This window comes from Phyllobates terribilis, unplaced genomic scaffold (genome assembly GCF_046119375.1).
Source record: "Phyllobates terribilis strain yellow unplaced genomic scaffold, ASM4611937v1 Scaffold_9__5_contigs__length_417890890, whole genome shotgun sequence".
Taxonomy (NCBI): domain Eukaryota; kingdom Metazoa; phylum Chordata; class Amphibia; order Anura; family Dendrobatidae; genus Phyllobates; species Phyllobates terribilis.
The window spans coordinates 364,332,405-364,400,599 of record NW_027362769.1 but is presented as its reverse complement, the minus strand read 5'-3'; the positions used below and the strand labels follow the sequence as shown (position 1 = coordinate 364,400,599).

At 51.4% G+C, this 68,195-nt stretch overlaps 4 protein-coding genes across 4 annotated transcripts; 3 read left to right on the top strand and 1 right to left on the bottom strand.

The window, feature by feature from the left end:
* Nucleotides 1–19,284: 19,284 nt before the first annotated feature.
* LOC141161389 (histone H4-like) lies at nt 19,285–19,596 on the top strand. Its single transcript, XM_073646198.1, has one exon. The coding sequence runs from the start codon at nt 19,285–19,287 to the stop codon at nt 19,594–19,596; it is 312 nt and encodes a 103-aa protein (XP_073502299.1).
* Nucleotides 19,597–28,738: 9,142 nt separating this feature from the next.
* Nucleotides 28,739–29,432, top strand: LOC141161149 (histone H1.11R-like). The gene has a single exon (XM_073645918.1). The coding sequence runs from the start codon at nt 28,785–28,787 to the stop codon at nt 29,430–29,432; it is 648 nt and encodes a 215-aa protein (XP_073502019.1). The 5' UTR covers nt 28,739–28,784.
* Nucleotides 29,433–30,716: 1,284 nt separating this feature from the next.
* LOC141161387 (histone H3) lies at nt 30,717–31,127 on the top strand. Its single transcript, XM_073646197.1, has one exon. It carries the CDS (start codon nt 30,717–30,719, stop codon nt 31,125–31,127), a length of 411 nt encoding a protein of 136 aa, XP_073502298.1.
* Nucleotides 31,128–34,205: 3,078 nt separating this feature from the next.
* LOC141161148 (histone H2A type 1-like) lies at nt 34,206–34,730 on the bottom strand. The gene has a single exon (XM_073645917.1). It carries the CDS (start codon nt 34,705–34,707, stop codon nt 34,315–34,317), a length of 393 nt encoding a protein of 130 aa, XP_073502018.1. The 5' UTR covers nt 34,708–34,730; the 3' UTR covers nt 34,206–34,314.
* Between the last annotated feature and the right edge of the window lie 33,465 nt (nt 34,731–68,195).

Sequence of the window (68,195 nt, the reverse complement as noted above, 5' to 3'; positions counted from 1 at the left end):
GCGCCGCTCATCTCCCCGCTGCATCGCCGCTGACCTCCGTCCGCCAGATGAGCCGCTAACGGCCGCCATCTTTTTTCAGAAATCCCGCGGCGCTGATTGGCCGCTGCCGGACCAATGAGCGACGCGGGATTTCCAGGACAGACAAACAGAAAGACAGACATAAAGATAGACAGACAGATGGGATAAGACAATTATATAGTAGATGTGACTCACATGTTTCTATCTGTCTAATCTATGTGTGATGCTCTATTCTTTCTGTTCTACCAAGGCTGTGACATTACAGTGAGTGGTAGACAATCCCTGTATGATTGGTGCTCTAAATAGCACCAAACATGCAGTATTCGGCGAGCTCCCAGCATCTCGAGTACTGAGATGCTCGGCGAGTACCGAGCAGTGGCAAGCATGGTCGCTCATCACTAGTGTTCCCACATTCCACTGAGGCTGAGATCACCGAGGCTGATCAGCTGATCTTCAGCTTATGAACCCAAGTGACCTCACACTTGCAGCTGCAATGTATACTGGCAGTAGTGATTACACCCCTGTCAGTGTACATTGCTGTCTTCTACAGCAGTGACATCAGTGATTGCTGAAGTCACTGCTGTAGATGTGACCCGGATCGCCGAGGGACAATCTGGATTGCGTCATGATAGCGGACATGTGAGGGATATGGTTTATGTTGCATGTTGGCGCCTTGCATATGTAAGGGGGTGTTGTTGCATTTCATTCCTCTTGCATGTAGAATTTGACTGATGCTGCATGTTGGGGGGCTTACACACTTAAGGGGTGCATCTGGAATCATAATATCTGTTAAAGGGGCCCACTGAGACTCTTTCGCCCGGGGCCCACAAAAACCTGGAGCCGGCCCTGGTGTGTATATACGATGAAGTGGGCGGATTAGCTTGATCCTGTGTTGGAGTTTGTTTAAATTTGGCGGCAATCTCGCTGATTGGTCGCGGTGGCCGGCCGCGACCAATGAGCAGAGTGGCGTTTAAATTTGCCGCCCATCTCGCTGATTAATTGCAGCCGGCCACCGCTACCAATCAGCAGAGCGGCGTTTAAATTTGCCGGACATCTTGCTGATTGGTCGCGGCCGGCCACCGCGACCAATCAGCACAGCGGCGTTTAAATTTGCCGCCCATCTCGCTGATTGGTCGCGGTGGCCGGCCGCGATTAATCATCAGAGCGGCGTTTAAATTTGCCGCCCATCTCGCTGATTGGTCGCGGTAGCCGGCCGCGACCAATCAGCAGAGCGGCGTTTAAATTTGCCACGCATCTCGCTCATTGGTCACGGCCGGCCACCGCGACCAATCAGCAGAACGGCGTTTAAATTTGCCGCCCATCTCGCTCATTGGTCACGTCCGGCCACCGCGACCAATCAGCAGAACGGCGTTTAAATTTGCCGCCCATCTCGCTCATTGGTCGCTGTGGCCGGCCGCGATTAATCAGCAGAGCGGCGTTTAAATTTCCCGGCCATCTCGCTGATTGGTCGCGGTGGCCGGCCGCGACCAATCAGCACAGCGGCGTTTAAATTTGCCGCCCATCTCGCTAATTGGTCACGGCCGGCCACCGCAACCAATCAGCACAGCGGTGTTTAAATTTGCCTCCCATCTCGCTGATTGGTCGCTGCAGCCACCGCGACCAATCAGCAGAGCGGCGTTTAAATTTGCCGCCCATCTCGCTGATTGGTCGCGGCCGGCCACCGCGACCAATCAGCAGTGGGGCGTTTAAATTTGCCGCCCATCTCGCTGATTGGTCGCGGTCGGCCGGCCACCGCGACCAATCAGCAGAGCGGCGTTTAAATTTGCCGCCCATCTCGCTGATTGGTCGCGGTAGCCGGCCACCGTGACCAATCAGCAGAGCGGTGTTTAAATTTGCCGCCCATCTCGCTCATTGGTCACTCCCGGCCACCGCGACCAATCAGCAGAGCGGCGTTTAAATTTGCCGCCCATCTCGCTCATTGGTCACTCCCGGCCACCGCGACCAATCAGCAGAGCGGCGTTTAAATTTGCCGCCCATCTCGCTTATTGGTCGCTGTGGCCGGCCGCGATTAATCAGCACAGCGGCGTTTAAATTTCCCCGCCATCACGCTGATTGGTCGCGGTGACCGGCCGCGACCAATCAGCACAGCGGCGTTTAAATTTGCCTCCCATCTCGCTGATTGGTCGCGGCCGGCCACTGCGACCAATCAGCACAGCGGCGTTTAAATTTGCCGCCCATCTAGCTGATTGGTCGCGGTCGGCCGGCCACCGCGACCAATCAGCAGAGCGGCGTTTAAATTTGCCGCCCATCTCGCTGATTGGTCGCGTATGGCCACTGCGACCAATCAGCGTCGTATTAGTGTGAGCCCGGGAGCGGCGCTGCTTGTGCGGCTCCGTATTAGCGAGGACCGGGGAGCGCCGCTGCCTGTGAGGCTCCATCTCCTGCGAGAAGCCGGGAGATGAGCGACTGCTCGCAGCAGAAGCGTCCCGACCGGCGGCACCGCTCCCCGGTCCTCCGTTCACACTTGCTGTCGGGAGATCAACGGGCCAAGCCGCTGATCTTCCGACGTTAGCCGCATGGAGGTCAGCGGCGCCGGTCGGGGTAGTTGTGCTGCTAGCGCCGCTCATCTCCCCGCTGCATCGCCGCTGACCTCCGTCCGCCAGATGAGCCGCTAACGGCCGCCATCTTTTTTCAGAAATCCCGCGGCGCTGATTGGCCGCTGCCGGACCAATGAGCGACGCGGGATTTCCAGGACAGACAAACAGAAAGACAGACATAAAGATAGACAGACAGATGGGATAAGACAATTATATAGTAGATGTGACTCACATGTTTCTATCTGTCTAATCTATGTGTGATGCTCTATTCTTTCTGTTCTACCAAGGCTGTGACATTACAGTGAGTGGTAGACAATCCCTGTATGATTGGTGCTCTAAATAACGCCAAACATGCAGTATTCGGCGAGCTCCCAGCATCTCGAGTACTGAGATGCTCGGCGAGTACCGAGCAGTGGCAAGCATGGTCGCTCATCACTAGTGTTCCCACATTCCACTGAGGCTGAGATCACCGAGGCTGATCAGCTGATCTTCAGCTTATGAACCCAAGTGACCTCACACTTGCAGCTGCAATGTATACTGGCAGTAGTGATTACACCCCTGTCAGTGTACATTGCTGTCTTCTACAGCAGTGACATCAGTGATTGCTGAAGTCACTGCTGTAGATGTGACCCGGATCGCCGAGGGACAATCTGGATTGCGTCATGATAGCGGACATGTGAGGGATATGGTTTATGTTGCATGTTGGCGCCTTGCATATGTAAGGGGGTGTTGTTGCATTTCATTCCTCTTGCATGTAGAATTTGACTGATGCTGCATGTTGGGGGGCTTACACACTTAAGGGGTGCATCTGGAATCATAATATCTGTTAAAGGGGCCCACTGAGACTCTTTCGCCCGGGGCCCACAAAAACCTGGAGCCGGCCCTAGTGTGTATATACGATGAAGTGGGCGGATTAGCTTGATCCTGTGTTGGAGTTTGGGTTTCCTTTTTTATGTAATATTTTTTGAGAGCCAATTTTCTCATGAATTGTTTGATTCCAATAAAGGCCTGAAATTTGTTAAGGCCTATCGAGGGGGCAAACTTCAGGCCCTTATTAAGTAGGTTGATTTCATTGGGTTTTAGGTTGTGTTTACTTAGGTTAAAAATAGAATCACCTTTACTGTTTATCTCTTCTAATTGTTTCTTCTTTTTGGAGAATTGCCCTCCTCTACAGCCCCTTTGGCGCCTTTTCTTTGGGCCAACTGAAAAAAATTTGAGTTGCTGGCCCTTTTACTAATTTGTGGGTGTTGAGAGTTCGATCTGGTTCTCAAGCCGTTGTCTTGGGAGGCGGTAGGATATTGATTATTATTGCTAGGGTATTCATTAATTTTTTTCCAGTGGGTCAAAGCGGTTTTGTGTGTTAATGGGCATAAGTATTGGGGAGGTAGCTTCAGTGGAAGGTTGAGGGCTGGTTGTTGTGCCTCTATGGCCATCCAGTTGTGTTTGATGATAATAGTCTGGTGTTGGATGGGTGGAAAATCTGTCCTCTGATATTTGGGTGTCCGATGGTGGTGGACTGGCTATGGCCTCGTTCACAACTTCAAAAACTAATCCTTCCTGTATGTGATATTGTGTGTTAATGTCTGGGATAGCGTCACGTCCAAATTTCAATCTTTTCAAATTTCTATACCGAGCAATGATTTTTAACTTCTTGTAACCTACATATTTAAATAAAATTGGACATTTTTAACATCTTCAATGTTATTTCTTGCCACATACCCTATACACTAGCGCAAGTTGTTTTATATATTTTTTATACTAACATTACGTTAAATAACATCCGCCTGGAATATAATCATATACACCTCTTGTAGAAAAACGATGCCCCCTGGAATGTTTGGTGGCCAGTGTGAACATGGGCCTACACAGTGCATGCACATGCATTTATTTTCCACTTTTTCTCTTTAGGCTTCGGTTTCAGGATTTTTGCACTCTTTGCAAATAAAGGAGTGGTTTCCTTTTTCCTTGAGCTGGACATTACATTTGTATATTTCTCCATGGCTGGGTGTCCATTAGCCAGGTCTCGGGCCTTCTCATCCCTTATTAACATTACGTCACTTTACATACGTAAGGTTTTAATACTAGAGGTTAGGATTCCTTACCTTTCCATGGTTCCCAGGATGGCTTTAGCTCTGCTACATTGACATGACAGGCTGGATCGCAGCAGAACGCTGCCATCCAGTTTGCCATGCCGCAGACACTGAGAAGCTCCTCAGTGAAGCTCCTCAGTGTCTGGCTGTGACGGCATCCAGATGAGTCGAGTTCATGTCCCCCATTTTAATAGCTAGTAAAGGCTAGGTATTCAGCTGGGGGCTGATATTAGTAGCCTGGGAAGCTCCGTGGGAATTACCCCCTTCCCAGGCTTCAAACATCTGCCCCAGCCATCTGCTTAACCTCCGCTAGAGACTAAAATAACGGGGAACCCCACGCCAATTTTTTTTTTAATAAATCCTTTATTTTAACACTAAATGACAAGTACAGTAACCAACACTGTCACTGTACTTATTATATACTAGATGGTGGCCCGATTCTAACGCATCGGGTATTCTAGAATAGGTATGCGGCCGACCGGGCGCAATCAGCAGAGCGGTATTTAAATTTGGCGCCAAAATCGCTGATTGGTCGAGGCCGGCAACCGCGACCAATTAGCAAAGTGGTGTTAAAATTTGGCGCCTATATCGCAGATTTGTCACTGCCGGCGGTCGCGACTAATCAGCAGAGCGGGGTTTAAATTTGGCGCCAATAATGCTGATTGGTCGCGGCCGGCGGTCGCGACCAATCAGCAGAGCGTTATTTAAATTTGTCGCCAATAATGGTGATTGGTCACGGCCGCGACTAATCAGCAGAGCAGTGTTTAAATTTGTCGCCAATAATGCTGGTTATTCGTGACCGGTAACCGCGACCAATGAGCAGAGCGGTGTTTAAATATGGCGCCAATATCGCTTAATGGTCACGGCCGGCCACCACGACCAATCAGCGAAGCGGTGTTTAAATTTGGCGCCAAAATCGCTGATTGGTCGCGCCCGGCGGTCGCGACCAATCAGCAGAGCGGGGTTTAAATTTTGCGCCAATACTGCTGATTGTTCGCGGCCGGTGACCGCGACCAATCAGCAGAGCGTTGTTTAAATTTGGCGCTAATCTCACAGATTGGACGCGTCTGCCGTCCGCGACCAATAATCAGAGCGTTGTATAAATTTGGCGCCAATCTCGCTGATTGGTCGCGTCTGGCGTCAGCGACCAATCAGCAGAGCGTTGTTTAAATTTGGCGCCAATCTCGCTGATTGGCCGCGGCTGGCAGCCGCGACCAATCAGCAGAGCGTTGTTTAAATTTAGCGCCAATCTCGCTGATTGGTCGCGTCTGCCATCCGCGACTAATCAGCAGAGCGTTGTTTAAATTTGGCGGCAATCTCGCTGATTGGTCGCGGTGGCCGGCCGCGACCAATGAGCAGAGTGGCGTTTAAATTTGCCGCCCATCTCGCTGATTAATTGCAGCCGGCCACCGCTACCAATCAGCAGAGCGGCGTTTAAATTTGCCGGACATCTTGCTGATTGGTCGCGGCCGGCCACCGCGACCAATCAGCACAGCGGCGTTTAAATTTGCCGCCCATCTCGCTGATTGGTCGCGGTGGCCGGCCGCGATTAATCATCAGAGCGGCGTTTAAATTTGCCGCCCATCTCGCTGATTGGTCGCGGTAGCCGGCCGCGACCAATCAGCAGAGCGGCGTTTAAAATTGCCGCCCATCTCGCTGATTGGTCGCGGTGGCCGGCCGCGATTAATCAGCACAGCGGCGTTTAAATTTGCTGCCCATCTCGCTGATTGGTCGCGGTAGCCGGCCACCGCGACCAATCAGCAGAGCCTCGTTTAAATTTGCCACCCATCTCGCTCATTGGTCACGGCCGGCCACCGCGACCAATCAGCAGAACGGCGTTTAAATTTGCCGCCCATCTCGCTCATTGGTCACGTCCGGCCACCGCGACCAATCAGCAGAACGGCGTTTAAATTTGCCGCCCATCTCGCTCATTGGTCGCTGTGGCCGGCCGCGATTAATCAGCAGAGCGGCGTTTAAATTTCCCGGCCATCTCGCTGATTGGTCGCGGTGGCCGGCCGCGACCAATCAGCACAGCGGCGTTTAAATTTGCCGCCCATCTCGCTAATTGGTCACGGCCGGCCACCGCAACCAATCAGCACAGCGGTGTTTAAATTTGCCTCCCATCTCGCTGATTGGTCGCTGCAGCCACCGCGACCAATCAGCAGAGCGGCGTTTAAATTTGCCGCCCATCTCGCTGATTGGTCGCGGTCGGCCACCGCGACCAATCAGCAGTGGGGCGTTTAAATTTGCCGCCCATCTCGCTGATTGGTCGCGGTCGGCCGGCCACCGCGACCAATCAGCAGAGCGGCGTTTAAATTTGCCGCCCATCTCGCTGATTGGTCGCGGTAGCCGGCCACCGTGACCAATCAGCAGAGCGGTGTTTAAATTTGCCGCCCATCTCGCTCATTGGTCACTCCCGGCCACCGCGACCAATCAGCAGAGCGGCGTTTAAATTTGCCGCCCATCTCGCTCATTGGTCACTCCCGGCCACCGCGACCAATCAGCAGAGCGGCGTTTAAATTTGCCGCCCATCTCGCTTATTGGTCGCTGTGGCCGGCCGCGATTAATCAGCACAGCGGCGTTTAAATTTCCCCGCCATCACGCTGATTGGTCGCGGTGACCGGCCGCGACCAATCAGCACAGCGGCGTTTAAATTTGCCTCCCATCTCGCTGATTGGTCGCGGCCGGCCACTGCGACCAATCAGCACAGCGGCGTTTAAATTTGCCGCCCATCTAGCTGATTGGTCGCGGTCGGCCGGCCACCGCGACCAATCAGCAGAGCGGCGTTTAAATTTGCCGCCCATCTCGCTGATTGGTCGCGTATGGCCACTGCGACCAATCAGCGTCGTATTAGTGTGAGCCCGGGAGCGGCGCTGCTTGTGCGGCTCCGTATTAGCGAGGACCGGGGAGCGCCGCTGCCTGTGAGGCTCCATCTGCTGCGAGAAGCCGGGAGATGAGCGACTGCTCGCAGCAGAAGCGTCCCGACCGGCGGCACTGCTCCCCGGTCCTCCGTTCACACTTGCTGTCGGGAGATCAACGGGCCAAGCCGCTGATCTTCCGACGTTAGCCGCATGGAGGTCAGCGGCGCCGGTCGGGGTAGTTGTGCTGCTAGCGCCGCTCATCTCCCCGCTGCATCGCCGCTGACCTCCGTCCGCCAGATGAGCCGCTAACGGCCGCCATCTTTTTTCAGAAATCCCGCGGCGCTGATTGGCCGCTGCCGGACCAATGAGCGACGCGGGATTTCCAGGACAGACAAACAGAAAGACAGACATAAAGATAGACAGACAGATGGGATAAGACAATTATATAGTAGATGTGACTCACATGTTTCTATCTGTCTAATCTATGTGTGATGCTCTATTCTTTCTGTTCTACCAAGGCTGTGACATTACAGTGAGTGGTAGACAATCCCTGTATGATTGGTGCTCTAAATAGCACCAAACATGCAGTATTCGGCGAGCTCCCAGCATCTCGAGTACTGAGATGCTCGGCGAGTACCGAGCAGTGGCAAGCATGGTCGCTCATCACTAGTGTTCCCACATTCCACTGAGGCTGAGATCACCGAGGCTGATCAGCTGATCTTCAGCTTATGAACCCAAGTGACCTCACACTTGCAGCTGCAATGTATACTGGCAGTAGTGATTACACCCCTGTCAGTGTACATTGCTGTCTTCTACAGCAGTGACATCAGTGATTGCTGAAGTCACTGCTGTAGATGTGACCCGGATCGCCGAGGGACAATCTGGATTGCGTCATGATAGCGGACATGTGAGGGATATGGTTTATGTTGCATGTTGGCGCCTTGCATATGTAAGGGGGTGTTGTTGCATTTCATTCCTCTTGCATGTAGAATTTGACTGATGCTGCATGTTGGGGGGCTTACACACTTAAGGGGTGCATCTGGAATCATAATATCTGTTAAAGGGGCCCACTGAGACTCTTTCGCCCGGGGCCCACAAAAACCTGGAGCCGGCCCTGGTGTGTATATACGATGAAGTGGGCGGATTAGCTTGATCCTGTGTTGGAGTTTGTTTAAATTTGGCGGCAATCTCGCTGATTGGTCGCGGTGGCCGGCCGCGACCAATGAGCAGAGTGGCGTTTAAATTTGCCGCCCATCTCGCTGATTAATTGCAGCCGGCCACCGCTACCAATCAGCAGAGCGGCGTTTAAATTTGCCGGACATCTTGCTGATTGGTCGCGGCCGGCCACCGCGACCAATCAGCACAGCGGCGTTTAAATTTGCCGCCCATCTCGCTGATTGGTCGCGGTGGCCGGCCGCGATTAATCATCAGAGCGGCGTTTAAATTTGCCGCCCATCTCGCTGATTGGTCGCGGTAGCCGGCCGCGACCAATCAGCAGAGCGGCGTTTAAATTTGCCACGCATCTCGCTCATTGGTCACGGCCGGCCACCGCGACCAATCAGCAGAACGGCGTTTAAATTTGCCGCCCATCTCGCTCATTGGTCACGTCCGGCCACCGCGACCAATCAGCAGAACGGCGTTTAAATTTGCCGCCCATCTCGCTCATTGGTCGCTGTGGCCGGCCGCGATTAATCAGCAGAGCGGCGTTTAAATTTCCCGGCCATCTCGCTGATTGGTCGCGGTGGCCGGCCGCGACCAATCAGCACAGCGGCGTTTAAATTTGCCGCCCATCTCGCTAATTGGTCACGGCCGGCCACCGCAACCAATCAGCACAGCGGTGTTTAAATTTGCCTCCCATCTCGCTGATTGGTCGCTGCAGCCACCGCGACCAATCAGCAGAGCGGCGTTTAAATTTGCCGCCCATCTCGCTGATTGGTCGCGGCCGGCCACCGCGACCAATCAGCAGTGGGGCGTTTAAATTTGCCGCCCATCTCGCTGATTGGTCGCGGTCGGCCGGCCACCGCGACCAATCAGCAGAGCGGCGTTTAAATTTGCCGCCCATCTCGCTGATTGGTCGCGGTAGCCGGCCACCGTGACCAATCAGCAGAGCGGTGTTTAAATTTGCCGCCCATCTCGCTCATTGGTCACTCCCGGCCACCGCGACCAATCAGCAGAGCGGCGTTTAAATTTGCCGCCCATCTCGCTCATTGGTCACTCCCGGCCACCGCGACCAATCAGCAGAGCGGCGTTTAAATTTGCCGCCCATCTCGCTTATTGGTCGCTGTGGCCGGCCGCGATTAATCAGCACAGCGGCGTTTAAATTTCCCCGCCATCACGCTGATTGGTCGCGGTGACCGGCCGCGACCAATCAGCACAGCGGCGTTTAAATTTGCCTCCCATCTCGCTGATTGGTCGCGGCCGGCCACTGCGACCAATCAGCACAGCGGCGTTTAAATTTGCCGCCCATCTAGCTGATTGGTCGCGGTCGGCCGGCCACCGCGACCAATCAGCAGAGCGGCGTTTAAATTTGCCGCCCATCTCGCTGATTGGTCGCGTATGGCCACTGCGACCAATCAGCGTCGTATTAGTGTGAGCCCGGGAGCGGCGCTGCTTGTGCGGCTCCGTATTAGCGAGGACCGGGGAGCGCCGCTGCCTGTGAGGCTCCATCTCCTGCGAGAAGCCGGGAGATGAGCGACTGCTCGCAGCAGAAGCGTCCCGACCGGCGGCACCGCTCCCCGGTCCTCCGTTCACACTTGCTGTCGGGAGATCAACGGGCCAAGCCGCTGATCTTCCGACGTTAGCCGCATGGAGGTCAGCGGCGCCGGTCGGGGTAGTTGTGCTGCTAGCGCCGCTCATCTCCCCGCTGCATCGCCGCTGACCTCCGTCCGCCAGATGAGCCGCTAACGGCCGCCATCTTTTTTCAGAAATCCCGCGGCGCTGATTGGCCGCTGCCGGACCAATGAGCGACGCGGGATTTCCAGGACAGACAAACAGAAAGACAGACATAAAGATAGACAGACAGATGGGATAAGACAATTATATAGTAGATGTGACTCACATGTTTCTATCTGTCTAATCTATGTGTGATGCTCTATTCTTTCTGTTCTACCAAGGCTGTGACATTACAGTGAGTGGTAGACAATCCCTGTATGATTGGTGCTCTAAATAACGCCAAACATGCAGTATTCGGCGAGCTCCCAGCATCTCGAGTACTGAGATGCTCGGCGAGTACCGAGCAGTGGCAAGCATGGTCGCTCATCACTAGTGTTCCCACATTCCACTGAGGCTGAGATCACCGAGGCTGATCAGCTGATCTTCAGCTTATGAACCCAAGTGACCTCACACTTGCAGCTGCAATGTATACTGGCAGTAGTGATTACACCCCTGTCAGTGTACATTGCTGTCTTCTACAGCAGTGACATCAGTGATTGCTGAAGTCACTGCTGTAGATGTGACCCGGATCGCCGAGGGACAATCTGGATTGCGTCATGATAGCGGACATGTGAGGGATATGGTTTATGTTGCATGTTGGCGCCTTGCATATGTAAGGGGGTGTTGTTGCATTTCATTCCTCTTGCATGTAGAATTTGACTGATGCTGCATGTTGGGGGGCTTACACACTTAAGGGGTGCATCTGGAATCATAATATCTGTTAAAGGGGCCCACTGAGACTCTTTCGCCCGGGGCCCACAAAAACCTGGAGCCGGCCCTAGTGTGTATATACGATGAAGTGGGCGGATTAGCTTGATCCTGTGTTGGAGTTTGGGTTTCCTTTTTTATGTAATATTTTTTGAGAGCCAATTTTCTCATGAATTGTTTGATTCCAATAAAGGCCTGAAATTTGTTAAGGCCTATCGAGGGGGCAAACTTCAGGCCCTTATTAAGTAGGTTGATTTCATTGGGTTTTAGGTTGTGTTTACTTAGGTTAAAAATAGAATCACCTTTACTGTTTATCTCTTCTAATTGTTTCTTCTTTTTGGAGAATTGCCCTCCTCTACAGCCCCTTTGGCGCCTTTTCTTTGGGCCAACTGAAAAAAATTTGAGTTGCTGGCCCTTTTACTAATTTGTGGGTGTTGAGAGTTCGATCTGGTTCTCAAGCCGTTGTCTTGGGAGGCGGTAGGATATTGATTATTATTGCTAGGGTATTCATTAATTTTTTTCCAGTGGGTCAAAGCGGTTTTGTGTGTTAATGGGCATAAGTATTGGGGAGGTAGCTTCAGTGGAAGGTTGAGGGCTGGTTGTTGTGCCTCTATGGCCATCCAGTTGTGTTTGATGATAATAGTCTGGTGTTGGATGGGTGGAAAATCTGTCCTCTGATATTTGGGTGTCCGATGGTGGTGGACTGGCTATGGCCTCGTTCACAACTTCAAAAACTAATCCTTCCTGTATGTGATATTGTGTGTTAATGTCTGGGATAGCGTCACGTCCAAATTTCAATCTTTTCAAATTTCTATACCGAGCAATGATTTTTAACTTCTTGTAACCTACATATTTAAATAAAATTGGACATTTTTAACATCTTCAATGTTATTTCTTGCCACATACCCTATACACTAGCGCAAGTTGTTTTATATATTTTTTATACTAACATTACGTTAAATAACATCCGCCTGGAATATAATCATATACACCTCTTGTAGAAAAACGATGCCCCCTGGAATGTTTGGTGGCCAGTGTGAACATGGGCCTACACAGTGCATGCACATGCATTTATTTTCCACTTTTTCTCTTTAGGCTTCGGTTTCAGGATTTTTGCACTCTTTGCAAATAAAGGAGTGGTTTCCTTTTTCCTTGAGCTGGACATTACATTTGTATATTTCTCCATGGCTGGGTGTCCATTAGCCAGGTCTCGGGCCTTCTCATCCCTTATTAACATTACGTCACTTTACATACGTAAGGTTTTAATACTAGAGGTTAGGATTCCTTACCTTTCCATGGTTCCCAGGATGGCTTTAGCTCTGCTACATTGACATGACAGGCTGGATCGCAGCAGAACGCTGCCATCCAGTTTGCCATGCCGCAGACACTGAGAAGCTCCTCAGTGAAGCTCCTCAGTGTCTGGCTGTGACGGCATCCAGATGAGTCGAGTTCATGTCCCCCATTTTAATAGCTAGTAAAGGCTAGGTATTCAGCTGGGGGCTGATATTAGTAGCCTGGGAAGCTCCGTGGGAATTACCCCCTTCCCAGGCTTCAAACATCTGCCCCAGCCATCTGCTTAACCTCCGCTAGAGACTAAAATAACGGGGAACCCCACGCCAATTTTTTTTTTAATAAATCCTTTATTTTAACACTAAATGACAAGTACAGTAACCAACACTGTCACTGTACTTATTATATACTAGATGGTGGCCCGATTCTAACGCATCGGGTATTCTAGAATAGGTATGCGGCCGACCGGGCGCAATCAGCAGAGCGGTATTTAAATTTGGCGCCAAAATCGCTGATTGGTCGAGGCCGGCAACCGCGACCAATTAGCAAAGTGGTGTTAAAATTTGGCGCCTATATCGCAGATTTGTCACTGCCGGCGGTCGCGACTAATCAGCAGAGCGGGGTTTAAATTTGGCGCCAATAATGCTGATTGGTCGCGGCCGGCGGTCGCGACCAATCAGCAGAGCGTTATTTAAATTTGTCGCCAATAATGGTGATTGGTCACGGCCGCGACTAATCAGCAGAGCAGTGTTTAAATTTGTCGCCAATAATGCTGGTTATTCGTGACCGGTAACCGCGACCAATGAGCAGAGCGGTGTTTAAATATGGCGCCAATATCGCTTAATGGTCACGGCCGGCCACCACGACCAATCAGCGAAGCGGTGTTTAAATTTGGCGCCAAAATCGCTGATTGGTCGCGCCCGGCGGTCGCGACCAATCAGCAGAGCGGGGTTTAAATTTTGCGCCAATACTGCTGATTGTTCGCGGCCGGTGACCGCGACCAATCAGCAGAGCGTTGTTTAAATTTGGCGCTAATCTCACAGATTGGACGCGTCTGCCGTCCGCGACCAATAATCAGAGCGTTGTATAAATTTGGCGCCAATCTCGCTGATTGGTCGCGTCTGGCGTCAGCGACCAATCAGCAGAGCGTTGTTTAAATTTGGCGCCAATCTCGCTGATTGGCCGCGGCTGGCAGCCGCGACCAATCAGCAGAGCGTTGTTTAAATTTAGCGCCAATCTCGCTGATTGGTCGCGTCTGCCATCCGCGACTAATCAGCAGAGCGTTGTTTAAATTTGGCGGCAATCTCGCTGATTGGTCGCGGTGGCCGGCCGCGACCAATGAGCAGAGTGGCGTTTAAATTTGCCGCCCATCTCGCTGATTAATTGCAGCCGGCCACCGCTACCAATCAGCAGAGCGGCGTTTAAATTTGCCGGACATCTTGCTGATTGGTCGCGGCGGGCCACCGCGACCAATCAGCACAGCGGCGTTTAAATTTGCCGCCCATCTCGCTGATTGGTCGCGGTGGCCGGCCGCGATTAATCATCAGAGCGGCGTTTAAATTTGCCGCCCATCTCGCTGATTGGTCGCGGTAGCCGGCCGCGACCAATCAGCAGAGCGGCGTTTAAAATTGCCGCCCATCTCGCTGATTGGTCGCGGTGGCCGGCCGCGATTAATCAGCACAGCGGCGTTTAAATTTGCTGCCCATCTCGCTGATTGGTCGCGGTAGCCGGCCACCGCGAGCAATCAGCAGAGCGGCGTTTAAATTTGCCGCCCATCTTGCTGATTGGTCACGGCCGGCCACCGCGACCAATCAGCAGAACGGCGTTTAAATTTGCCGCCCATCTCGCTCATTGGTCGCTGTGGCCGGCCGCGATTAATCAGCAGAGCGGCGTTTAAATTTCCCGGCCATCTCGCTGATTGGTCGCGGTAGCCGGCCGCGACCAATCAGCAGAGCGGCGTTTAAAATTGCCGCCCATCTCGCTGATTGGTCGCGGTGGCCGGCCGCGATTAATCAGCACAGCGGCGTTTAAATTTGCTGCCCATCTCGCTGATTGGTCGCGGTAGCCGGCCACCGCGACCAATCAGCAGAGCCTCGTTTAAAATTGCCACCCATCTCGCTCATTGGTCACGGCCGGCCACCGCGACCAATCAGCAGAACGGCGTTTAAATTTGCCGCCCATCTCGCTCATTGGTCACGTCCGGCCACCGCGACCAATCAGCAGAACGGCGTTTAAATTTGCCGCCCATCTCGCTCATTGGTCGCTGTGGCCGGCCGCGATTAATCAGCAGAGCGGCGTTTAAATTTCCCGGCCATCTCGCTGATTGGTCGCGGTGGCCGGCCGCGACAAATCAGCACAGCGGCGTTTAAATTTGCCGCCCATCTCGCTAATTGGTCACGGCCGGCCACCGCAACCAATCAGCACAGCGGTGTTTAAATTTGCCTCCCATCTCGCTGATTGGTCGCTGCAGCCACCGCGACCAATCAGCAGAGCGGCGTTTAAATTTGCCGCCCATCTCGCTGATTGGTCGCGGTCGGCCGGCCACCGCGACCAATCAGCAGAGCGGCGTTTAAATTCGCCGCCCATCTCGCTGATTGGTCGCGGTAGCCGGCCACCGTGACCAATCAGCAGAGCGGTGTTTAAATTTGCCGCCCATCTCGCTCATTGGTCACTCCCGGCCACCGCGACCAATCAGCAGAGCGGCGTTTAAATTTGCCGCCCATCTCGCTCATTGGTCACTCCCGGCCACCGCGACCAATCAGCAGAGCGGCGTTTAAATTTGCCGCCCATCTCGCTTATTGGTCGCTGTGGCCGGCCGCGATTAATCAGCACAGCGGCGTTTAAATTTCCCGGCCATCACGCTGATTGGTCGCGGTGACCGGCCGCGACCAATCAGCACAGCGGCGTTTAAACTTGCCTCCCATCTCGCTGATTGGTCGCGGCCGGCCACTGCGACCAATCAGCACAGCGGCGTTTAAATTTGCCGCCCATCTCGCTGATTGGTCACGGTCGGCCGGCCACCGCGACCAATCAGCAGAGCGGCGTTTAAATTTGCCGCCCATCTCGCTGATTGGTCGCGTATGGCCACTGCGACCAATCAGCGTCGTATTAGTGTGAGCCCGGGAGCGGCGCTGCTTGTGCGGCTCCGTATTAGCGAGGACCGGGGAGCGCCGCTGCCTGTGAGGCTCCATCTGCTGCGAGAAGCCGGGAGATGAGCGACTGCTCGCAGCAGAAGCGTCCCGACCGGCGGCACCGCTCCCCGGTCCTCCGTTCACACTTGCTGTCGGGAGATCAACGGGCCAAGCCGCTGATCTTCCGACGTTAGCCGCATGGAGGTCAGCGGCGCCGGTCGGGGTAGTTGTGCTGCTAGCGCCGCTCATCTCCCCGCTGCATCGCCGCTGACCTCCGTCCGCCAGATGAGCCGCTAACGGCCGCCATCTTTTTTCAGAAATCCCGCGGCGCTGATTGGCCGCTGCCGGACCAATGAGCGACGCGGGATTTCCAGGACAGACAAACAGAAAGACAGACATAAAGATAGACAGACAGATGGGATAAGACAATTATATAGTAGATGTGACTCACATGTTTCTATCTGTCTAATCTATGTGTGATGCTCTATTCTTTCTGTTCTACCAAGGCTGTGACATTACAGTGAGTGGTAGACAATCCCTGTATGATTGGTGCTCTAAATAACGCCAAACATGCAGTATTCGGCGAGCTCCCAGCATCTCGAGTACTGAGATGCTCGGCGAGTACCGAGCAGTGGCAAGCATGGTCGCTCATCACTAGTGTTCCCACATTCCACTGAGGCTGAGATCACCGAGGCTGATCAGCTGATCTTCAGCTTATGAACCCAAGTGACCTCACACTTGCAGCTGCAATGTATACTGGCAGTAGTGATTACACCCCTGTCAGTGTACATTGCTGTCTTCTACAGCAGTGACATCAGTGATTGCTGAAGTCACTGCTGTACATGTGACCCGGATCGCCGAGGGACAATCTGGATTGCGTCATGATAGCGGACATGTGAGGGATATGGTTGTTTTTTATTTTTAGTTATTTTACAAAAGATAGGGCTTCGGGGATTGAGCATATAATAAAAAAAAATATTAAAACAGCTTTCAGATGCCCCAGAAATTACATGAATGGGAATGCTGATGAAAATTGGGTGAATTGGATTAGCTTACACCTAGCTCTTTTGTTTGGTGATGACAAAATGTCAATCAGACCCTGTCATTACCAAGCCTAAATAAAGTAAAGTAAAGAGTTAAATAAACACACAGACACAGAGTAAACATTTTATTTGAAATACAACAGACACATTCTGTTAAGGGAATCTGCCACCCCCTGGGAGATATCAGACCTCTACTATGGGCATACAGGTTGTAGAAAAGAAAATCTATACATACCTGTATGGCTCATAGTAGAGGCTTGATTGCAGAGAAAAGTGTTTTCATCTACTCTATTTTCCACAGGCTTGGCATCCCCCGGATGCCAATAAATCCCCACCTAACTGTATATTGTTCCCCAAAATATCTGCCTATATGGTTAGTTACCTTATTACCCCACTGCCCTACACGTCACACGGCCCTGTGATGTGCTCTGTTCTACCTCACTTCTCGGGCATGAGCAAAGTGCCGCTCACATAAGGCGCGCTTTGCTTCATCCTGGCGCCGTCCCTCTCTGCACTGCGCCGCAGGGTTCCATTGCGCAGGCACCGGGAAGTGATAGTTACTGCATACGCAATAACAGTATAGGAGACCCACTCTTTAATAATGGGAACAACAAAGCATAGCCAGCTGATGGCTTATTCACTCTTTATATCCATGAAAGGAAACCGAAGCATCCCTGACCCCGGGTCTTGTATTACAGAAAGCGGAGACTGCTCAACTAAAATCTCCAGACTAATGTATGGGATGTAAACGACCAATGATCGCTGAACACAAGCTGCTTTCCCGATATAGGTCGGTCATAGAACCTTGTGTTATATGGAGACAAAGAACAGAAAAGCCATCAGCCGCTGAGCGGGAACTTCAAACTCATGGACAAAAAGTCACGTGACCTGTGTAGGCTGCGTCTTATTGGTGTTTCCACAAGTCTGCTTCACATTGGCGGCTTCAGATCCATCCAATGATAAGGTAGGAGGTCGGGGCAGCGGTGGATAAAAAGCGACTGAGGAGACAGAACCGGCATCACAAGAGAGTATATTTCTTTCTGTGCTTTCCACTTTTTGGAGAAGATTACAGCGATGTCTGGACGCGGCAAACAAGGAGGCAAAGTCCGTGCTAAGGCAAAGACCCGCTCATCTCGGGCAGGACTCCAGTTCCCAGTCGGCCGTGTGCACAGGCTTCTCCGCAAGGGCAATTATGCCGAGAGAGTCGGCGCCGGCGCTCCGGTCTATCTGGCCGCTGTGCTGGAGTATCTGACTGCTGAGATCCTGGAAAAGGGCTTTTATCCCGGGCAGGGAAGCACAAGGGGAGAGCGGAGCTCCACTCGGGATCAGCTAGAAGGAGGCGGGGCCTGTGCTCAGTGTCAGCGTCAGCCAATAGATGCTCAGGATGATGCAGCTCAGCAGCCAATCAGTGCGCAGTAAGCCTGTACATATAACAGGCGCCTCCAGCTCCGGCCTCAGTGTTTTGTTCTAGTTCCGCAGCACACGATGGCAGAGACCGCACCAGCCGCCGCTCCCCCTCCCGCGGAACCGGCCGCCAAATCCAAGAAGCAGCCGAAGAAATCCGCCGCCGGGGGCGTCAAAAAAAGCAAGAAGCCCTCCGGTCCCAGCGTCTCCGATCTGATCGTGAAAGCCGTGTCCGCCTCTAAGGAGCGCAGTGGGGTGTCTCTGGCCGCCCTGAAGGCTCTGTCTGCCGGAGGATACGATGTAGAGAAGAACATTCGTGTAATCACCTTCCAGATCACAGTGTATTCTCCATTGGATATGGGACCACTGGAATGAGAATCAATCAGCTGCTCAGTGATTATGTTATTTATACGGTTCCTTTTTTATTTGACCAATCTGAGCTGTTGTCATTATCTTCTACAGGAAGAATTCTGTTCCCAATTGATATCAGTACTGTCGTGCCATTATCGTTTGCAGGGAGAGACCCTCTGTAAGCCAGACTGAGGGGATTCCCGGCTTATGAGCTGGTGTCAGTATCGGAGCAGTGCTGCTGACCGCGGCTTCCTCCCTGCACTGTCCTTAGAAGAGGCAATAATCCTGGCTGCCACAATCCTCCTCAAATCACCGCACCCCAAGAGCAATTCTATCTGAAGTGACAAGCCCATCCTAGAAATGTCAGAGCTCAGTCAGGATCCTATAGATTAGCCGACGGGAGCAGCCAGAATGTCACATGTAGATTGTACAGAATGCAAGGGATGATGAGGGGAGTAGTAAGGTGCGGAAATGACCCTTCCTGGACATTAGTGAATAGCATGTTACGAATATGCTGGTATGATGGAAGTGGGGGTTAATCACTGTCAGTGCCGTCACAGGTATATTCAACAGTGATCTGAAGCTTCTATATGAAGTGTAGATCACTTGCAGCTGGTGTCGTGTCTGCCCTTTTATTTATAGACTGTTTCTGAAACATTTCTCATCACAGGTAAAACATATATTAGAAGCTGCGGAAACTGCACAATGAGCGGGAAATTCAAACTCCCCAACAGTTCTGTGTTCAGCCAATGAGCAGAGGAAGGAGGAGCTAATGTAGATTCTGTAAGACCCGCCCTGGAAACGCGTCATCTCTGCAGTCTTCTCTCCGGTCCACCAGACGCTATATAATAGAAGAGTCCGTGCGGTTTAGTCACAGTTTTCTGCTGACTATTTGGAAGATGTCTGGTCGCGGTAAAGGAGGGAAAGGTCTCGGGAAGGGCGGTGCCAAGCGGCACAGGAAGGTGCTCCGTGATAACATCCAGGGCATCACCAAGCCTGCCATCCGCCGTCTCGCTCGCAGAGGAGGCGTCAAGCGCATCTCCGGCCTCATCTATGAAGAGACTCGCGGTGTCCTGAAAGTCTTCCTGGAGAACGTGATCCGTGACGCCGTCACCTACACCGAGCACGCCAAGAGGAAGACCGTCAGCGCTATGGACGTGGTGTACGCGCTCAAGCGCCAGGGCCGCACTCTCTACGGCTTCGGAGGTTAATTGTGTTCTCTGCTCCATCCTGACAACCCAAAGGCTCTTTTCAGAGCCACCACATCTTCTAGATGAGAGGCTACAATCTCCTGTTGTGGAATAATTCTGTGCTTCTGTGAATGCCAGTGCAAGCTTTATACGCTGTTCATAAAGAATTAATGTTCAATCGTTTTTCAGAGCGAACTCAGAATACTGGCACTGACGGGTTAACAGTTTCTTGTGGTTGGAACGATTTCTAGTCAATGACCGATTACGTCCTATACAGAAATCTGTAGATCTCCCGAGTTATGGAAGCAGTATCCGCTTTCTGTAATACAAGGTACATTCCTGCTCCCATCAGTAGCGATGTTCCAAGTGTTGCTTGGAGAAAACCTTGAATGATGAAGATTGTTCACCCGAAAATAATTAATAATGGAGCCCACCCTCCTCTACGATCACTGTGATTGGGGTAAGCGGCTCTGCGCCGTACAGTGGGGTAGAACTTCCCCCAGACCAGATTGCGATCTCCCTTCAAGCAGAGGAGCCGGTAATATGACAAAAGACAAAGAACGATTGAGCGGGAAATTGAAAACCACCAACGGATCTGTGATCAGCCAATGACTGACAGACATCCTCAGGCACCGATCAATACCGGATACAAGTATTTCTTCCACCGTTTAACTCTTTAGTAGCCGTGTGTCTGCTGATCCCCACTCCACACTTACACATGCTTTACAGAAGCGGTGTCTTCCCCAGACCCGGCGGCGATCAGGCTCCTGGTAGAACCTGTGAGACTTCTCCTTAGTCTGTGATCAGATCGGCGCGAACACCACAGGGAATCAATGTAGATTAGTGGGTGAATGAGGAGCCTCCTGGATGTGTAGATGGAGCGGAGGATTGAATGGGGCTCGTAGAACCCACTCCCAAAATAAGTCAGATTTTTAAAAGTTAGCTTTTCTAGAATTAGGACCTCGTCATCCTCAGGTGATCGGGGCAGATCTAAGCTCTTTCCTCATACATCCGGAGGTCCAGCAAGTTGTCTTTGTGCAAGATTGTAAACAGTTTAGCGAGGAAGGCTGTCAATTGTATGACTTACCTTATTAGCAGCCGCATTGTATGTATGAAAAACTGGCTTCTCAAGGGCCAGGACCCATGTTCACCCTTCCCCGTTGTCCCTTGTACTCTTCAGTATAAACTAGATCACTGTCCAGCATGAGTAAATCAACCGCTGCGCTATAACAGGAGCAACATGTACGAGGACCAAGCTAGGAGTCCTCTGCAGCAAATCATACAGTGGAGCAAAGATCGTGTACACAGATAGATCTATATACCGTCTGGTACACAGGTGTCAGCAGACCCTAGTGTGGACCATCGCCTGCTATCAGCGGTGCCGGCTCTTATGAGGAGGATGTGGTGGCTCTTAGAAGAGCCTTTGGTTGTTCGGACAGATGTGGAGGAGCGGCGCTCACTTGCTCTTGCTCGCCTTGCTGCTCTCGGTCTTCTTGGGCAGCAGCACGGCCTGGATGTTGGGCAGGACGCCTCCCTGGGCAATGGTCACCCCACCCAGCAGCCTGTTGAGCTCCTCGTCATTGCGCACCGCCAGCTGCAGGTGACGGGGGATGATGCGGGTCTTCTTGTTGTCCCGGGCAGCATTGCCGGCCAATTCCAGGATCTCAGCAGTCAGATACTCCAGCACAGCGGCCAGATAGACCGGAGCGCCGGCGCCGACTCTCTCGGCATAATTGCCCTTGCGGAGAAGCCTGTGCACACGGCCGACTGGGAACTGGAGTCCTGCCCGGGATGAGCGGGTCTTTGCCTTAGCACGGACTTTGCCTCCTTGTTTGCCGCTGACAGGAGCCCATAGATTCTCCTGCCTCCAATAATATATACCTGACATGAGCCCATACATTCTGCTGCCTCCAATAATATATACCTGACAGGAGCCCATAGATTCTGCTGCCTCCAATAATATATACCTGACAGGAGCCCATAGATTCTGCTGCCTCCAATAATATATACCTGACAGGAGCCCATAGATTCTGCTGCCTCCAATAATATATACCTGACAGGAGCCCATAGATTCTGCTGCCTCCAATAATATATACCTGACAGGAGCCCATAGATTCTGCTGCCTCCAATAATATATACCTGACAGGAGCCCATAGATTCTGCTGCCTCCAATAATATATACCTGACAGGAGCCCATAGATTCTGCTGCCTGCAATAATATATACCTGATAGGAGCCCATACATTCTCCTGCCTCCAATAGTATATACCTGACAGGACCCATAGATTCTGCTGCCTCCAATAATATATACCCGACAGGAGCCCATAGATTCTGCTGCCTCCAATAATATATACCTGACAGGAGCCCTTAGATGGCAGGTGGCGCTATTAACATAGTAACATAGTTTGTAAAGCCGAATAAAGACTTGCGTCCATCAAGTTCGACCTGTTAGTTCTGTAATTGCTAAAGTTGATCCAGAGGAGGGCAAAAACCCCAAATGATTTGGCCAATCTTCACCTGAGAAAAAATTCCCTCCCGACTCTGAAACCAGCAGTCAGAATAAATCCCTGTATCAACCTACTATTTTATTTTATTTTTAAGTATATGCTGAAATCTGCCTGGTATCTAGAAAAGCATCCAGTCGCCGCTTGAACTGGTGTAGTGAATCCGACATTACCGTCTCCTCACTCAGTGAATTCCATAGTCTCACTGCTCTTACCGTAAAGAACCCCTTCCTATGCTGGTGCTGAAACCTTTTCTCTTCCAGTCTTAGTGAGTGCCCTCTTGTTACCGTAATATCCCTCCTTTTGAACAAATCTCGGGCAAGATCTCTATACTGTCCCCTAACATATTTGTACACATTTATTATGTCCCCCCTCAACCTTCTCTTTTCCAGGCTGAATAGTCCTAGTTTTGCCAACCTCTCTGGGTATTGCAGTCCCTCCATTCCCTTTATTAATTTTGTTGCCCTCCTTTGTACCTTTTCAAGCTCATTTATATCCTTTCTATATATTGGGGCCCATAACTGAGCACAGTATTCCAAGTTTGGTTTGACCAGTGCTTTGTACAGTGGAAGAACAATGTTCTCATCCTTTGCAGCTATACCTCTTCTGATACATCCCATTACCCTGTTTGCCCTTACAGCAGCGGCCTGACTTTGGGCACTCCAATTTAGTTTGCTATCAACCAAGATGCCCAAGTCCTTCTCCATCTCTGAATTCCCCAAAGATTTCCCATTCAGTGAGTACTGGTGACTTCCATTTTTCCTTCCCATATGTATGACCTTACATTTCTCCTCGTTAAACCTCATTTGCCATTTAATGCTCCACCTACCCAGCTTATCCAAATCCCTCTGTAGGTCTGCACTATCCTCTTTTGTATTAATTGTTTTACATAACTTTGTGTCATCTGCAAATATTGACATTTTACTATTTATCCCGTTGACTATGTCGTTAATAAAGATATTAAATAACATTGGGCCTAGTACAGACCCCTGTGGTACCCCACTAGTGACGCTTACCCAATCTCCCAATCTGAGTATATTCCATTTATAACCACCCTCTGCCTTCTATCCTTTAGCCAGTTCGCTACCCACTTGCAGACATTTTCCCCCAGCCCCATCATTCTCATTTTGTATACCAACCTATTATGTGGCACGCTATCGAACGCTTTTGAGAAGTCGAGATACACGACATCCACTGGTTCCCCCTGATCTACTCGAGAGCTAACCTCCTCGTAGAAGTCAATCAGGTTTGTTTGGCAGGAGCGATTCCTCATGAATCCATGTTGGTTCGGGATTAAAAGATTATTAGCATCAAGATGCTCCGTAATTGCCTCTTTAATGAAGCTTTCAAAAATTTTGCCCACAACGGACGTCAGACTCACCGGCCGATAGTTTCCGGCGTCACTTTTCGCTCCCTTTTTGAATATTGGCACTACATTCGCCTATCGCCAATCAAGTGGTACAGACCCAGTCTCAACAGAGTCCTTAAATATAAGATATAACGGTCTGTCTATCACATTACTTATTTCCCTCAGTACCCGTGGGTGTATGCCATCAGGTCCTGGTGATTTGTTTATTTTAATGTTACTGAGGCGTTTCTGTACCTCAACTTGGGTTAGATTAGTCATACTTAGTGGAGGATTAAGCTTGTCACTTCTCATTTCTCCTGTTAGTTCTATTTCCTTTGTGAAAGTTGTCGAAAAAAAGTTATTTAATAGATTAGCTTTATCCTCAACTTTCTCTATGATTTTGCCTTCCTCACTTTTTATCGGTCCAATATTATCCGATTTAATCCTTTTACTATTTCTATACGTAAAGAACAGTTTGGGATTTGATCTACTTTCCCTAGCAATACGTCTCTCTGTTTCCTCCTTCGCTATTTTTATTTGTTTTTTTACAGGTTCTCGTTTTTTCCTTGTAACACATTAGTGCCTCCTTACTGTTTTCCTGTTTTAATCTCTTGAATGCCTCTTTTTTGCTATTTAACGCCCCTTTTACGTTCTTGTTCAACCATATTGGTTTCCTCTTATTTCTGGCCCTTTTATTCCCATACGGTATATACCACTCGCACTGAGTATTCAGAATTCTTTTGAAGGTTTCCCATTTACTATTCGTATTCCTTTGATTAAGAACTTTGTCCCAGTCTATAAGTTGAAGGCTTTCTTTCAGCTGATCAAACTTCGCCCTCCTAAAGTTTAATGTTTTTGTTGTTCCCTTATTGATAACCCTACTGAAGGGCATTTTGAAGTCGATAATATTATGGTCGCTATTACCTATGTGCCCCCCTTTCTGTACCTCAGTTATTCTATCAGGCCTATTAGTCAATATTAAGTCCAACACGGCCTTCCCTCTCGTTGGTTCCTGCACTTGTTGGGAGAGATAATTATCCTTAATATTTGTCAAGAACCTTTTACCTTTCTGAGATCTACAGGTTTCTGTTTCCCAGTCAATATCCGGGTAGTTGAAATCCCCCATTACAATCACTTCATTATGTTTTGCTACTTTGTCTATTTGTCCTAATAGCAGATTCTCATTCTCCTCTGTTATATTGGGTGGCTTATAGCAGACCCCCAGTAATATTTTATTATTATTTTTAGTTCCCTCTATCTCTACCCACATGGACTCGACCCCCTCTTCTCCCTCTCCTATATCTTCCCTTAGTCTGGGTTTTAGACATGACTTTACATATAAGCAGACTCCTCCGCCTTTCCCCTGTTTCCGGTCCCTTCTAAATAAACTATAATCTAATAAATTTACCGCCCAGTCGTAGCTATCGTCTAGCCAAGTCTCTGTTATACCTACGATGTCATACCTCTCCTCCGATATAAGCGCCTGCAGCTCATCCGCCTTATTGGTCAGGCTTCTTGCGTTGGTCAGCATGCAAGATAAAACTTTGGGGTTATTTAGCATCCTATTCTTCTCTAACGATCTAACTGTACAATCCCCACCCCCCTCTCCACCCTCATTATATTCACTTCTCCCCTTCCCCCTTGCTTGCCTCACATCCCACCTATTTCCTTGGTTTCCCCCCCCCCCCGTCTCTAGTTTAAAAACTCCTCCAACCTATTAGCCATCTTCTTCCCCAGCACCGCTGCACCCTCCCCATTGAGGTGCAGGCCGTCCCTACGGTAGAGCCTGTAGCCAACCGCGAAGTCGGCCCAGTTCTCCATGAACCCAAACCCTTCTGCCTTGCACCAACTCTTTAGCCACTTATTCACCTCCCTAACTTCCCGTTGGCGCTCCTGTGTGGCTCGCGGGATTGGTAGTATTTCTGAGAAAACTACCTTGGAGGTCCTTGCCCTAAGCTTCCTACCTAGGTCCGTGAAATCATTTTTAAGGACCCTCCATCTACCACTCACTTTGTCATTGGTGCCGATGTGGACCATGACCGCTGGGTCTTCGCCAGCCCCACCCAGTAACCTGTCAACCCGATCCGCGATGTGCCGGACTCGAGCGCCAGGGAGGCAGCACACTGTTCGGCGATCCCGGTCTTTGTGACAGATTACCCTGTCTGTCCCCCTAATAATAGAGTCACCCACTACCAGAACCTGTCTTGCCTGCCCTACACTTCCCCACTCCCCCGGCGGTCAGAGGATCTGTCGTGCTCCAATAATGCCGGATCTGAACCAGCCTTCCTATACTTCTTCCCTCTATCCCTCCTAACTGTTATCCAGCTCCCTGCCTGTTCAGCCTGCACCTCCCCTCTATGCTCCACCCCCAGTATTGACCCATTGAGTGTCTGCTCGGTGAGCAGCAAACTCCGTTCCATGTTGTCGATGCTCCTCAGTACCGCTATCTGAGCACTTAGATCCAGAATTTGGGCTTCCAAGTGCACGATATGCTCACATCTCTCGCAGCAGTATGGATCCTCGAGCGGTTGCTCACGGAATGCATACATTGCGCAAGATGTACACTGCACGGCTCCGGCCAACATGGACGTCATTCTAAATATGGGGATACAGTCAGTATATATATACAAGTACAAAACACAATTATTTATATATAGGTGTATGGATGGGGATAAATTAGGGATGTGCAAGTGTATCAATTAGATATCGGCGGGGGATCAGTTAAGTATCAAGTATGGACGGGGGAATCAGATAAGTAGGTCAGTTGGATTAATTAAGTAAAAAGTAAAGTAAAGAAAGAATGAATGAAATACAGTCAACAATTCAGTCCTAAGTCCTCCCTTCCAAACTCCCAGAATCCAAAGTCACTGAAAAAGAAGTCACACACTTACTTTCGTTCGCACTGACGCTCCGGACACACGCAGCTCGTTCACACTCGCAAACTGAGAGATTTAAAGAGTTTTTTTTTTTCTTCCTTTTCCAGCAATGTACCCTTCACCTCAATGCACTTCCAAAGGACTTGATGTCCAACCAGCTGCCCCTTATAAACCCTTAATTATGACCCCTTCCCCTTAATTAACCCCTTGTGAGTAAATCTACACCTCAGGATTTTATTGCAATGTAGTTAACCCTTAAATACACAGGTAGTTACCTAAGAAACTAAAACTGTAGTGAGAAAATAGGTTTAAAAATGCCCAATAAATCTAAACAGGTAGAAAAGCACTCAGCAGGTCACAATGCAGCACTCACCGCAATTCACACAAGTATTTTCTGCAGGATTCCCAAATACCTCTTCACTGAAAAACAAGTCACACACTTACTTTCGTTCGCACTTACGCTCCGGACACACGCAGCTCGTTCACACTCGCAAACTAAGAGATTTAAAGAGTTTTTTTTTTTTTTTTCTTCCTTTTCCAGCAATGTACCCTCCACCTCAATGCACTTCCAAAGCTGATTAACGCTTTCTAGACCGATAGTGCGAAAACTATGATTGAGTTCCTTCACAGCTCTGATCCTCAGTAATTTTGAGCGAGTTGTCCTGTGTTCAGTGGCTTTTTACTCAACCACTTGCTCCCCAGAACAGATATTCTGGGGTCTCCTTTATATATATTTATCTGTGTCACAGAAGAGAAGATCTCACAACTTTCTAGCCTTTTCTTACTAATTTTCCTCCTTCCGAAGTCCTAGATTCCTCTTTCATTGCCCCCATAAAGTATGACACCCCATAAAAAAGTGTACCCCAAACACAGTATGACACCCACAAGGGGAATGACTCCACATGCACAGTATAATGAAGCTATTGTACCCCACCTCAAATCCCAAGGCAAAGTTTGGTGACCCCAACACAGTATGATCCCCCAATTGTGACCCCCACACAGCCCTCCATACAGCATAATGGGCTTACATACAGTATAATAGCCCCTACACAGCCCTCCAAACAGTATGATGGACCCCACACAAACCTTCACACCATATAATTGCTTTCATACAGTATAATCGCCCCCCACATAGGCCTCAAAATATTTAATGGCCCCACCTAGCCTTCCATATAGTATAATATGCCCTCCATAATCCTCCATATAGTATAATGAACTTCCCATGGTCCTCCATAGAATATAATGCACTTCCCTTAGTCCTCCATACAGTATATTACACAGCCCATAGGGTAAAATGCAGCCCCCATATAGTATAATGCACCCCACAGTCCTGCAATATTATGGGCACCACGTACTCACTGATTTTAAAATACTGTATATTTTAAAAAACCGACCTGAGTATAAGCCGAGGCCCCTAATTTTACCACAAAAAACTGGGAAAACGTATTGACTCGAGTATGCATGCCCCCCTCATCCCCCAATCCTGATATGCGTGGCCTCCTTATCCCCCAATTTTGGTATGCGCAGCCACCTCATTCCCTAATCCTGGTATGCATGGCCTCCTTATCCCCCAATCCTGATATGTATGACCCCCTCATACCCCCATCCTGGTATGTGTGGCCTCATTATCTCCCAATCCTGGTATGCGTGGTCCCAGTTATCTCACCGGAGATGTTTATGTGTTTGGTTGGGGGATGAGTCGCATTGTGAAGCTGGCGCCTTATCAGAGCTCTTCCCTTCATTACCTGCAGCAGCGTCACAGCTGCACACAGGGTCAGACACGATATTACACAGGTGATTGAAATCAGCCCCCTATGTGGATCATCTACTGATGTGGATACGAGTTCATCCCCCAATACACTGCACATTCGGGGTGTACTTATATTACAGGTCAGGGAGGTGGCAGTCAGCGGAGGCCATCGCCTGTGTTACCCTTCTGGGCTCTCAGCAGCTCCAGGTCGTCCCCACATCGTACAATCCGCTTCCTGTACGATGGATATTGTAGTAAAGATCCCTGTGATGGTGACAAGAGCCGGGAATAGGAGGAACGAGCTCCCGCAGCAGTTTTATCTCCCCGGATACACAGTGATGCGCAGATCGGGAGGACGGCGGCGATGATCCCGGGACCTCCTCTCGGCTCTTTCGCGGCATCTCTGCTGGTGACGGCTACAAACGGTCAGTGGAGATGATGGAGAAGAGGAAGCGACGGAGAAAGCGCGCTCTGCTGTCCGGTGTTAGCCGGTAAAGGGCTTTTATCCCGGGCAGGGAAGCACAAGAGGAAAGCGGAGCTCCACTCGGGATCAGCTAGAAGGAGGCGGGGCCTGTGCTCAGTGTCAGCGTCAGCCAATAGATGCTCAGGATGATGCAGCTCAGCAGCCAATCAGTGCGCAGTAAGCCTGTACATATAACAGCGCCTCCAGGTCCGGCCTCAGTGTTTTGTTTCCTATCAGGAGATATTTGTGTTCTAGTTCCGCAGCACACGATGGCAGAGACCGCACCAGCCGCCGCTCCCCCTCCCGCAGAACCGGCCGCCAAATCCAAGAAGCAGCCGAAGAAATCCGCCGCCGGGGGCTCCAAGAAAAGCAAGAAACCCTCCGGTCCCAGCGTCTCCGATCTGATCGTGAAAGCCGTGTCCGCCTCTAAGGAGCGCAGTGGGGTGTCTCTGGCCGCCCTGAAGAAGGCTCTGTCTGCCGGAGGATACGATGTAGAGAAGAACAACAGCCGCCTGAAGCTGGCCGTCAAGTCTCTGGTCATCAAGGGCGCCCTCCTCCAGGTGAAGGGCAGCGGCGCCTCCGGGTCCTTCAAGCTGAACAAGAAGCAGCAGGAGACTAAGGACAAAGCGGCCAGGAAGAAGTCAGCAGCTGCAGCCAAGCCCAAGAAGCCTGCTGCAGCCAAGAAAGCCGCCAAGTTTCCGAAGAAGCCCAAGAAGGCTCCGACCGCGGCCAAGAAGAGCCCGAAAAAGACCAAGAAGCCCGCAGCAGCAGCCAAGAGGGCGGCCAAGAAGCCAAAGGCCGCTCCGAAGCCCAAGAAGGTGACGAAGAGTCCGGCTAAGAAAGTGGCCAAACCCAAAGCTGCCAAGAATCCTGCTAAGAAGGCAGCTAAAGCCAAGAAGCCCGCAGCTAAGAAATAAGCCAAAGCCGCCCTGTTAATTACCCCACAAAGGCTCTTTTCAGAGCCACCACCTTGTTCCCTGCAGAGCTGTATGATCAGTGCCATCATCTTGTCCCCTTCAGAGCTGTATGATCAGTGCCACCACCTTGTCCCCTTCAGAGCTGTATCATCAGTGCCACCACCTTGTCCCCTTCAGAGCTGTATGATCAGAGCCACCACCTTGTCCCTGGCAGAGCTGTATGATCAGTGCCATCACCTTGTCCCCGGCAGAGCTGTATGATCAGTGCCATCACCTTGTCCCCGGCAGAGCTGTATGATCAGTGCCACCACCTTGTGCCCGGCAGAGCTGTATGATCAGTGCCACCACCTTGTCCCCTGCAGAGCTGTATGATCAGTGCCATCACCTTGTCCCCTTCAGAGCTGTATGATCAGTGCCACCACCTTGTCCCCTTCAGAGCTGTATGATCAGAGCCACCACCTTGTCCCTGGCAAAGCTGTATGATCAGTGCCACCACCTTGTCCCCGGCAGAGCTGTATGATCAGTGCCATCATCTTGTCCCCGGCAGAGCTGTATGATCAATGCCATCATCTTGTCCCCGGCAGAGCTGTATGATCAGTGCCATCATCTTGTCCCCGGCAGAGCTGTATGATCAGTGCCCGTATATCCTGCCTCTTCTAGATTATAGTGTGTACAGGGAGCGGCTCCAGTGTTATAATGAATAAGCTTTTCCCCACATCTCCACATAGAGCTGCGCTGTGTCCCGATCACACCAGTGCAGGTGACCGATCAGTGTAATCAATGGAGGGAAGGGGCCGATGTCCTACAGAAATCTACATCATCCTAATCAATCACCACTTGTAACCTGCGTCTTTATTAGTGAAAGGATTAGTGTGCGGTTATTACTTCGATGTGAGAATTGGAGAACCAGTGATTTGACTGATGATAGATTAGAGCCTGTACAGCTCCGTGTACTGGTGACATAGAACAGTGACGACTGCGGCTCTTGCTGTAGAAGCCGCATGTAGACATGGTGTGACCCTGTGCCAGTATCCGCAGCCAGAAAAGAGTGTGAACAGAGACCCTGCCCCTCTTTATGAGGGCGGGATTACTGGGTGTTGGGTTGATTTCGTGAATAATGATTGGTCGCAGACATCACACGTGTTTTGGCGGCTCATGTTAATTTATGAACTAGCCAATAGAGTTTAGGGAGCGTGTTCACATGACGCGCTAACAGGAGCAGAGGGGTATAAATATCCCGCTCTCCGCTCCTCTCATCACTTCTGTTCTCCTCTATACAGAGCTATGGCCAGAACTAAGCAGACCGCTCGTAAATCCACCGGAGGGAAAGCTCCCCGCAAGCAGCTGGCCACTAAGGCCGCCAGGAAAAGCGCTCCCGCCACTGGCGGAGTGAAGAAGCCTCACCGCTACCGTCCAGGGACAGTCGCTCTCCGTGAGATCCGCCGTTACCAGAAGTCCACCGAGCTGCTGATCCGTAAGCTTCCCTTCCAGCGCCTGGTGAGAGAAATCGCCCAGGACTTCAAGACCGATCTCCGCTTCCAGAGCTCGGCCGTCATGGCGCTGCAGGAGGCCAGCGAGGCTTATCTGGTGGGGCTGTTTGAGGACACAAATCTGTGCGCGATCCACGCTAAGAGGGTCACCATCATGCCCAAAGACATCCAGCTGGCCCGCCGGATCCGTGGGGAGAGAGCTTAGATCCGTCCTACACGTCTGACTAACACAAAGGCTCTTTTCAGAGCCACCAAATCCTCCATAATATCGAGCTAATCCCTCACATCAGCTTCTCTGCCCTGATTATTGAATAATATCTTTATATAATCTATTTGGAGTCTGGACTGTGTTGTGAAGAAATCTAGAAAAAATGCGCAGATTTCTTGGTGTATATGATGCGATCATTATAGGACGTCCATTATCCAGCGCTATCTCCTGTGAACACTCGCTGACTCCTATCAGCCGCACGGGTCTGATCCTGAAAACGCATCAGGATTAAGAGACTAATATCCTCTGCAGCTCTGTAGTAGGTTTATCTAGATAATATTAACCTACATTTTATAAAATCCCCACCTCCTTCTTTCAAAGTTCTCTGTAAACTGCAGTATCTCGTTTCTTTATATTCCCGGCATATTGCTGGTGTGATGGAGTCACCATTGTTAGAATCAGTTCTGCACTTTGTGTTTATAGAAAGCGGATACTGTTCCCTGGATCCTGGAAAATGATAGAAATTCCTGTATGGAACCAAGAGACCATTGATCGCTCAACACAAGCAAATTTCCTGATATCCGACAGTCCTGAAACTACGTGATACAGAAGGACAGAAAAAGCCATCAGCCCCTGAGCGGGAACTTCCTATTCGGTAACTATTAACATTAGCTCCTCCCCTTCCTCTGCTGATTGGCTGAACACAGGACGTTAGGGAGTTTGAATTTCCCGCTCCTTGGAGTTTCCGCAGCTTCTACATGTAATTGTGTTACTACTTCTGCTGTGAAGAGAAGTGTCCGGTCTATAGATAAAACTCCACTGACCACATTCATGTAGTCACCTTCCAGATCACAGTGTATTCTCCATTGGATATGGGACCACTGGAATGAGAATCAATCAGCTGCTCAGTGATTTTGTTATTTATACGGTTCCTTTTTTATTTGACCTGAGCTGTTGTCATTATCTTCTACATGAAAATAACAAATGTTCTCTAAATGCAAATCTTCATATGAAGAAACAAGTGATATCTGAGTTTTATGATCTCTGACAATTACAATACAAGTGTTATTAGGAGAAAGTAAATATTGTCATTTCTGATGAGCGGAAAATCCCAGTGGTGGCAAAATATTAAGTTTTATAATTCTGTTCCCAATTGATAACAGTACTGTCCTGCCATTATCGTTTGCAGGAAGAGACCCTCTGTAAGCCAAACTGAGGGGATTCCCGGCTTATGAGCTGGTGTCAGTATCTGAGCAGTGCTGCTGACCGCGGCTTCCTCCCTGCACTGTCCTTAGAAGAGGCAATAATCCTGGCTGCCACAATCCTCCTCACATCACCGCACCCCAAGAGCAATTCTATCAGAAGTGACAAGCCCATCTTAGAAATGTCAGAGCTCAGTCAGGATCCTATAGATTAGTCGACGGGAGCAGCCAGAATGTCCCATGTAGATTGTACAGAATGCACGGGATGATGAGGGGAGTAGTAAGGTGCGGAAATGACCCTTCCTGGACATTAGTGAATAGCATGTTACGAATATGCTGGTATGATGGAAGTGGGGGTTAATCACTGTCAGTGCCGTTACAGGTATATTCAGCAGTGATCTGATGTTTCTATATGAAGTGTAGATCACTTGCAGCTGGTGTCGTGTCTGCCCTTTTATTTACAGACTGTTTTTGAAACATTTCTCATCACAGGTAAAACATATATAATTAGAAGCTGCGGAAACTGCACAATGAGCGGGAAATTCAAACTCCCCAACAGTTCTGTGTTCAGCCAATCAGCAGAGGAAGGAGGAGCTAATGTCGATTCTGTAAGACCCGCCCTGGAAACGCGTCATCTCTGCAGTCTTCTCTCTGGTCCACCTATACGCTATATAAAAGAAGAGTCCGTGCGGGTTAGTCATAGTTTCCTGTTGACTATTTGGAAGATGTCTGGTCGCGGTAAAGGAGGAAAAGGTCTCGGGAAGGGCGGTGCCAAGCGGCACAGGAAGGTGCTCCGTGATAACATCCAGGGCATCACCAAGCCTGCCATCCGCCGTCTCGCTCGCAGAGGAGGCGTCAAGCGCATCTCCGGCCTCATCTATGAAGAGACTCGCGGTGTCCTGAAAGTCTTCCTGGAGAACGTGATCCGTGACGCCGTCACCTACACCGAGCACGCCAAGAGGAAGACCGTCACCGCTATGGACGTGGTGTACGCGCTCAAGCGCCAGGGCCGCACTCTCTACGGCTTCGGAGGTTAATTGTATTCTCTGCTCCATCCTGACAACCCAAAGGCTCTTTTCAGAGCCACCACATCTTCTAGATGAGAGGCTACAATCTCCTGTTGGAGTAACAATCCCTGTGCTTGTGTGAATGCCAGTACAAGCTTTATACGCTGTTCATGAGTTAAAAATATTCACTCATTGATAACTGAGGATACTTGCACTGAAGGGATGAGTTTGTTGTGGTTGGAGTGATGTATAGTATTTGACGGGCTGATTGCGTTCCTTACAGCAATCTGTAGATATCCCGAGTTATGGAAGCAGTATCAGCTTTCTTTAATACAAGATACGCAACTGCTCCCATCAGTAGTGATGTTCCGAGTGCTGCTTACAGAATGGAAACATAAGATCCTGTGATTGAGGACGGGGCTTGTATCAGGCTCAGTGTATATGGAGGCCGCTGAAGGTTCATGACCTCACAAATGATTAGTGGACAACCATCCTCTTTTCGATAAGAACCATTACCGTGTTCGGGGAAAGCTGCTCTGCGCTGTATTCTCAGAGGGGTAGAGCTGTGCTCAGACCGCATTGCTCAGATTGCGATCTCCGCTACAAGCAGAGGGGCGGGTAATAATCCGACGCACAAAGAAAGATTGCGCGGGAAACTCAAAACCACCAATTACAGACATCTCAGCAGGCGCCAACCAATACCAGATACAAGTGTTTTCTCCACCGTTTAACTCTCTATTAGCCGGGTCACTAAAATTAGTATCTGCGCTACGAAATATAGCAGGATCAACCTATTTAATGATTTACATTTCTGATCTATAGTAAATCATACAGTAGAACATAGAATAGATCGTGTTGTTCTCTCTATATAGTGTGGACCATCGCCTGCTATCAGCGGTGCCGGCTCTGATGAGGAGGATGTGGTGGCTCTTAGAAGAGCCTTTGGTTGTTCGGACAGATGTGGAGGAGCGGCGCTCACTTGCTCTTGCTCGCCTTGCTGCTCTCGGTCTTCTTGGGCAGCAGCACGGCCTGGATGTTGGGCAGGACGCCTCCCTGGGCAATGGTCACCCCACCCAGCAGCCTGTTGAGCTCCTCGTCATTGCGCACCGCCAGCTGCAGGTGACGGGGGATGATGCGGGTCTTCTTGTTGTCCCGGGCGGCATTGCCGGCCAATTCCAGGATCTCAGCAGTCAGATACTCCAGCACAGCGGCCAGATAGACCGGAGCGCCGGCGCCGACTCTCTCGGCATAATTGCCCTTGCGGAGAAGCCTGTGCACACGGCCGACTGGGAACTGGAGTCCTGCCCGGGATGAGCGGGTCTTTGCCTTAGCACGGACTTTGCCTCCTTGTTTGCCGCGTCCAGACATCGCTGTAATCTTATCCAAAATCAATCTCCAATAATGCCGTTTCTGTCTCCCTTTTATCCGCCGCTGCCCCGACCTCCTACCTTATCATTGGATGGATCTGAAGCCGCCAATGGAGAGCAGACGTGTGGAAACACCAATAAGACGCAGCGGGCGCAGCTTACACAGGTCACGTGACTTTTTGTCCATGAGTTTGAAGTTCCCGCTCAGTGGCTGATGGCTTTTCTGTTCTTTGTCCCCATATAACACGAGGTTCTATGACCGACTTATATTGGTCGTTTACATCCCATACAGGAGTCTGGAGATTTTAGTTGAGCAGTCTCCGCTTTCTATAATACAAGACCCGGGGTCAGGGATGCTTCGGTTTCCTTTCATAGATATATAGAGTGAATCAGCCAAAAGCTGTGATGTGCCCCGTGTGTCTGACCTCCCTTTATACGATATACTAGCCAGGGACGCATCCTACATGCGATATTTCAGGGAAGACCAATTCTGCTTTGACCCCACCATATCCCCCCGATCATCTCCCCAGTAGTTTAATCCAGTAATTCATGTACAGATCAATTGTACAGCTACAGGGAGGAAGTGTGTGACAGGACATGTACGATCATGTATTGCAGATTGCTCAGAAAATTACACTGTTGTCCGGATCCCATAGGTCAGACATGCAGTTAGGTTATCGGTCATCACACCCTCACAGGAGCTTTATTCCTTTTCTATAGATTCCTGCTCCGTTACTGCTCGTTCTTCTGCTCTTTCACTTGTCCTCCCCCGCTTTATCCAGTGTCAGGACGGGCGGCTCTCGGGCAATATATCCACATGTAGAAGCTCCAAGAATGAAGAGTAGAACAATGAATCCCTTGTTAAGAGGAGAAATATCCCAATACAATCTCTAGATAACTTCCTCTAATACCAGATGTAGCGATGTATAACGAATATAGGGGATCTCGGTGACACATTGAGAAAACAAACAATAAGACTCAGATCTGAGCATCAATCTCCATCTGTATAATAACAACGATGAAAATAGTAAGTCCATAAAAGATCAGAGGACTTTAGTAGTCTGGAAAGAAAAGTGTTAATATACTATAAGATGAAATCACTGCGGAAGTGCAGAGAGCTCCGATCACCAATCTGATTGTAAGAAGATGAAGTCTCCCCGGGGAGAAGTGGCCTCTGTGCTGTCAGTGCAGCTGCCGCCTCTTACAGGTTGTTGTTCCTGCAGGATATGGGGAGATATTAGCGGCTGGGCTCAATCAGGAAGACGGATGAGATGAGATCTTGGTTCTGGATCCTTTTCTATCATTATATGTATAATAAATTATGTTTCTAATGCAGATTGTAGAGAATAAATGATACAGCAGAAACATGGACAGCAGTAAGAAGTTTCTGACATTTGCAATCTGTCACCAAGTCATAACTCTGCAGCAATGTCATACATGATAGATACCTCTGTGCACACAGTACATAGCTCTCTGTGCTGCGATTACTACACAGCAGAAATCCTATCATACTGCAGTCAGATGAATGTGTTGATCTTGATATTAACAGGATCAGATACGATTGTGTTGTAGAGGCAGCGAATACTCGCAGGGAATGTGTCCGTATGAGGCAGCTGGATGGACGCCCTGTGTAGCCGGAATACGGACGTCTGTGTGATGACCGCGTCCTGGGCACTGGAGTCTCGGATGGATGGCGGCCTCAAAAGGTTAATAACCTCCCAGAATAATAACAAGGCCGGCACATCCTCCACCTGCCGATCAGGAGAACGGTCACATTTGTTCGGGGGCAGACCGCTCTGGAGGAGAGGACCCTGTATTCTCAGCGGGGTAGAGCTGCCCCCAGACCGGATTGCTCAAATTGCGATCTCCGCTATTAACAGGAGTCGTTAATAAATAATCCGGAGGACAAAGAACAACGATTGAGCGGGAATTTCAAAATCACCAACGGATCTGTGATCAGCCAATGACTGACAGACATCCTCAGGCACCGACCAATACTGGATACAAGTATTTCCTCCATTTAACTCCTCAGTGGCCGTGTGTCTGCTTATTCACCCCTGAATTATACTGGTGCCTTGTCTGCTCCCCCAGCCCATGCTGAGTTCGGTCCCACTCATCCATTATGTGGCAGATGATAAATACAAACTATCTTGGGATGAACAACTGGATTCTGATACATGAGATCTTCAGGATCAGACCCGTGCGGGTGATAGGGGAGAGCGAGTGTTCACAGGAAATGTCCCAGCTGTAGATGGACGCCGTGTAATGACCGGGTCCTGTGCACTAAGACCCCGGCATAACACCCATCAGGCTGCTGGTAGATTATGTGAGGATATGGTCTCACTATCCATATTTGTAAGCCAAACCAGGAGAGTGATAAATGCAGAATATATGCACTGGTATGTATTATACCTTTTCTCTGATTGCTCCTCATCTGGATTTGGCTTCCAAATACTCAAGAAAAAGACTGACAAAATACTGATCGTGTGACAGTAGCATTATTCGGTCTGTGGTAGGATCGGCGGGGACAATAGCGCCACAGATATTAAAGAGCTGTAGAGGATAATACGTGACTGGTGTAATATCTAATGTCTGTACTCATGGTGTAATGTGCACTAGTTACATATTAGCCTGTATGTGGTATAATATATATGACGCGCCCCCTGGGCCAGTGCTGTTTGGGGATTACCCGGAGCCGGATCAGATGGGGATTGTAGTCTCTGAGTGGCGGCGACCCGGTCCGTGCCCAGGGTGTCAAACTCAGTGTGTGGCAGTCTTGATAGATGTTATTGGTGTTCTTAGTGTCGACTACGCCACCCGTTGATTTGCGGTCAAAAGGCCGCCGCTGCAGAAGGGTCCGCTGAGGCTGGTGGTATGTGTGCCGCTGTGGTAGTATAACCCCCAACGGGAGGGGTATAGCCTCAGGGGGTCAGATGTAGAGGATGGTGGTTGTGAAGGTGCAGGAGAGCTAAGCAAGAAGACTCAGTCGGGCTGTGCAGTTCAGGGGTTTTTACTTACGGGTGTTCTTATGGTCACTCTGGCCTGAAGCGACCACCCGAGCTGTGCTGTGTCCACCAGGTCCTGGACTCGGCCAACCCCCAAGCAATTCTGGAGCGTGGTCCTGAGCTCCTGTCTGACTTTCCCTCTCTTCTGGCCGTTCTCACTAGGGATCCACTTATGTCCGGCTCCCTCGGGTCTCTTGGTGGGTACACCTCTTCTGGGTTCCCTGACCTTATACTTGGTATGCCTTCCTAGTGGATTTAGTGAGGGTCGTGGCAGATCCTGCCCACGACCTCCGGTCTCTGGCTAAGGTGTGCTTTTCTCTCTGCCAGCTTGGGATCCGGTACCCTGGGTGCCAACCCTTCACCCTGCTGTTTGTATTCTGGGGTCTTGGGGTTCCTTCTTCTTCTCTCTGGGTCCTTCTGACTCCTCTCTCTCTCTCTCTCAGACTTGGCCTTGGAGCTGGGCCCAGCCGGAACCACAACTCCCTGTCAGCCCTTCTGGCTGAGCTTCTCTGCTCTGCTCCTCTGACTCACTCTACAAAAGACTGACCCTGATCTAAGATGGTGCCCACCTTATATACTCCCTCTATGTGTGAGCTCAGGTGACCAGCACCCAATGAGCTCCTAGCATTACCCAGACTGCTCCCCCTATCTGCCCCTACACTACTGGGATGTTCCACCCCCCTCCCACTCCAGCCAGGGACAGACACTATCGTACCTGCACATATATTGGTGGGAGTACCGTCGATCTGTCCCCCGGAAATGGGATGTATGTAGTGTATGCAGCTATCTGAGCTCAGTTCCACACTCCATCCTTACCCGGGAGTGGAATACCACACCTCTGGCTTGAGGTGTAATACCCCTGTAGCAGCCGAGTCCTCAGGGTGCTACATTCCCCCCTGGTAAATCACAGCACGTCCTCGGGCTGTAAGAGAACATAAACATCCACAAACATACATTTTTTTTCATAAAACATAAACATATAAAACATCATATATTATCAGCATAAACTTTTCATATAAAGCTTTTCATAAATAACACTCTTGTTCCTCCGGCCACGGTGCAACTTGTGACCGGGTAAAGTGCGACAGTCTCTTGTAGTAAAAACAACAGTTTCCTATAAACCGGTAGGGGGCGCCTTAGAAAGCGCAACTATATACAAGGGAAGGTATGGCCGCTCTCAGTCCTCGGCCAGGTATCAGGAAAGGAATGACCGCTCTCAGTCCTCGGTCAGTGGGAATAGGGACACACGGGTTTCAGTTCAATTTGCTGGTCCCAACGGGGACTATATTTTAACTAGCAGCAGTAACAGTTCTTATACCCTGACGGCTAACTATATACAGTCTCTTTACCGTACTTTAATGACGGCGTACTCCTGCTCCTCTTTCAGACCCGTCCGGATCCTCTTGCTCCTCTTCACACCGTAGCTCCTCCTCCGTCAGCCGGTGTACATGGAGGGCGTAGGGTCCTTTGGCACACTTGTGCCGGGTGAACGTGACCTCGTCCCCTACATATAGGTCACGACCTCTGTGTCCCTCCGGCAGATGGGACTCCACGTCTCTGCGGGTGACAAAGACGTCGCCGGGGGTGTGATGATCCCTGATGAAACCCCAACCGTGCTGCAGTTGGAATTTAATTACAGTCCCGGTGGCACGGGGACCGTGGGCTGCACGGGGGTTCCTCCTGGTCCTGCTCTTCTGCCTTGCGCTCTGTTCCTGCAGCCGCTGCTCTCGGACCCGCCTCTCTCTTCGCTCGCGGTCAAAGACCTCTAACTGCTGCCGGCAGCACTCCGCACGCTCAGCTGCGGCTGCCCGAGTCTCTTGGGTGAATCCCATGAGGTCTCCTCCGGTGGGGTCCCACGCAAACTGCGCTTCCTCCAACGAGAGTGGGGTGATCTTAACGGGCTTCGGAACCGGAATCCGGGGCTCATCTAGGGGTCTTTCTTTCCGGAGTCGGGGATGGTGGAACTCCGGTGGCCACACAAAGGGCTGCCCATCCGGGCACGTGTGCTGGGCAAACAAATCTTCACCCAGGTGCGGCACTCTAGATGTTGAGGGCGCGGTGGTGGTGGCGGCGCCCGGGTTCGCCAGGCCTTGCGACCAGGCCTGGGGTACCCTGAACGTAAAGGGCACCGTGAAGACGGCGGCGCCCGGGGTTACTTGGCCCAGCGACCAGGCCGGTGGCTCAGTGGAGGTAGAGGGCGCTGTTGGTACTGCGGCGCCCGGGGGTACTAGACCTTGCGACCAGGCCGGTGGTGTTTCCTGCTCTGCCGCGCTCAGGGTTGAGGCGCGTGACGTCACAGGGGTCGCGGCCGCGGCTTCTGCTTGAGGCCTTGTCTGGAGCGGTGACGATGCAGCGACGGGCACGGCAGGGGGAATTTCGGGCTCTGCGACGGGGAGCTGGGGCAGGCACGCGGTTTCTCGGCTCGGGGTAGTGACGTCCCCTTTACCTGCCTCCATCTGTTCAGCTCCCTCTTCGGCGCCGTCTCCGGCCTTCACTCCTCCTGCACCATCCTTAGAGGCGGTCTGTCTCCTCGTCTCGGGTGGCGTGCTTCGCTGGCGGGTTCCAGCCTGCTGGGCCATCTCTCTGCTCCATGCGGCCAGTACGTCCCGCTGCACTCGGGCCATCCTCTGAGCCAAGCCCTCCAGTGCGGTCTGTGCACGCTCCCGGTCTCGGGGGAGCTGTGCCAGGATCTCCACCAGGCCTTCTGGGGTTGTCGCTTGCAACAGGCTCCTGACCACTGGGTCGGTGCTGCCTGCCTCTCCCTCCATCTCCGGGTACGGCTTCTCCGGAGTCCTCTCCAGACTTCTTGTCTCCGGGTGCGCTCTCTCCAGACTCCTCCAGGCTGCACCCATCTTCTCTCTCTTGTTCTGTCTCCGCCCACATTTAAGGTGGTCCCGGGGCAACTTTGTGATTGTCAGTTCCAGGGGCAGTTCTCTCACGCTGATGGACATCTCCAGCATCACAGTCTCCGTTGGTGGGGGCGGTTTCCGCTTTTGGCGCCATTCCTTGACCTGGCCCACGATGGGAGGTGACCTCTTGCCACCCTCTGGCACGCCCATAATGGCGTCCGCTCTTCCAAGGTGGGAAATCTTCTGGAAAAGGCGGGAAAAAGCTGCAGATGGCGGGCAACCGGCGGGAAACGATCCGTGATGGCGTCCCATGGCGGGGACCCTCTGGAACCGGCGGGAAACTTCTTCTTGAGGTAAATTTGGAACTTTTCTTCAGGTACGCAGTACCCGGTGGTTGCGGGCACGAAATCCTGCCGACTACGCCAAAGTTGACGCGCCCCCTGGGCAAGTGCTGTTTGGGGATTACCCGGAGCCGGATCAGATGGAAGTTGTAGTCTCCGAGTGGCGGCGACCCGGTCCGTGCCCAGGGTGTCAAACTCAGTGTGTGGCAGTCTTGATAGATGTTATTGGTGTTCTTAGTGTCGACTACGCCACCCGTTGATTTGCGGTCAAAAGGCCGCCGCTGCAGAAGGGTCCGCTGAGGCTGGTGGTATGTGTGCCGCTGTGGTAGTATAACCCCCAACGGGAGGGGTATAGCCTCAGGGGGTCAGATGTAGAGGATGGTGGTTGTGAAGGTGCAGGAGAGCTAAGCAAGAAGACTCAGAGTCGGGCTGTGCAGTTCAGGGGTTTTTACTTACGGGTGTTCTTATGGTCACTCTGGCCTGAAGCGACCACCCGAGCCGTGCTGCGTCCACCAGGTCCTGGACTCGGCCAACCCCCAAGCAATTCTGGAGCGTGGTCCTGAGCTCCTGTCTGACTTTCCCTCTCTTCTGGCCGTTCTCACTAGGGATCCACTTATGTCCGGCTCCCTCGGGTCTCTTGGTGAGTACACCTCTTCTGGGTTCCCTGACCCTATACTTGGTATGCCTTCCTAGTGGATTTAGTGAGGGTCGTGGCAGATCCTGCCCACGACCTCCGGTCTCTGGCTAAGGTGTGCTTTTCTCTCTGCCAGCTTGGGATCCGGTACCCTGGGTGCCAACCCTTCACCCTGCTGTTTGTATTCTGGGGTCTTGGGGTTCCTTCTTCTTCTCTCTGGGTCCTTCTGACTCCTCTCTCTCTCTCTCAGACTTGGCCTTGGAGCTGGGCCCAGCCGGAACCACAACTCCCTGTCAGCCCTTCTGGCTGAGCTTCTCTGCTCTGCTCCTCTGACTCACTCTACAAAAGACTGACCCTGATCTAAGATGGTGCCCACCTTATATACTCCCTCTATGTGTGAGCTCAGGTGACCAGCACCCAATGGGCTCCTAGCATTACCCAGACTGCTCCCCCTATCTGCCCCTACACTACTGGGATGTTCCACCCCCCTCCCACTCCAGCCAGGGACAGACACTATCGTACCTGCACATATATTGGTGGGAGTACCGTCGATCTGTCCCCCGGAAATGGGATGTATGTAGTGTATGCAGCTATCTGAGCTCAGTTCCACACTCCATCCTTACCCGGGAGTGGAATACCACACCTCTGGCTTGAGGTGTAATACCCCTGTAGCAGCCGAGTCCTCAGGGTGCTACATATATATACTATAGGCACAGACATCCCATATTATACACAGAATAATAGGAGGCTGGTATAATATCCATAGCTAACAACCCTCCCCTATTCCCTGGGCCTGGCCCGATTTGAGGGCTCAGTCCCGTCCCGGCTCAGCTCTTCTCCCGGCAGGGGCGTTGCTAGGCACTGGGCTTTTTTTTTCCAGACATGCAGGCTTTCCATGCTGTGTGTGACTCCTTGTAGCTCCGCCTCCCGCTCCCTGCTCCTCCCCGGCATCAGTGCAGAGGAATTCTACTGTGCAGAGAGACCGCACAGCATGAGGAGGTGAGGGGACAGGGGGCGGGGCCAAGTCTGCGGAGGACATGACAACAAGGTGCTGTCCTGAGGTGAGGGGGGAGACCCTCAGCCTCTCCCATCTGTAGCTGCTGTTATTACAGGATGGGAGGGGGCTCATGCAAAGTCACCAGCAGCTCTGCAGTCGGGACTAGGGGAGATGGGAAGGGGATTTAGGGACACTGCAGGGCTGACAGCTCTCCTGCGTACAGCCCATCCTCTGCTGCTGATTGCAAACACCAGGCCCCACCACTGCCACTGGAGACATGATGGAGAAGAAGTGAATATATACATGTCATGTTGTGCCCGCTGTGTGTATGATGTGTGTGTGTGATGGTTGTGACCGCTGTGTGTATGATGTCCGTGTGATAATTGTGACCGTTGTGTGTATGATGTCCGTGTGATAATTGTGCCCGTTGTGTGTATGATGTCTGTGTTATGGTTGTGCCCTTTGTGTGTATGATGTCCGTGTGATAATTGTGCCCGTTGTGTGTATGATGTCCGTGTGATGATTGTGCCCGTTGTGTGTATGATGTCCGTGTGATGATTGTGCCCGTTGTGTGTATGATGTCCGTGTGATGATTGTGCCCGTTGTGTGTATGATGTCCGTGTGATGATTGTGCCCGTTGTGTGTATGATGTCTGTGTGATGCTTGTGCCCGTTGTGTGTATGATGTCTGTATGATGTCCGTGTGATGGTTGAGCCCGCTGTGTGTATGATGTCCATGTGATGATTGTGCCGCTGTGTGTATGATGTGTGTGATGGTCGTGACGCGCCCCCAGAGCCGTGGGGTACTCGGCAGCCGGGCCTATGGATGCTGGTGGGGGATATCACGGTGGCTGGCCCGGTCCGTGGCCCAGGGCGGTCACCAAAAAGGGGGGTAATATTTATAGGGGATTTGTGCAGTGTTCGTGACGCCACCTGTGGAACGCGGCTAAAGGGAACCGCCGCTGCGGAGCAGTCCTCTGGAGCTGGTGTTACGGCAGCAGGGATGGTGTGGCTCTCCACAGGTAGAGCTTAGCTCCAGGGCAGTGTAGGTAGTGTAACTTGCTCTGGGCGTTGTAGTGCCAGGAGGCAAGAGGGCGCAGATGAAAGAATGGACGGAGGCAGTACGGTGCAGTCATCTGAGTTTTTACTCACAGTTCTTATGACAGTTCCACTGGTGCACTGTACGGGTGCTAGCCTCCCACGTCGCTCTGCATTCACCAGGCAGTGGTTCAGCTCTTCGTCAGGCAGATTTGAAGCACCTGACAGAACCCCACTTTCTTGTGTTCACGCTGGGTCTTTCTCCCTCCTGCCCTGCGCTTCCCCACTCTCAATCCTGCTCGGGTGCTCTGAAGTCCCTCCTGTCTTGTTGGAGTTCCCGGACCTGCTTGACCCTCACGGGGATTAGAATGAGGCTTCGGCAACTGACTATATAAGCCAGAAGCCTCCGGTTTTCCCAGCCGAGACATAGAGTAACACGGCTGGACCAGGGGCCGGTCCCCTTCTTGCGGCCTACGATCCCTCTGTCTTCTGACAGATTCGGGACGTACGGGTGCCGTCCTGCACTCGCCGTACTCCCTAGGATCCCTTCTGTAGATCGGAGCCTACTCATCTGCTCCCCTCCTGGGCCTCTAGGACTGGGCCCTACTTGTGGAGCAGAGCTCCTAAAGAACCTCTGCTCCCAGACTGATTTCCCTCACTCACTGAGCTCTACTGCACTGCCACCCTAAGATGGCTTCCCTTTTTATATACCTCCTGTAATGGTGCTCCTCTAAACTATTTCCTCCACCCACACCCACTACTGATTCCCCCTACCTCTGGGTTCCCCCCCACTCCAGCCAGGGACAGGGTTCAGCTTTGCGAATGCATGTTGCCCCTCCAGACGGCCTGGAGCAGTGTAGTGTTGAATGTGGGTGTTGGGGTTCCGGGCAGCACTCCCTCCTTACCTGAGAGAAGGAGATACCACACCTCTGGTTGAGGTGCAGTACCTCTGTGGCGACTGAACCCTCAGGGGCGCCACAGTTGTGCCCGCTGTGTGTGTGATGTGTGTGTGTGTGTGATGGTTGTGCCTGTTGTGTGTATGATGTCCTTGTGATGGTTGTGCCCCCTGTGTGTATGATGTCTGTGTGATGATTGTGCCCGTTGTGTTTATGATGTCCGTGTGATGGTTGTGCCCGCTGTGTGTATGATGTATGTGTGTGATGGTTGTGCTCGTTGTGTGTATGATGTCCGTGTGATGGTTGTGCACGCTGTGTGTATGATGTCCGTGTGATAGTTATGCTCGCTGTGTGTATGATGTCCGTGTGATGGTTGTGCCCGTTGTGTGAATGATGTCCGTGTGATGGTTGTGCCCGCTGTGTGTGTGATGGTTGTGCCCGTTATGTGTATGATGTCCATGTGATGGTTGTGCATGCTGTGTGTATGATGTCTGTGTGATTGTTGTGCTCGTTGTGTGTATGATGTCAGTGTGATGGTTGTGACCGCTGTGTGTATTATGTCCGTGTGATGGCTGTGCCCGCTGTGTGTATGATGTGTGTGTGTGTGATGGTTGTGCCCGTTGTGTGTATGATGTCCGTGTGATGGTTGTGCCCGCTGTGTGTATGATGTATGTGTGTGATGGTTGCGCTCGTTGTGTGTATGATGTCCGTGTGATGGTTGTGCACGCTGTGTGTATGATGTCCGTGTGATAGTTATGCTCGCTGTGTGTATGATGTCCGTGTGATGGTTGTCCCCATTGTGTATACGATGTCCGTGTGATGGTTGTACCCGCTGTGTGTATGATGTATGTGTGTGATTGTTGTGCTCGTTGTGTGTATGATGTCCGTGTGATAATTATGCTCGCTGTGTGTATAATGTCTGTGTGATGGTTCTGCCCGTTGGGTGTATGATGTCCATGTGATGGTTGTGACCGCTGTGTGTATGATGTCCGTGTGATGGTTGTGCCCGCTGTGTGTATGATGACCGTGTGATGGTTGTGCCCGTTGTGTGTATGATGTTTGTGTGATGATTGTGCCCGTTGTGTTTATGATGTCCCTGTGATGGTTGTGCCCGCTGTGTGTATGATGTATGTGTGTGATGGTTGTGCCCGTTGTGTGTATGATGTCCATGTGATGGTTGAATCATAGAATCATAGAATCATAGAATGGTAGAGTTGGAAGGGACCTCCTGGGTCATCTGGTCCAACCCCCTGCTCAAAGCAGGATTCACTAGATCATCTCAGACAGATGTCTGTCCAGCCTCTGTTTGAAGACGTCCATTGAAGGGGAACTCACCACCTCTCGTGGCCGCCTGTTCCACTCATTAATCACCCTAACTGTCAAAAAGTTTTTTCTAATATCTAATCTGTGTCTCCTCCCATTTAGTTTCATCCCATTGCTTCTAGTCTTTCCTTGTGCAAATGAGAATAAAGATGATCCTTCTACAATGTGACAGCCCTTGACATATTTGTAGACAGCTATTAAGTCTCCTCTCAGTCTTCTTTTTTGCAAGCTAAACATTCCCAAATCCTGCAACCGTTCCTCATAGGACATGGTTTGCAGACCAGTCACCATTCTGGTCGCTCTTCTCTGAACTTGCTCCAGTTTGTCTATGTCTTTTTTAAAATGTGGTGCCCAAAACTGTACACAGTATTCCAGATGAGGTCTGACCAAAGAGGAGTTAAGACCGATAATGACTTCACGTGATCTAGACTGTATGCTTCTGTTAATACATCCCAGAATTGTATTTGCCTTTTTTGCTGCTGCATCACACTGTTGACTCATGTTCAGTCTATGATCTATTAGTATACCTAAGTCTTTTTCACATGTACTGTTGCATAGCTCTATTCCTCCCATTCTGTATATGCTTTTTTCATTTTTATTGCTCAGATGTAGTACTTTGCATTTTTCCCTGTTAAAAACCATTCTGTTGGTTGCTGCCCACTGCTCCAGTTTATTTAGGTCTTTTTGAATCCTCTCTCTCTCTTCTCTAGAATTAGCTATCCCTCCTAGCTTTGTGTCATCAGGAAATTTAATCAGTTTACCCTCAATTCCTTCATCTAAATCATTGTTAAAGATGTTGAACAATACAGGTCCCAGGACGGAGCCCTGTGGTACCCCACTTGAGACATTCATCCAGCTGGATGTGAAGCCATTTACAACCACCCTTTGAGTCCGATCACTAAGCCAGTTATGAATCCACCTAACAGTTGCCTGGTCCATTGCATACTTGGTCATTTTTTCAATAAGGATGGTGTGAGATACTTTGTCAAATGCTTTGCTGAAGTCAAGATATACTATATCTACAGCATTTCCCTGATCCACCCAGTCAGTGATTCTGTCATAGAAGGAAATTAAGTTAGTCTGACATGACTTGTTAGTTACAAACCCATGCTGACTCTGGTTAATGATTAATGATTAATGATTAATTAATCATCTGGTTAATGACTCTGGTTAATGTTGTGACCACTTTGTGTCTGATGTATGTGTGTGATGGTTGTGCTCGCTGTGTGTATGATGTCCGTGTGATGGTTGTGCCCATTGTGTGTATGATGTCCGTGTGATGGTTGTGCCCGCTGTGTGTATGATGTATGTGTGTGATGGTTGTGCTCGTTGTGTGTATGATGTCCGTGTGATGGTTGTGCCCTTTGTGTGTATGATGTCCGTGTGATGGTTGTGCCCGCTGTGTGTATGATGTATGTGTGATGGTTGTGCTCGTTGTGTGTATGATGTCCATGTGATAGTTATGCTCGCTGTCTGTATTATGTCTGTGCAATGGTTGTGCCCGTTGTGTGTATGATGTCCATGTGATGGTTGTGACCGCTGTGTGTATGATGTCTGTGTGATGGTTGTGCCCGCTTTGTGTATGATGTCCGTGTGATGGTTGTGCCCGTTGTGTGTATGATGTCCGTGTGATGGTTGTGCCCGTTGTGTGTTTGATGTCCATGTGATAGTTGTGCCCGTTGTGTGTATGATGTCTGTATGATGGCATGCCCGCTCTGTGTATGATGTGTGTGTGATGGTTGTGCCCGCTGTGTGTATGATGTGTGTGTGATGGTTGTGCCCGCTGTGTGTATGATGTGTGTGTGATGGTTGTGCCCGCTGTGTGTATGATGTATGTGTGTGATGGTTGTGCTCGTTGTGTGTATGATGTCCTTGTGATGGTTGTGCTCGTTGTGTGTATGATGTCCTTGTAATGGTTATGCTCGCTGTGTGTATGATGTCCGTGTGATGGTTTTGCCCGCTGTGAGTATGATGTCCGTGTGATGGTTGTGCCCGCTGTGTGTATGATGTATGTGTGTGATGGTTGTGCTCGTTGTGTGTATGATGTCCGTGTGATGGTTGTGCAAGCTGTGTGTATGATGTCCGTGTGATAATTATGCTCGCTGTGTGTATGATGTCTGTGTGATGGTTGTGCCCGTTGTGTGTATGATGTCCATGTGATGGTTGTGACCACTTTGTGTCTGATGTATGTGTGTGATGGTTGTGCTCGTTGTGTGTATGATGTCCGTGTGATGGTTGTGCCCGTTGTGTGTATGATGTCCATGTGATGGTTGTGACCACTTTGTGTCTGATGTATGTGTGTGATGGTTGTGCTCGCTGTGTGTATGATGTCCGTGTGATGGTTGTGCCCATTGTGTGTATGATGTCCGTGTGATGGTTGTGCCCGCTGTGTGTATGATGTATGTGTGTGATGGTTGTGCTCGCTGTGTGTATGATGTCCGTGTGATGGTTGTGCCCGCTGTGTGTATGATGTATGTGTGTGATGGTTGTGCTCGTTGTGTGTATGATGTCCGTGTGATGGTTGTGCACGCTGTTTGTATGATGTCCGTGTGATAGTTATGCTCGCTGTGTGTATGATGTCCGTGTGATGGTTGTGCCCTTTGTGTGTATGATGTCCGTGTGATGGTTGTGCCCGCTGTGTGTATGATGTATGTGTGATGGTTGTGCTCGTTGTGTGTATGATGTCCATGTGATAGTTATGCTCGCTGTGTGTATAATGTCTGTGCAATGGTTGTGCCCGTTGTGTGTATGATGTCCATGTGATGGTTGTGACCGCTGTGTGTATGATGTCTGTGTGATGGTTGTGCCCGCTTTGTGTATGATGTCCGTGTGATGGTTGTGCCCGTTGTGTGTATGATGTCCGTGTGATGGTTGTGCCCGTTGTGTGCATGATGTCCATGTGATAGTTGTGCCCGTTGTGTGTATGATGTCTGTATGATGGCATGCCCGCTCTGTGTATGATGTGTGTGTGATGGTTGTGCCCGCTGTGTGTATGATGTATGTGTGTGATGGTTGTGCTCGTTGTGTGTATGATGTCCTTGTGATGGTTGTGCTCGTTGTGTGTATGATGTCCTTGTGATGGTTATGCTCGCTGTGTGTATGATGTCCGTGTGATGGTTTTGCCCGTTGTGTGTATGATGTCCGTGTGATGGTTGTGCCCGCTGTGTGTATGATGTATGTGTGTGATGGTTGTGCTCGTTGTGTGTATGATGTCTGTGTGATGGTTGTGCACGCTGTGTGTATGATGTCCGTGTGATAGTTATGCTCACTGTGTGTATGATGTCCCTGTGATGGTTGTGCCCGTTGTGTTTATGATGTCCGTGTGATGGTTGTGCACGCTATGTGTATGATGTCTGTGTGTGTGTGTGATGGTTGTGCCCATTATGTGTATGATGTCCATGTGATGGTTGTGCTCGCTGTGTGTATGTTGTCTGTGTGATTGTTGTGCTCATTGTGTGTATGATGTCTGTGTGATGGTAGTGACCGCTGTGTGTATTATGTCCGTGTGATGGCTGTGCGCGCTGTGTGTATGATGTGTGTGTGTGTGTGATGGTTGTGCCCTTTGTGTGTATGATGTCCGTGTGATGGTTGTGCCCGCTGTGTGTATGATGTATGTGTGTGATGGTTGTGCTCGTTATGTGTATGATGTCCGTGGGATGGTTGTGCACGATGTGTGAATGATGTCCGTGTGATAGTTATGCTCGCTGTGTGTATGATGTCCATGTGATGGTTGTGCCCGTTGTGTGTATGATGTCTGTGTGATGGTTGTGCCCTCTGTGTGTATGATGTCCATGTAATGGTTGTGCCCGCTGTGTGTACGATGTCCATGTGATGGTTGTGCCCGCTGTGTGTATGATGTCTGTGTGATGGTTTTGTCCGCTGTGTGTATGATGTCTGTGTGATGGTTGTGCATGCTGCGTGTATGATGTCTGTGTGATGGTTGTGCACGCTGTGTGTATGATGTCCATGTGATAGTTGTGCCCGTTGTGTGTATGATGTCTGTATGATGGCATGCCCGCTCTGTGTATGACGTGTGTGTGATGGTTGTGCCCGCTTTGTGTATGATGTGTGTGTGATGGTTGTGCCCGCTGTGTGTGTGATGGTTGTGCTCGTTGTGTGTATGATGTCCGTGTGATGGTTGTGCACCCTGTGTGTATGATGTCCGTGTGATAGTTATGCTCGCTGTGTGTATGATGTCTGTGTGATGGTTGTGCCCGCTGTGTGTATGATGTATGTGTGTGATGGTTGTGCCCGCTGTGTGTATGATGTCTGTGTGATGGTTGTGCCCGCTGTGTGTATGATGTCTGTGTGATGGTTGTGCCCGCTGTGTGTATGATGTCTGTGTGATGGTTGTGCATGCTGTGTGTATGATGTCCGTGTGATGGTTGTGCCCTCTGTGTGTATGATGTCCGTGTGATGGTTGTGCACGCTGTGTGTATGATGTCCGTGTGATGGTTGTGCACGCTGTGTGTATGATGTCTGTGTGATGGTTGTGCATGCTGTGTGTATGATGTCTGTGTGATGGTTGTGCCCGCTGTGTGTATGATGTCTGTGTGATGGTTGTGCCCGCTGTGTGTATGATGTCTGTGTGATGGTTGTGCCCGCTGTGTGTATGATGTCTGTGTGATGGTTGTGCCCGCTGTGTGTATGATGTCTGTGTGATGGTTGTGCCCGCTGTGTGTATGATGTCTGTGTGATGGTTGTGCCCGCTGTGTGTATGATGTCCGTATGATGTCTGTGTGATTTTTAACATAGCTCTTTGAAATAGAACAGGGGTGGGAGATTAATGTTCCCAAGGGGCCACATGAGAGACCGTGACTGTTGTGGAGCCCGAACCAATAGGTTCAAATTAATTTAGCTCAATATTAATATTAACATATTAATTTTATTTTTTTTGTATATTTATATTATCACTTAATATAGAGCAGATTTAAGTATGCTGACATCCCCCTATATACAGTATGAACCCCCACACAACTCCATACATACAGTATTAGCACACACCACAGCTACCTACAGTATGAGCCCTCGCATAGCCCCCAATATACAGTAAGAGCCACCACAAGAAAGCCAGATGTCGTATAATGAATCTACATAAAGATGAGAAAGTTCTGGCGGCTCCGACTGTGAATGAGGAACAAAAAATAATCCTCAGGTCCCAACAAGAGTTGAGCAGGACTCACAGATGACGCCGCACTGCCCCGGAAGATAAGAGATTCATGGCCTCCAGTCCAGCCGCCAGGTAGCACTGACCTGGACGCCCGACTGGAGTCCCCGGAATCCATCTGCTCATCTCTAGTCCCAACTGCCCTGGATACAGTGGACAGTACTGGATTTGGGTCTCCTCCTTGCAGTCTCGGCCGTCTGCTGAATTTCCCTCACTACCAGCACCCCTCTGACAACTCCTCCTGACGGGCGAGAAAGATAATGGTAAATGGGCGTGGATTGGGGTGTGACCAGGGGCGTGACCAAAATTTGCCGCGCATAGCCTCTTTCTGTCCCCCTTTCTGTTCTTCAAAAGTTGAGAGGTATGAATATCTGATGTCTGCATCACAGTATATCGCATACCATCACATATTATGCTGTATACTGTATGTGATGTACTTTGATACAGGCATCCAATGTTATACAGAGGATAATCTGTCACTGGTGTAATATCTGATGTCTGTGCTCATAGTGTGGTATATAACTGTCACATGCTATTCTGTATGTAATATCTGATGTATGTAGTCATAATATATCTTATTCCAATACAGATGAGCGAATTGATTCTCAGGACACTGGTCAAACAGTCCCATCAGTAGTCTGTGGCCACCAGACCAGAGCCCCGCGAGCCTCCTCCTGCCTGCCGGCATCTCTGACTCCTCTTTTGATTATAGTCTTTGCATGATGTCATCTTTTTGGTGTGACACATACATGACATTGTGCCTGGCTACAAATCAAAGGAAGAGAAAGAGAATGGTGTCCGGTAGGAGGCTGTCAGGGCTCCTATCCAGCAGCCACTGAATATTCATCTGACCATTGGATCAGGGTCCTGCAAATTAAGTTGTTCATCTCTATATATCAGTCATATATTCTCCTATGTATATTGTATTGTATGTGGTATAATATGTTCATTGTGTGCACAGACATCAGATGGGACACACATGATAATTAGTGACTCGTACATCATATACTATAATGTGGATTTGACTTTTACATTGATGACTTGCTCGATCAAGTATGTAGGAAATAATACACAAAATAATAATTCATAGGTATCTATCTGGCAGACCTGTGCTTATGTGTGACCACCTTTAGGCTGTGTGCCCACTATGCGTTTTTTAAGCGTTTCCGCAATGGCAATTCCGCTGAAGAAACGCTTAAAAAACACTTGGTAGAAGGTCTGCTATGTTCCTAATGATAATCCGCATGTGCTCTGCACATGCTGCGGAAATTTCCGCTGCGGATTATCATTGCAGAAAAATCCGCAGCACTACCAATTATTTTGTGTAATTGCAGCGTTTTCGCCGCCATTGACTTGCATTGAATCGCATAATATCCGCATGACTAGATGTGCACATGCGGATATTTAGCGATTCAATGTGCAGATGGTACCCGGGTTTGGAGAAGAAGAGACTCTCCTCCAGACCCGGGTACCATAGCACCTGTAAAAAAGAAAGAATTAAAATAAAAAATATACATTATACTCACCTTCTGATGTCCCCCGGTCTCCATAGTGATGCGTCCTGGCTTCCTGGCAGCTCGTGATGGTCTAAAAGGACCTGCCATGACGTCATTTAGTCATGTGACAGGTCACGCGACTGCTGACGTCGGCGGTCGCTTGACCCGTCACATGACTAAATGACATCATGGCAGGTCCTTTTACACAACCGCGAGACACCTGGAAGGCCGGACGCATCGGATAAGGAGACCAGGGGCCGTTAGAAGGTAAGTATAATATTTATTTTCTATTTTTTTCCAATCTTTTACGGTCACACTATATAAATCCATACCGGTTGCATGGATTTATATAGTGTGACCAAGTTGTCAAGCACTTTCCAAGTGATGCTAAAATCGCTTGTAAAGCGCTTGACAACCCGCATGCGGAAATGCATGTGAAGTACGCTTCACTTATGCTTGTCCCTGGCAGGAAAAACGCATGTACAATCCACTTCGTTTTTTCTGCCAGGGAGATGCAGAAACGCTCAGGAAAAATTCTCAGCATTTCTGCATTGTGGGCACTTAGCCTTACTCTGTTTTTTAGGAGTCTAGAAAAGCACAGCGTACCTTGGATTACTTGCATTACACCTCTAACAACCTAAATCCGTTTTGTAGTGGTCAGACATTGTACATATTATGCTTATGTATTACCATTTTTAAATGCTCCCCTGAACTGGACCAAGTGCTGTCATTTTTTTCCACGGGCAGCACTCAGACAATACGTTTGTGTGAATATAGCCTATGAATCAGCTGGTAATAAACATGTTAAAGGGGTTTTCTGCGAACAAAAGTATATTTTAATCAATAGATCTTGGAATAATAATAACTTCCACAATTGGATGTGTTTAAATAAAATGTCCCTGTACTGAGATAATGTTATTAATGTGCCCCTGCTGTGTACTGTGTAATGGCTGTGTCTGACTGGGCAGGAACATGGTCTGATCATACCACAGCTACTGGGCAGGAGAGGAAGCAAAAGAGTATATAGCATAGATTAAATCACTGCACACTCTAGTCTCAAGATGCAAACGATGGGTCAAAACGTTCATTTACTGTTGCATTATTCCCTGCACCTTAAATGTGTCTAATTGCATGTCTTCAAATAGACTTTAGTTTGCATCTTGAAACTAGAATGTGCGGTGAGGTGATTTAATCTACGCCGATTCAGGGGATTCCACATCCCGTGTACCTGCACCTTGACCTACAGACTGTGTGCACACTAATCTTCTATATATAAAGAGAGTATATATACATTACAGCAGGGGATCACAGCTGAGTCTTTCTTTGAGCTAAAATATTGTTTAAAAACAGGCAGTGAAATGTTTTACTCACAAAAAGAATCCTCTGTGATCCCCTGCTATCCTGCCTGTTTCCGCTTTTTCTCCCCCCCTGCCCAGGAGATGTGGTATGATCAGAACATGTTCCTGCACAGTCAGACACAGCCATTACACAGTACACAGCAGGGGCACATTTGTAAGATTATCTCCGCACAGGAACATTATTATATCACATCCAATTGTGGAAATTATTATTACTCCAAGATCTATTGATTAAAATATACTATTGTTTGTGGGAAAACGACCATTAAGGATGGGCCACTACTCATGGACCACTGCTGTGTTCTTGCCCCCAGGCTAAAATTTGCCAGCCAGCCCCTGCTATCAGTGATATTAGAATACACACTATACATGTTATTACATACAGCATCCTTTACCTATAAAAATTGTATATAATCTCTTCCACTTATCTTTCCAGTGGGTGTAGTGACAAGATTATGGAGCAGTTACCGGGACCAGTGCCGCCGCGAGCGACAACAGGGTAGGAACAGTGGTGATGTGGCTCTTAAAAAGAAAGGCCATACCTATATTATGACCGGCTCCAGTTTTTGACCCTAGTCCTAGATTTTCACCCGTAAGTGGCTATCTTTTTCAGTTTTATTTGTTGTAATGGTTTGATTATTATTTTGCATATTAAAAATGCTTTTTTCTCTGTCATCCCTGACCTTACAGATCTGACTGGACCAAAAAGGGAAATACCTGTAGCTTGGAGGTGCTGGAGGCCAGAGAGGAATCTGAAATGGAGGCTGGAGCTGGGGGCCAGAAAGAAGAAGAGCCTGCGGAGAGCACCAGTACACCACAGCCCCTCGACACCTCCCCTCATCGCTACCGCCCCACCATCACTGGCGTACGTGACATGGGAATACCTGTGAGTGATGATGATGAGAGTTTTTGTCTAAGCCTGGCCCGTTATTTCAGGCACGTTCCCTTTTTATTGAGTCTGCACACCAGGGCTGCCCTCCAAATTGTTTTGTCTGCCGCTGCGCCACCAAATTCACCGATGGCCGTCTTTTAATTCCTTGAAAAGTGGCAACTTTCTGAGGACAACAAAACCCGGTCTTTAGACCCCTCAAGAAGGGCACTCAGCAGACCCACCATTACGGCAGCCACCACCTCCAGTGCCAGCATCACGGCAGTCACCACCACCACCTCCAGTACCAGCATCACACCAGTCATCACCACCACCTCCAGTCACAGCATCACAGCAGCCACCACCAACTACAGTGGCACCATCACGGCAGCCACCTCCAGTGCCAGCATCTTGGCAGCCACCTCCATTACCAGCATCACGGCAGCCAACAACCCCCTCACCAGCATGTCTCCTACCCCAATCACCTTTGTCTTGTCGGCATGATGGCCAAAACACAGAAGAGAAGGCCAGACAAAGATCTGAGATACAGGATTTGTGTGCTGAGATGCCGCCACAGTCACTGAAAGGTGTTACATAGATGCGTATTATGTGGATGGCATAAGCATGGTCCGTTTGCTGTGCGTTTTTTTTCTCGCACACATTGACTTGCATTGGCGAGTCTCGTCTGATATATGCAGCCACTTGCAGCATGCTGTGATTTTTTTTTCTCAGTTCGATCCGAGCTGGGAAAAAAAAAAATCACAGAAACACATAATCATTCAATAACAAGAGTCAGAGAGCAATCCAATTATTTTTTTTATCAGATTGCACTCGTGTGATTTAAACGCAGATGAGTATGAGCCCTTAGACTCAGCCAAAAGATTGTAGACTTAGAGTATATCTTATTGCTCTAATAGGCATCTAGTCATTCAACAGAGGCCATTAACTATATATTCTACAGTACATGTGTAGCACCCCGAGGACTCGGCTGCTACAGGGGTATTGCACCTCGAACCAGAGGTGTGGTATTCCACTCCCGGGTAAGGATGGAGTGTGGAACTGAGCTCAGTTAGCTGCATGCACTACACTCACCCCATTTCCGGGGGACAGACCAACGGTACTCCCACCAGATAGATGTGCAGGTACGACAGCTTCTGTCCCCGGCTGGAGTGGGGGGGGGGAGGAACATCCCAGTGGTGTAGGAGCAGAGAGGGGAGGGACTCTGGGCATAGGTAGGAGCCCATTGGGTGCTAGTCACCTGGGCTCGGGTGTCAGAAGGGAGTATATAAGGGGGGGCACCATCTTGGATCAGGGGTCTGTTAAGAGAGGAGCTCAGCCAGAGAGGGTTGACAGGGAGCTGTGGCTCAGTCCGGGCCCAGCTCCAGAGTCAGGCCTGGAGTGGAGGCCTGAAGCAGAGAGACAGAGGAAGGAGAAAGAACAGAAGCGCCAGGAGAGGCCCAGAGACGCAGGAGAAGAGGGAACCCTGAGATCCCACGAGCTAACGGGTGAAGGGTTGGCAGAACAGGGTACCGGATCCCAAACTGGTGGAGGCCAAATATCCTCAGCCAGGAACCGGAGGTCGTGGACAAGTTTTGGCGCGACCCCTCGCCATATCCACCAGGAAGGCAAACCACGTATAGGGTCAGGGAAGCCGGGAAAGGTTTTACCACCAGAAGGCCCGAGGGAGCCGGACAGAGGTGGATCCCTGGTGGGGACGGCCAGTAGGAAGGAGGAGAGGGGAGCTCAGGACCACGCTCTGGAACTGCCTGGGAGTTGGCCGAGTCCCGCACCTGGTGGACGCAGCACGGCTCGGGTCGTCATCACCTGCAGGACTGACGTTAATAACAACTGTGAGTAAAGCATTGAAAGCTGCAATCAGTCTCTGTGTTCCATCGCACCACCAGCACCATAGGTACCGGGACGCTCTCACTATCACTCCCTTCTCCCGTACCAGCTGCCCTGAGGCTATACCTCTCCCGTTGGGGGTTATACCACCATAGCTGCACATATATACCACCGGCCTCAGCGGACTGTTTTGCAGCGGCGGCCTTGTGACCGCAAATCAACGGGTGGCGTAGTCGAACTCTATAACAACATTACAAATAGATTGCTGTCGGTTTGACCACCCTGGGCACGGACCGGGTCCCCGCCACTCGGAGACTACAACCCCCGTTGGATCCGGCTCCGGGTGTCCCCGCATGCGCGGCGCGGCGCAGCATGGCCCAGGGGGCGCGTCACATGCAGGGCTTGTGAATTGTCCATTATTAAAATAAACAGTATATAAAACGCTGTGCAGGAGGCGGCAGTGAAGGACATGACAAATATTAATAACAATATGTAAAATAATCACAGGCTGCAATTACACACCATGTTTTTTCTTAAACAATGAAATCAACTTTTTCTTGCGGTTGTAAATTTGAAATGACAGTGATAGCTATGATGACATCACAAGGCACATGACATCATAGACATCACAATTGGAATAGAATGTATAATGTTCTACACTGCTGCCATCTTGTGTCACTATAACCGGACAGCTGGAAGAGGATGAGTCCAGGTAAGTAGCTCTTTACTTTTAGGCTTTGGTATACTTATAGTTTATCCACCGGATTTATCATGGATTGCCGGGAACACTCTGTAATAAGACATTTTCAGGACAACCCCTTGTCTAAATGAGAAATTGCTGATGATCAGTTGATATTAGGTGGGTGGGGGAGGTCAAGTTGGGACATCTTTATGGGGCTCCATTTTTGGGTAGTTTTGCCATTTATGTGGACAAATTATTTTATTATCATTCTCTGTACTCAGATCTTTGGTTCCTATTGAATTAGGGGCTGACATTGGAGTTGTAGTTTAACCCCTTTAAAGCTCAAGACGTACTAATATGTATCTGCGCCCTGGGACTTAAGAGCCTGATACGTATTAGTACGTCTTTGCGATCGCGCCCACACACAGGCTGTGCGGGCGCGATCGCCGCCGGGTGTCAGCCGATTGTCGCAGCTGAATCGATCGTAGCATTGCTGGGGCAAGGGGAGGTGATCGGGATACTCACCTCTCCTGCCGGCGTCCAGCGATGTCTGCCGCGGCTTCCCGGATGTTGCCATGATGCCCGTCGTCATGACAACATCTGGGTTACCAGACAGCAGGAAGATATTTTGGCATGCACAGTGCATGACCAAAGTACCTTCTGCATTTGCAGCGCTGACAGCCTGAATAGCACAGGGCTGGTGCTCCATCCCTATGCTATACAGGCGATCAGAATAAAAAAAGTGAAAGTCCCATAGTGGGACAAAGAATAAAAGTAAAAAAAAGTGTCAGAAAGTGAAGAAAAAAAAATAAAAAAATAATCCACCAAAAATAAAAGTATAATGTACCCATCAATAAATATTATTATGCAAAATAAAACAATAAAAGTACACATATTTGGTATTGCCGCGTCCGGAATGACCTGACCTATAAAACTGTCCCACTAGTTAGCCCCTTCAGTGAACATGGTAAAAAAAATAAATAAAAAATGAAGCAAAAAACAATGCTTTATCATCATACTGCCAAACAAAAAATGGAATAACACGCAATCGAAAAGACGAATATAAATAATAATGATACCACTGAAAAAGTCATCTTGTCCCGCAAAAAACAAGCTGCCATACAGCTCCATCAGCCGAAAAAGAAAAAAGTTATAGCTCTCAGAATAAAGCTATGCAAAAAAATTATTTTTTCTTTAAAATAGCTTTTATTGTGTAAAAGCGCCAAAACATAGACAAACAATGTAAATGTGGTACCACTGTAAACGTACTGACCCGAAGAATAAAGCTACCTTATCAATTTTACCACACGCGGAACAGCATAAAAAAAAACAAAAAAAACAATTCCTGAATTGTTGGTTTTTGTTTATTCTGCCTGCCAAAAATCGGAATAGAGAGCGATCAAAAAATGTCACGTGCCTGAAAATGGCACCAATAAAAATGTCAACTCATCCCGCAAAAAACAAGATGTCACGTGACTCTGTCGGCCAATATATGGAAAAGTTATAGCTCTCAAAATATGGCGATGCAAAAACTAGATTTTACAAAAAAATGCGTCTTTTAGTGTGTGACAGCTGTCAATCATAAAATCCCGATATGATTCTGGCATCGCTGTAATCGCACTGACCCGAAGAATAAAGTCGTCTAATCACTTATACCGCACGAGGAACGGCGTAAAATATAAACTTTAGGGTTAGGGTTAGGGATGGGCTAGGTTTGGGGTTGGGCTAGGGTTAGGCTTAGGGTTGGGGTTAGGGTTGGGCTATGGTTAGGGTTGGGGTTAGGGTTAGGGTTGGGCTAGGGTATGGGTTGGGGTTGGGGTTAGGGTAGGGTTAGGGTTGGAGTTAGGGTTGGGCTAGGGTAGGGTTAGGGTTGGGATTTTTTTCAAAAGTAAAAAAAAAAAGAAGACGATATGGCGACTGGTGTTGAGCGCAAGTGCTCACTACTTGAGTTTGCATCGGGTGCTCGGGTATGCCCTGAGTATCGCGGGTGCTCGAGTGACATGCTCGAGTCTCCGCCCCATATGCTTTGCGGCCAAAAATACCTTGCGGGGATTGCCTGCCATGCATGAGCGATCCCCGCATGTTTTTTTTTGGGTGTCTAATAGCCGTGAAACATGAGGGCGGTGACTCGAGCATGTCACTCGAGCACCCTCGATACATGGTGCATACCTGAGTACCCGATGCAAACTCAAGTAGCGAGCACTTGCGCTCAAGACTAATGACAACTTATTCAATATGATGACCTAATGTTATCAAATTCTGTGTCGTACCTCTGGGTTCAAAATGTTCGCTGTACCCCTTGATAAAATCCTTGAGGGGTGTAGTTTCCATAATGGGGTCACTTGTGGGGGCTTTCCACTATTTAGTCACATCAGGGGCTCTCCAAACGCGACATGGCGTCCGCTCTCGATTCCAGCCAATTTTGCGTTCAAAAAGTCACACAGTGCTCCTTCCCTTCTGAACTCTGCCGTGCGCCCAAACACTGTATTTTCCCCACATATGGGGTATTGGCGTACTCAGGAGAAATTGCACAAAAGTTTTTGGGGTCCATTTTCTCCACTTACCTTTGTGAAAATAAAAAAAATGGTGCTAAAACATCATTTTTGTGGAAATAGTTTGATTTTATTTTCACGGCTCCATGTTATAAACTTCTTTAAAGCACTTGGGAGTTCAGGGTGCTCACCACACATCCAGATAAGTTCCCTGAGGGGTCTAGTTTCCAAAATGGTGTCACTTGTGGGGGGTTTCCACTGTTTAGGCACATCAGGGGCTCTCCAAACGCAACATGGCGTCCGCTAATTATTCAAGCAAATTTTACATTCAAAAAGTCAAATGGCGCTCCTTCCTTTCCGAACCCTGCCGTGCGCCCAAACAGTGGTTTTCCCCCACATATGGGGTATCTGCTTACTCAGGAGAAATTGCAAAAAAAACTGCATGGTGCAATTCCTCCTGTTACCCTTATGAAAATGCAAAATTGGGGGCTGAAAAACATTTTTGAGGGAAAAATGTGAAAATTTTATTTTTACTGCTCACTGTTATAAACTTCTGTGAAGCACCAGGGGGTTCAAGGTGCTCACCACACATCTAGATAAGTTCCCTGAGGGGGTCTAGTTTCCAAGATGTTGTCACTTGTGGACGGTTTCCACTGTTTAGTCACATCAGGGGCTCCCCAAACGCAACATAGCGTCCGCTAATTGTTCAAGTAAATTTTACATTCAAAAAGTCAAATGGCGCTCCTTCCCTTCCGAACCCTGCCGTGCGCCCAAACAGTGTTTTTTCCCCACATATGGGGTATCTGCATGCTCAGGAAAAATTGCACAACAAATTTTGGGGTCCATTTTTTCCTGTTACCCCTGCGAAAATCAAAAAAATTGTGCCTAAAGTAACATTTTTTGAAAAAAGTTAAATATTAATTTTTTTCTTCCACATTCCAAAAATTCCTGTGAAGCACCTGAAGGTGTTAATAAAGTTCTTGAATGTGGTTTTGAGCACCTTGAGGGGTGCAGTTTTTAGAATGGTGTCACTTTTAGGTATTTTCTGTCATAAAGACCCATCAAAGTGACATCAAATGTGATGTGGTCCCTAAAAAAATGGTTTTGTAAATTTTGTTGGAAAAATGAGAAATTGCTGGTCAACTTTTAACCCTTATAGCTCCCTAATAAAAAAGAAAAATTTGGTTCCAAAATTGTGCTGATGTAAAGTAGACATGTGGGAAATGTTATTTATTAACTATTTTGTGTGACATATCTCTCTGATTTAAGGGCATAAAAATAAAAATTTTGAAAATTGTAAAATTTTCAAAATTTTTTGCCAAATTTCCGTTTTTTTTACAAATAAATGCAAGTGATATCGAAGAAATTTTACCACAATCATGAAGTACAATATGTCACGATAAAACAATCTCAGAATCAGGGGGAACCATTGAGCGTTCCAGAGTAATTACCTCATAAAGTAACAGTGGTCAGAATTGTAAAAATTGGCCTGGTCATTAAAGTGCAAACCACCTTGGGTTGTAAATGGGTTAATGCGGTCAGGAATGGAAGTAAAGAGTCCTGTGTTTTCTTTTAGTACATAGAGCAGTAGGTAATATAGATAAAATAAAAGGGTTTCTTTAAATGTGTGTCTTACAATTATAAAACGAGGTAGGGGGTTTTGTCTTTTTATTAAATTCATTTCTTGTTAATGTTGAAAATTGGATCCATAAAAAAAACAGTGACCTTTCTGATGATATCACAGGGCATGTATAGAGAAAACCTCGGCACTCAAAGGCTTATGTTCATCAGAAAATATAATTTAATATCAGTCCACAGCAGACCTTCATCAGTGACTGCAATATGAGAAAGAACAAAACAAAACATGACAAACAATTTCGCTGGGGCAAAGCCGAGTGAGGACTCAATGTCTTTCCCATACTACTCCCAGCTATTGGGTAGGTGTTACTTCTGTACATCCTATTATCTTTGCCTGCATATGGTTTTACTCTCGCTCTGGCATGCCCTCGCCCTGGCTCCGGCCTGCTCTCGCTCTACCTCCGGCCGGCCCTCGCCTTAGCTCCGGCCTGCTCTAGCTCTGGCTCCGTCCTGCCCCCGCCCTGGCTCCGGCCTGCTCTCGCTCTTGCTCTGGTCTGCTCTCGCTCTGGCTCCGGCCTGCCCTCGACCTGTCTCCGGCCTGCCCTCGACCTGTCTCCGGCCTACCCTCTCCTTGGCTCCGGCCTGCTCTTTCTCTGGCTCCGGCCTGCTCTTTCTCTGGCTCCGGCCTGCTCTCGCTCTAGCTCCGGCCTGCTCTCGCTCTGGCTCCGGTGTGCCCTTGCCTTGGCTCCGGCCCTCTCTCGGCCTGGCTCCGGCCTGCTCTCGCTCTGGCTATGTCCTGTCGTCGGTCTGGTTCTAGCCTGCCCTCGCCTTGGCTCTGGCCTGCCCTCGCCCTTGCTCCGGCCTGATCTCGCTCTGGCTCTAGCCTGCCCTCGCCTTGGCTCCGGCTTGCTCTCGCCCTGGCTCTGGCCTACTCTCGCTCTGGCTCCGGCCTGTCCTCACCCTGGCCCGTCCTGCTCTCCCTCTGGCTCTGGCCTTCCCTCGCCTTGGCTCCGACCTGCGCTCGCCCTGGCTCCTGCCTGCTCTCGCTCTGGCTCCGGCCTGCCCTCGCCCTGGATCCGGCATGCTCTCGGTCTGGCTCCGACCTGCCCTCACCCTGGCTACTGCCTGCTCTCGCTCTGGCCTCCCCTCACCCTGGCTCCGGCCCGCTCTCTCTCTGGCTCTGGCCTTCCCTAGCCATAGCATCTGCCTGCCTTCGCCCTGGCTCCGGCCTCCTCTCGCTCTGGCTCTGGCCTGCCATCGCCTTGGCTCCGGCCTGCTCTCGCCTTGGCTCCGGCCTGCTCTCGCTCTGGCCTGCTCTCTCTGGGGCTCTGGCCTGCCCTCAACTTGGCTCCGGCCTGATTTAGCTCTGGTCTGGCCTGCCTTCGTCTTGGCCCCAGCCTGCTCTCGCCCTCGCTTCGTCTTGCCTTCGCCCTGGCTCCAGTCTGCCCTCGCTCTGTCTCCGGCCTACCCGCTCTCTGGCTCCGGCCTACTCTCGCTTTGACCTGCCCTCGCCCTGGCTCCGACCTGCTCTTGCTCTAGCTCCGGCCTGCCCTCGCCCTGGCTCCGGCCGGCTCTCTCCCTGGCTCCAGCTTGCCCTCTCCCTGGCTCCGGCCTACTCTCGCTCTGGCTATGTCCTGCCTTCGCTCTGGCTCTGGCCTGCCCTCGCCCTGGCTCTGGCCTGCTCTCGCCCTGGCTCCAGCCTCCTCTCGCTCAGGCCTGCACTCGCCCTGTCTCCGGCTTGCACTCGCCCTGGCTCTGGCCGGCTCTCGCTCTTGCTCCGGCTAGCCCTTGCCCTTGCTCCGACGTGCTATCTCTCTGTCTCCGGCCTGCCCTTGCCCAGGTTCCGGCCTGCTCTCGCTCTGGCCTGCCCTCGCTCTGGCTCCGGCCTGCTCTCACCCTGGCACCGGCCTGCTCTGGCTCTGGCTCTGGCCTGTCCTCGCCCTGGCTACGGCCTGCTCTCGCTCTGGCTTCCATGTGCCCTCGCCTTGGCGCCGGCCTGCCCTCGCCCTGGCTCCGGCCTGCTCCCGCTCTGGCTCCGGCCTGCCCTCGCCTTAGCTCCGGCCTGCGCTCGCCCTGGCTCCAGCCTGCTCTCGCTCTGGCTCCTGCCTGCCGAAGCTTTGGCTCCAGCCTGCTCTCGCTCTTGCTCTGGCCTGCCCTCGCTCTGGCTCCGGCCTGCTCTAGCTCCGGTGTGCCCTCGCCTTGGCTCCTGCCTGCCCTCGCTTTGGCTCCGGCCTGCTCTCGCCCTCGCTCCAGCCTGCTCTCGCTGTGGCCTGCCCTCGCCCTGGCTCCGGCCTGCTCTTGCTATAGCTCCGGTGTGCCCTCACCTTGGCTCCGGTCTGCCCTCACCCTGGCTCCGGCCTGCTCTCGCTTTGGCTCCTGCCTGCCCTCGCTTTTGCTCCTGCCTGCCCTCGCTTCTGCTCCAGCCTGCTCTGGCTCTGGCCTGCCCTCGCCCTGGCTCCAGCATGCTCTCGCTCTAGCTCCGGTGAACCCTCGCCTTGGCTCCTGCCTGCCCGCGCTCTGGCTCCGGCCTGCCCGCGCTCTGGCTCCGGCCTGCTCTCGCCCTGGCTCCGGCCTGCTCTCGCTCTGGCCTGCACTCGCCTTGGCTCCGGCCTACTCTCGCCCTGGCTCCGGCCTACTCTCGCCCTGGCTCCGGCCTGCTCTCGCCCTGGCTCCGGCCTGCTCTCGCCCTGGCTCCGGCCTGCTCTCAGTATGGCTTCAGCCTGCCCTCGCCTTGGCTCCGGCCTGCTCTCGCTCTTACCTGCCCTCGCCTTGGCTCCGGCCTGCTATCACTCTGGCTCCGGCCTACTCTTGCTCTGGCTCTGACCTGCCTTCGCCTTGGCTCCGGCCTGCTTTCGCCCTGGCTACGGCTTGCCCTCGACCTGGCTCCGGACTGCTCTCGCTCTGGCCTGCCCTCGCCCTGGCTCCGGCTTGCTCTCGCTCTGACTCCGTCCTGCCCTCGCCCTTGCTCCGGCCTGCTCGCTCTGGCTCTGGCCTGCCCTTGCCTTGGCTCTAGCCTGCTCTCTCCCTGGCTACTGTTTGCACTCGCCCTGGCTCTGGACTGCTCTCGCTCTGGCCTGCCCTCACCCTGGCTCCGGCCTGCACTCGCTCTGGCCTCCCCTCGCCTTGGCTCCGGCATGCTCTCGCCCTTGCTCCAGCCTGCTCTAGCTCTTGCCTGCACTTGTCCTGCCTCCAGCCTGCCCTCGTCCTGGCTCCGGCCTGCTCTCGCTCCGGCCTGCTCTCGCTCCGGCCTGCTCTCGCTCTAGCTCCGGCCTGCCCTCACCCTGGCTCCGGCCTGCTGTCTCTCTGGCTCCGGTCTGCCCTCGCCCTGGTTCCAGCTTGCTCTGGCTCTGGCCTGCCCTCGCTCTGACTCCAGCCTGCTCTCACCCTTGCACCGGCCTCCTCTCGCTCTGGCTATGGCCTGCCCTTGCTCTGGCTCTGGCCTGCCCTTGCTCTGGCTCTGGCCTGCCCTTGCTCTGGCTCTGGCCTGCCCTCGCTGTGGCTCCAGCCTGCTCTCGCCCTGGCACCTGCCTGCTCTCGCTCTGGCTCTGGTCTGCCCTCGCCTTGGCTCCGGCGTGCTCTCGATCTGGCTCTGTCCTGCCCTCGCCCTGGCTCCGGCCTGCTCTCTCTCTGGCTCCGGTGTGACCTCGCCTTAGCTCTGGCCTGCTCTCGCCCTGGCTCCAGCCTGCTCTCGCCCTGGCTCCGGCCTGCTCTCTCTCTGGCTCCTGCCTGCCTTCATCTTGGCTCCGGTCTGCTCTCGCTTTGGCTCTGGCCTGCCCTCGCCCTGGCTCCGGCCTGCTCTCGTTCTAGCTCCGGTTTGCCCTCGCCCTGGCTCCAGCCTGCTCTCGCTCTGGCCTGCCTAGCCTTGGCTCCGGCCTGCTCTTGCCCTGGCTCTGGCCTGCTCTCGCCCTGGCTCCAGCCTGCTCTCACTCTGACTCCGGCCTGCCCTCGCCTTGGCTCCTGCCTGCTCTTGCTCCGACCTGCCCTCGCCTTGGCTCCGGCCTGCTCTCGCTCTTGCTCTGTCCTGCCTTCGCCTTGGCTCCGGCCTGCTCTCTCCCTGGCTACGACTTGCCCTCGCTCTCGCTCCAGACTGTTCTCTCTCTGGCCTGCCCTCGACCTGGCTAAGGCTTGCTCTCGCTCTGGCTCCGTCCTGCCCTCGCCCTTGCTCCGGCCTGCTCTCGCTCTGGCTCTGGCCTGCCCTTGCCTTGGCTCTTGCCTGCTCTCGCTCTGGCTCCGGCATGCTCTCGCCCTGGCTACAGCTTGCCCTCGCCCTGGTTCCGGCCTGCCTTCGCCATGGCTCCGGACAGCTCTCGCTCTGGCTCTGGCCTGCCCTCGCCTTGGCTCTCGCTCTGGCTCCGTCCAGACCTCGCCTTGGCACCGGCCTGCCCTTGCCCTGGCACCGGCCTGCTCTCGCTCTGCCTCCGGCTTGCCCTCGCCCTGGCTCCGGCCTGCTCTCACTCTGGCTCTGGCTTGATCTAGCTCTGGCCTCGCCATGGCTCCGGCCTGCTCTCGCCCTGGTTCCGGCCTTCCTTCGCCTTGGCTCCGGCCTGCTCTCGCCCTGGCTCGGGCCTGCCGACGCCTTTCCTCCAGCCTGCACTCACTCTGGCTCCGTCCTGCCCTTGCCCTTGTTCCGGCCTGCTCTAGCTCTGCCTCTCGCCTGGCCTCGACTTGGCTCCGTCCTGCTCTTTCTCTGGATCTGGCCTGCCCTCGCCTTGGCTCCGGCCTGCTTTAGTTCTGGTCTGGCCCGCCTTCGTCTTGGCTCCAGCCTGCTCTCGCTCTGGCTCTGGCCTGCCCTCGCCTTGACTCCGGCCTGCTCTCTCTCTGGCTCTGGCCTCCCCTCGCCCGGGCTCCTGCCTGCTCTCTCTCTGGCTTGCTCTCGCCCTGGCTCTGGCCTGCCCTCGTTCTGGCTCCGGCCTGCTCTCGCCCTTGCTCCGGCCTGCCCTCACCTTGTCTCTGACCTGCCCTCGCTTTTGCTCCGACCTGCCCTCGTCTTGGCTCCGGCCTGCTCTTGCTCTGGCTCCGGCCTGCCCTCGGCCTGGCTCTGGCCTGCTGTCGCTCTTGCTCCCGCCTGCCCTCGCCCTGGCTCTGGCCCGCTCTCGCTCTGGCTCTAGCCTGCCCTCGACCTGCCCTCTCCCTGGCTCCGGCCTGCTCTAGCTCTGGCTCCGGCCTGCTCTCGCTCCGGCCTACCCTCGCCCTGGCTCCGTCCTGCCCTTGTTCTGGCTCCCGCCCGCTCTCTCCCTGGCTCCGGCCTGCTCTCGCTCTGGCTCTGGCCTGCCCTTGCCTTGGCTCCGGCCTGCTCTCACCCTCGCTACATCTTGCCCTCGCCCTGACTTCGGCCTGCACTTGCTCTGGCCCTGGTCTGCCCTCACCCTGGCTCCGGGGTGCTCTCGCTCCGGCCTGACCTTGCCGTGGCTCTGCCTGCTCTCACTCTAGCTCTGGCCTACCCTCGCCATGGCTCCGGCCTGCTCTCGCTTTGGCCTGCCCTGTCCCTGGCTCCGGCCTGCTCTCGCTCTAGCTCCGGCCTTCCCTCACCCTCGCTCCGGCTTGCTCTCTCCCTGGCTCCGGTCTACCCTCGTGCTGGCTCCGGCCTGCTCTCGCTCTAGCTCTGGCCTGCCCTCGCCTTGGCTCCGGCCTGCTCTCTCCCTGGCCTGCCCTCGCCTTGGCTCCGGCCTGCTCTTGCATTGGCTCTGACCTGCCTTCGCCTTGGCTCCGACCTTCTCTCGCCCTCGCTACGTCTTGCCCTCGCCCTTGCTCCGGCCTGCACTGGCTCTGGCTCCTGCCTGCTCTCGCTCTGGCCTGACCTTGCCCTGGCTCCGGCCTGCTCTCGCTCTGGCTCTGGCCTGCCCTCGCCTTGACTCCGGTCTGCTCTCTCTCTGGTTCTGGCCTCCCCTCGCCCGGGCTCCTGCCTGCTCTCGCTCTGGCTTGCCCTCGCCCTGGCTCTGGCCTGCCCTCGTTCTGGCTCGGGCCTGCTCTCTCCCTTGCTTCGGCCTGCCCTCGCCTTGGCTCCGACCTGCCCTCGCTTTTGCTCCGACCTGCCCTCGTCTTGGCTCCGGCCTGCTCTCTCTCTGGCTCCGGACTGCCCTCGGCCTGGCTCTGGCCTGCTCTCGCTCCGGCCTGCCCTCGCCCTGGCTCCGGCCCGCTCTCGCTCTGGCTCTAGCCTGCCCTCGACCTGCCTCCGGCCTGCCCTCTCCCTGGCTCCGGCCTGCTCTAGCTATGGCTCCGGCCTGCTCTTGCTCTAGCTCCGGCCTACCCTCGCCCTGGCTCCGTCCTGCCCTCGCTCTGGCTCCTGCCCGCTCTCTCCCTGGCTCTGGCCTGCTCTCGCTCTGGCTTTGGCCTGCCCTCGCCTTGGCTCCGGCCTGCTCTCGCCCTCGCTACATCTTGCCCTCGCCCTGACTCCGGCCTACACTTGCTCTGGCCCTGGTCTGCCCTCACCCTGGCTCCGACCAGCTCTCGCTCCGGCCTGACCTCGCCGTGGCTCTGCCTGCTCTCGCTCTAGCTCTGGCCTACCCTCGCCATGGCTCCGGCCTGCTCTCGCTTTGGCCTGCCCTGTCCCTGGCTCCGGCCTGCTCTCGCTCTAGCTCCGGCCTTCCCTCACCCTCGCTCCGGCTTGCTCTCTCCCTGGCTCCTGTCTACCCTCGCCCTGGCTCCGGCCTGCTCTCGCTCTAGTTCTGGCCTGCCCTCGCCTTGGCTCCGGCCTGCTCTCTCCCTGGCCTGCCCTCGCCTTGGCTCCGGCCTGCTCTTGCATTGCCTCTGGCCTGCCTTCGCCTTGGCTCCGACCTTCTCTCGCTCTCGCTAAGTCTTGCCCTCGCCCTTGCTCCGGCCTGCACTGGCTCTGGCTCCGGCCTGCCCTCGCCCTGGCTCCTGCCTGCTGTCGCTCTGGCCTGACCTTGCCTTGGCTCCGGTCTGCTCTCTCCCTGGCTACGA

Coding starts and splice junctions, on each gene's coding strand:
- LOC141161148 (XM_073645917.1), bottom strand. CDS start 34,707: ATGTCTGGACGCGGCAAACAAGGAGGCAAAGTCCGTGCTAAGGCAAAG.
- LOC141161387 (XM_073646197.1), top strand. CDS start 30,717: ATGGCCAGAACTAAGCAGACCGCTCGTAAATCCACCGGAGGGAAAGCT.
- LOC141161389 (XM_073646198.1), top strand. CDS start 19,285: ATGTCTGGTCGCGGTAAAGGAGGGAAAGGTCTCGGGAAGGGCGGTGCC.
- LOC141161149 (XM_073645918.1), top strand. CDS start 28,785: ATGGCAGAGACCGCACCAGCCGCCGCTCCCCCTCCCGCAGAACCGGCC.